The sequence below is a fragment of the Castor canadensis genome, chromosome 4 (assembly GCF_047511655.1).
Source record: "Castor canadensis chromosome 4, mCasCan1.hap1v2, whole genome shotgun sequence".
NCBI lineage: Eukaryota > Metazoa > Chordata > Mammalia > Rodentia > Castoridae > Castor > Castor canadensis.
Window position 1 is genome coordinate 83679053 of NC_133389.1, and position 71699 is coordinate 83750751.

Sequence of the window (71699 nt, forward strand, 5' to 3'; positions counted from 1 at the left end):
CACCCACTGCTTCCCCCTTGCACCAATCTCAGTGACTGATTTGTCGCTCTGCTTTTCTTTTGATGGCCACACTTGCTAGTCTTGCCCAAAGAATGCAGGCAAACGTGAACGATAATTCCCTTTCCTGTCGTGTTAAATTTACCATGGTGAATTTTGTAGGCTAAAAGGAAAACAAGCCCAGCCTCCACTAACGGCTTCTCTTGAACTTGTGAGGCTGCAAACACAGCATCCTTACATTGGGGTGGCTGTCAGTGTGGCCTGCGCCTGCCCTGGCACCCTGCCACCAACATGGAGGGTAGGCAAGGGGGTGGGGTGGGGTGGGAGGAGTGAGAAGGCTGATGCATTTTTGTCCCTCTATCACGTTTTAGGATGGGCCAGGGGAGCATGGTGTCACATGTCCATTATGGGTTAGAAAGGCCCACTGTTATCAGTTCCAAGCCCTTGGAGGGTGTGGGCGTGGCCTCCTGTGGAAGCTGCCCGACATGCAGCCTGTGCAGGAAGATGTTAGCCAGTGATGGGAAGTATGTGCCAAAAACGATGCCTACTGCTACCCTCACCACCCCTGGGTGCTACAGACCTGCAGCACATATCCTAATGTCTGGTGGAAGCCTAACACACACACACACACACACACACACACACACGTCCAGGTGTGTCCATGTTGGACTGTTGGGTGGTAGAGCCCTGAAATCCTTCCTCTACGGGGCAAGAGTGATTGTTTTCCCAACTCAGCATGCCAGCACATCCCAGGGGCACAGTGAAATGGCATACTGTCTAGGAGGTGCAATCCTCCCAGTGGACCCCCACCCGGAGCTGGGTCCTGATCAGGGGTCTTAAGACAGATCCCTGGGGCTGAGCCCCTGGGTCTGCAAAGAAGGGGAAAAATGTGGACAGTGACCATGCTGACCCAGGTCTGGACTTGAGGTGCCTTGTACAGACAGCGCTGCAGCCCTGGAGGGTCTCAGGTGCCAGAGGGAGCTGGGAAACATTGAGAAGGAGCTTGTGGAGCTGGGACCTATGCAGGACCTGCAACAGGGCAGTGAACTTGGAGTGTCCCCAAACTCATGCCAGACCAGTGAAATCAGAATGGGGACGTCTGTGCTCAGGCAATGGAGACAGAGAAGAAATAAGAACAGCAAGTGCTTAGAGGTCAGCGGGCCTGAAGCCAAATCCTTATTACCCCACTTCCAAGCTGTGTGACCTTGAGTGAGCTAATTAACCTCCCTGAGATGTGCTTTCCTCCTCTATAAACAAGACACTTGGGCATCATAGAACTCTCATAAGTGCAGCTATGAAAACCATGGATTTTGGAGGTCAGGCAGTTTGTGCTTCTGCTCCTTCCTGGCTGTGTGACCTTGGGCAAGTTACCTAACCTTTCTGAACCCTCATTTCTCTAGTTTTTAAGTGGGCAAAACAACACTGCCTCTCAGGTCTATGAAGGCAGAATAAAGTATTTTAAATACATAATGCAGTACTTGGAAATGATAAGATATTAAAAACATTCTTTAAAATAAAGATTGTTCACTTGCCTAGAAGAAGTGGATATCCAAATCCCCCATCCAGCTTTTAGCTGTCTCCACTGTCGTTTCCGTCCTGACAACACACACTCATCAATCCTCTTTCCCCTAACTGCTCCAGTCATATTAATCTTCCTTGTTCCTTTTTATCTCCGAGCCTTTGCTCTTGTCAGGTGCGACTGAGTGATCCTCCCTCTCTTCTCTGCCAAACTAAGATGAGCATCTCATTCATGCCTTTGTCAAATTAGAATTTCCTCATGGTAGAAAATACCACAAAAGGACAAACCAAGGGGGCACATTTCCATATTCATGCCATACTAAGAGCGTTGCAAATTAGTGAAAAAAAAAGTCACTCAATTTAAAGACAATAGGAAATGAACACATACCAGAAGTTTACAAATGGTCAATAAACATATGAAAAGAAACTCAGCTTGGCTCATCATTAAAAATGTACACTCAAACAAAGACATGCCATTTTTCACAATTATGTTGGCAAGATAACAATGACAACATCTAGTAAGGCCAGGGAATGGGGAGAAAGGCAGCACTGTGCCTTGTTCTCAGAACTGTCAGGGGGGCAGCAACTTTGACTGATGCTTTGGTAATATTTACCAATATTTTAAATGCATGTCCCCTTTGAGAAGGCAATGCCACCTGTAGGAGCTATGTACAGTGTAATAATACACATGCACCTCTATTCAGTCAAAAAGTCTTTAGTAAACTCCTACTGTGTGCCATGCACCATCCTTGGCATGGGGGTACAATTGACCGCACTGGTTTTCTGTTGCTCCTTAACAAATTGTCACAAGTTGAGTGACTTAAAATAGCACTTTTTATTATGTTGGTAGAATGAGGGTTTGAACTCAGGGCTTTACACTTGCTCGGAAGGTACTTTGCTGCTTGATCATACCTCTAGCCCTTTAGCTCTGGTTATTTTGGAGATAGGGGTGTCCCTTTTCACCTGGGCTGGCCTGGATCACAATCCTATTTTATGCTTTCTGCCATAGCTAGGATGACAGGTGCCAGCTACTTCACCCAGCTTTTTTTCATTGAGATGGAGTCTTTTTTGTTTGGGCTGGCCTGGAAACTTGATCCTCTCCATCTTAGATTCCCACATAGGTTGGGATGATAGGCACAGGTTGAAACTTTGTTCAGGCACAGTCCTCCTGATCTCAGCCTTTCAAGTAGCTAGGGTTGTACGCGTGAGCCATTGGTGTCTAGTTAAGCACAAATTCATTATTTTACAATTCTGGAGGTCTGAAGTTCTGCAATGAAGCTATCAGTAGTGCTGAGTTCCTTCTGAAGGCACTTGGGAAGAATTTATCTCCTTGCCTTGCCAAACTCGTAGATTGTACACACATTCCTTGGCTGTGGTCTCCTCCTGCCTTCTCTGACCCTGATCTTCCTACCTTCCTCTTCCTAGGACCCCGTGATGACATTCGGCACCCGCAGATGATCCAGAATCGTCTTCCTACCTCTAGATCTTTAACACATCGGGAAAGTCCCTTTTGCCACATAAGGCTACATATTCACAGTTCTGGGGACTATGATGCAGACCTTGATGCTTTTTTTTTTTAATAATTGGAAATAAGTTTATTTTGTCATAAAAAAAATCCCCTCCAAGTGATTAGTGTATAAAACTAAGCTTGAGAACCACTCCACAAAACTGATTTTTAAATGCAGAATATTTCACAATCCATAGATGATTTTAACTTCCAGAATCTAACACACACTGAGCATTTTAAGGTATAGAAATTATCAAAGAAGTCTCATGGTAGTTGTGGTGGTACAAAACAGTAATCCCAGCCACTTGGGAGGCTGAGATAGGAGGATTGAGGTCCAAGGCCTGTCCAAGAATGAGACCCTATCTGAAAAATAAACTAAAGCAAAGGGGGGAAAAGGTGTGACTCAAGTGGTAGAGTGCTTGCCTAGCAGGTGAGAGGCCCTGAGTTCAAACCCCAATACCACCAAAAAAAAAAAAAAAGTCTCATTAAGACCCACTAGAAAAAAACATCTTTGAGGATATCTTACTATTCCATGACATATCCCCTCTTCTCTGAAACTCCTGGAGTTCTAGAATGATGGTTACAGAGGAATTGGGGCATCTGTACACCAAGTGTGAAAAGCAACACTTGGAGTGCTACTGGGTCATGTCAGGAGGCACCATGAGAGAGACTTCTTCATGAGAATGAAAATGACAGCCTACCTGACGCGCCTGAATGTCGTGTCTTTAGACACGTGGGCTTGAAGTAACAAGGGCATATAAGAATATTAAAACCCAAAACAAAAGCACAAGACAAGATTGACTTCTGTCTGTGAGAAAGGAAGTGGGGCATAGTTTTACTATACGGCTTAGCTCTGAGTAATAACCACTTAACCATCCAATGTAACTGTTGGATCTTGTTCTACCCAAAGAATAACTTAATACTTTGGGGAGTATAAGAAGTATGGTAAGTGCATGTGTATGGTAGGAGTAGGAGAGAGAAAGCAAGCTAAATCTTCTTTCATTGTGGAACAGATAACGTCTAGAACTGAATATCAGGGAGTAGTAATACAGCTATGCTATTTAGAGATACCAAACAACCAGGTAAATAAGGGGAAAGGAAATGGTGACAGAAGGCCAAGAAGATGATGGTTTTTGTCTTATAACAAATCTTGTAGAATTACCTTACTCTTCAAACTCTGTGCAGATATAACTTTGATTCTTTCTAAAAGAAAAAATGTTGGGTGCCGGTGGCTCATGCCTGTAATCCTAGCTAACAGGAGGTAGAGATCAGGAGGACCATGGTTGGCAGCCAGCCTGGGAAAATAGTTCCACGAGTCCATATCTTGAAAAAGCCTTCACAAAAGTAGAGCTGGTGGAGTGGCTAAAGGTGAAGGCCCTGAGTTCAAGCCCCAGTACTGCAAAAAAAAAAAAAAAAAAGAAAGAAAAAATATAAAAGAAATGAGACAGAGGGATATATTTGCTTAAGTTATAGAAATGCACAAACTAAGATGATCTCACAATTGGTATGTCAGGTTGAGCTCTCTTGGAATCCAATGCCAAGATACAGTTGAAAATGCAAGAGCTCTATTGAGGTGAATGCCTGTGAAAGAGAAAGGGGAAAGGAGAAAGGAGTAGATATGGAAAACTTTCATATCTCAATGTGGGTCTGAGAGGGGAAGGAAGGAGGACTGGGGAGAAAGAGTTTCAGACTATTGTGGAACTGAGAAAGTTTCAGCCAGTGTACTGCCAAGCTCCAGAACAAAGACTGCCTCTTAGAGGAGTTTCCCTTTGAATAGAAATGGCCAGAACCTAGTCCTCCCCACTACCTGCTACAATTCCTTTGACATCATGATTGATCTTTGGCTTGTTCTCTGTCTAGAGAGAGCATGTCCTGCCTTGAACACTGCAGCATGTCCTTCAACTGATTCATGGTTCATAATAGCTTCTTTTTCTGAGGAGACACTTAGAAGGAAGAGATGAGTGGGATGAAACACAGCACCTATGTCTACCATGGATTGTAGGGTTGCAACTGGTAGTCATTGTGCAGACCTCTTTGGAGCCCATGATCCCACCTATCACACCACTTCCTGGAGTTAATATTCTAGGAGTACAGAGGCACAAAGGCAGACATTCATGCAGCAGCATCTGGTCTTTTCTAAGTCCTTAGTTCAATTGGTTATAATATAGCGGTTTACTGGACTGCCAGGCCTCCCAGGTCTGAGCAAGGTAGAGTGATCCGTGCTCAGAAGCATCTCTGAGGCAGTCTGCTAAGTGGAACAGTGAGGTGTGAGCAAGGTGAATTGGAGCTGACAATTGTGTGGCAAGATAAGCACACGTGCTTTTATGTGTACAGAACACAGGTGGAACACTCCATGGAAGCTGTGAGTGGAGGTAGGACACGAACCAGGGGTCTGAGTCAGGGCGAGACTGACTCTTCTCCATTTATCCTGTCTTATTGCTTTCATTTTCACCATGTGTGAAAATCACTTTTTCAATATAGAAATCTGGCCCTCACTACAACCTCACCATGTCCCAAGGACCTTGTCCTGATTTTCTTCCTACCCGACCTCACCTCCCAGGCACCCAAGGCCTGAAGCAACAGATGCCTCACACTGGGTGGGTGGCCCAGGGAGGGGGCAGCTCTGAGTCTCAGACCCATGTAGCCAGCAGAGCACAGGAGCAGGGACTGAAGGCAAATGAGGGCCACCAGAAAACAACTAGAGACAAGAAGCCATGATGGGCAGATCCTGTGTCAGGCCTGGGAGGCCAAACTTGAACACATCCCTAGAGCGCTGGGGAGCATTGGTTGGAGCCCCCATCTCTTAAGGTTCCCCTGAATCACTTTAGAGCCTCAGGCATTTGTTAGGTGCTCACTCTCTGGACCAAGGGAATGATGAGGTCAGATCTGAATTTTAGAAAGCCCTTTGGATTGCAAGGATGTAGAGTGGTCACAGGGTCAAACATGGAAACAGGACACAGGTGGAGAGGGCAGATGAGAAGGGACAGAGTTCGGATTAAGACAGTGGCTGCTGGCTCTGACTATTCCCCCCCATCTGTCTATAGATCTATCTATCATCTATTTATCTCTACAGATCTATCTATCTATCATCTATCTACATCTGTCTATCTACATCTATCTATCTATCTTTCTATCTATCTAATCAGGACACACTTTAAGGCATGCTTGTCAAGCATAAGGCATTGTGTTTGAATCTGAAATGCTCTAAGCAACTTACATTTTATTCCAGTGAAAACTGAAAAGAGCTATAAAATATTTAAATAACAGCTTAACCCTGAAGCCACAAAGGAAAAGATTGATAAATTTGACTGCATAGAAAATTAAAAGCTGTAGTGAAGAGTAGGGGGAAAAAAATGCAGGACAAACTGTAAAGGTATTTGCTATGCAAAGACAGACAAAAGACTAGTTTCCTTAATTTATGTGGAGAGAATCATTGAGGAAAAGACTCTAAATGAGCAGATGTGAACAGGAAGCTCTTAAAAATGAAAGCCAGTATGAAAATATCCTCATCCTAACTCACGATTAAAGAAATGTAACTCAAAACGACAATGAGACTCCCTAAGTCACATTTCAGATTGGCAGATATTAACACGCTCATCCTTCCCTAGCACTGTTAAAGGTATGGGGACAGAGGCACCCTGTTACTGTTGATGGGAGCCAACTGCTGTGACCTTTCCAAAAGATAAGTTAGGAACAGGTCAGCATTTGAAATTCATCTTCTATTTAGCCCATCAGTTCCACCACTAGGAATGAGCCCCACAGGTGTGATGCACAGGCACAGGTGTACCAAGATGTATGTGGAAGGAGGATCATGGCCGCACTGCCAGAAAATGGCAAAGATTGCAGACACCCAGTACCTCAGCTGGGGAGAGGTCGGTGATTCTGCTGCATCTATACTGTGGAGTGTCAGGTGGCCATCTGGACAGGTGAGAAACACAAGCAACCAGCTCAGCGGAGAGCAATGTGCTCAGCCTGGTCCACATATGCTAATAAGAAGCTGATACACTGCATTGGATTAAACTGAATTATTTTGAGGACAGATCCATGTGAATCTTGTGACCCTTCCTGACTTGAAATGCTATCTGAATAGATGGGCCATCAGGTGAGATAAGACATGCAGGAGCAGGTCTTTGGAGGAAATAGGTGTCTAACTCTTGACTGTTGAGTGTAAAGTATGTCTGAAAAGAAGGCTGGGATTATGTGTTTTATATTCTCAAGCACTACTTGAACTTTTTATCATGTGAATATAAATATATTACTTATGTAAGATATAAAATAAAATTACATATTAAGACAATGCTTGAGTCACTGGCTCACAGATGAGAAATGTCATTGCATGGTCAGCCAATGAGGACCAGGACAGAGGATCTCTCTGGCCACCCCTCCGTGCCACGGAGACTCTTACGAAGATTTCCTACAAGATGCCTGAGTTGTTCCCAGCCTACCACTGGCATCCACCATCTTGCCCTAAGATTCAGCCCTAGCAGGAGTTTGTTCTGAGTCATTTCCATTTCATTGTGATCCCCAGACATCAAAGTGTTGTGTTACCCAGAAAGACCGAATCTCTGACATGGGTAACTGCGTGTGTGCACGTGTGTGTGTGTGTGGATGCACCAGATAACAGCAGCACGTGCCGTAAGTGGAAGGAACCCCAAACTGGAAACTTGGAACCTGAGCTCCAATTCAATGCAAGGGTCTCCAGCTGAATCAATCTGTTGGTCAATCTGGACTTCCAGAGTGGACTCTGGACTTCTAAAATGAGGGAATGTGTCTTAAGTCATGGTCTTTAGTAATCTCCCCAGGCCAGATGTGCCTGACTTTGTCCACTTCTTCCCAGACCCCCCACTCAAGCCTTGCTTATGCATTATTCTGTTTCCCTCCCTTACCTGTAGTGCCTCCTGTAGGGCTGAGCCTGCATTGGGTTGGAGTGGATGGTGTTCTAGGGTGGACAGTGTGGACTCTGGAGTCAGATACCTGTGTATTTGAACCCCGTTTCTGTTGCTCACTAGCTGTGGAGTCTTGGTTTCTTCCTCTCTAAAAATACCTTCCAGGTGATGGTACAGACCAGAAATGTTTCATCTCAGGGATCTGGGTATAGCAGATGCTCAATAACCAGGGAAATTCTTCTGATTGCACCAGAAAGCACAAAAGGAGAGTGCAGCGTGGCCTAATCTCTTGTTCCCTTCAAGTCATCTCCAATGCCCACTCTCTGGGTACTTATATCACCATCATTTCACTGTGGCATGTCCTACTGAAATTCCTTGCTGACTGTGAACATGAGGGAGGGCTAGGGCTTGCCCTGCATCTCTGGATCCCTGTGCCTGGCAGATAGGAGCTGGTCAGTGAACGCTCCTACATGGTTTCCTGCCTTGGAGTGCAATTGCACCTTTGGGCCACGCTGCCATCTGGCCCACACTCTCAGCTCTGATGGAGCTAATTCACCCACAAAGGCATGAGTGAGTGGGGAATGGGGAGGACACCTTTGTCCCCTTGCCCAGTGGGGATTGGATCTCAGGCTACTGGGCCATACACCATGAGACTCTGGGGAGAGGCCAGTCCATTCATCCAGGAGATAAAGAGCTGTCAGAGGCGAAGCTAGGAACATATGTATGTGCAGCTCACTAGGGGAGGAGGCTTGTTGTTAATTAATTACAGCCGCTTTTATCAATGACAGCAGGAGCTGCAATCAGCACCAGCATATCCCTTTAATTGGCTGTGAGTGTTCTCCATACTTTGGGTGCCTTCTCAGCAGGCCCAGGTAACCCCAAGGAGTCCCTCCAGTCCATGCAGTTGGGCAGTTCTTCTCAGGTCCCACAGGTAAAATCCAAGCTGATTGGTCTTATGCCTGCCTTCTCCTGAATCCTGTTTCGTGAATAGCACTCCATTCCATGGTCCCCAGCCACCTTGCACTCAGCCTATACTCTTTCTTGTCTTCCATGCATTAAGGGCCCCTCCATTCTGTGACCCGTGCTCTGACCCGGACCCTCGGCCTGTCTTAGCTAGGCTGCTAGACTGGCCTCCCTGGTCTTGTCCCCTAAATGTCCAGCTCCCAATTCCTGCAGCTCTGCCCTCTCCTCTTGCTCATCTTCCCAGCTCAGCTGGGACTCCCAGAGAGAATCTTCCTATGTCTCTGCCAGTCCCAGCAGGTTCTCCAGCCTCTTGAGGAGGTCCAGGGGGACCCCATATTGGATCCAGCTGTCTTTTGATGGCTGGTCATCCCAGCAAGGCTCTGAGGGTCTGGTTGGCACAAGTCACACCTCTCTCTATGTCCAGCACCTGCCTGGTACCTAGACTATGTCCAGGTAGAGTTTGCTGGTGCAGAATTAAAGCCAAGACACTCACCGAAGAAGAGCCTGAGGGGAGAGGCAAAGGGAGGGTGGGGCTTGCAAATGGGAGGCCTCTTCTGATACTAGAGTGTGCCTGGCTACTGACTGTGGGTCACTGTGTACCTGCTGGTGTGGCATTTTGCTCCCCTCTTCCTGCCTTCTCAGACCAACTTCACCCCCACCCATATGAGGAAACCAGCCAGGGAGGAAAAGAACTTGGCTGCAATTAGGGACTAGAACTCAGGCCTGTGACTGCTTTGGCGATATTCCACTGTAGAATTCTTGTCCCCACCAAACCTGTGGGAGAAGTCATCTGCTCCTCCCAAAGTCCTGACCCTGAGGTGTGGGTGCAGAAAGGGGGCAACAGGCAGGGGTTGGGCTTCTGGCTCAACTTTGGGTTTGGATCCCACTTCTTGGAGCTTCAGCTTTCTTAGTGAAACAAAAGCCCTAGAATCTCATGGGATTGTTCTGAGGAGCTAATGTGCAGGGGGAAAACAAAACCAAACAAACAGCTCGCATAGTTGGTACTGAACAACTGGGAATTCCTCTACATACTAAGGGTGCAGCTCTGGAGGGGGACTGCGGCCTCTCCAGGTCCCAACGCTGGCCACCGCTGGTGGGCGAGCCAGGCGGAGACCCAGGCCTGTGCCTGGCGGCTGATCGCGGCCTGCAGCGCCCCCGCGTGCCCGGACAGCGAAGGCGACCTCCCAAGAGGTGGATGGTGGGCAGGTGACTGAACCCTAGGCCCTCTGGCCTGAAGGGGACGCGGGATTCAGCCCGCAAGCCTCCCAAATTGAGTTTGTTGGGGGCTGGAGGGCTGAAGCCACGCTGCCCTGGACTGTTCTGTAGTCGCCAGCACTGCCACTACCCGCCACAGCCCATCACGAGCCAGGGTTCACCAAGTTCTCACCCCGTTGCGCGTAACCGGGCACGCCAGGGCGCACCTGCTGGTGCCGCTCAGCCTCCACCGAGAGGGGCGCAGGGGCAAGAGGACCTAGCTGCAGCTTCTCCCAGGACCGCAGCCGGGACCTCCAGAGAAGTGCTGTTTGCGCATGCATTTAACAGCTCTGCAAATGCCTTCTTTCATCTTGCATATTAGTTTGAGGCAACACCATAAAGCAGTTTTGTAGGTGTTCATTAAGGTTTTACAATATGCTTGGGGGGAGTGGGGCCGGCGAGGGAGGGAGAGGGAAGGAATTTCAATTTGGGCGGAGCCTGGTGGGGATTCTGATCACAGACCTGGCTGGCCCTGCCTTCCAGGGCCGGCCCCGCCCATGGTTGCGCTGAGATGTTTCCTGGTGGTTTCCGGTGAGCCCTGACCTGAGAAATAGGAACCTTGACTTTTTGATTCAGCAGCGTTCAGCCCAGCACCTCACACAGTGTAGGACCAATTCAGGAGATGCAGTTGGGACCCAGTGAGGTTGGGGACAGCGTGGAAAAGGTAGAGGAAAACCGATTGGTGGTGTCGCATTGAGCTCAGTGAAGGGCAGGACATTAAACTGTCATTGATAAAGCCCTAATAAGGGCCCAGATTTGCCACTAGAGGGGAAAAGGGACTTGATTAGGTGTGGCCTGAATTGGTGCCCAGCAGGGCAGAGAGGGCGGGGAGAGCGCGAAGCTACAGTAATTACCTTAGGAACACCAGGAGGAGCGCTTGTTCCTGCCAGTGCATACACCTGGGCTCAGATCCTGCCTCTGCCCGCACCAGCTGTGGGACCTTGAACCCACAGCTCCCCATCTACCCAGCGGGCCTGCAGTATCCATCTGGGAGGTTATTCTGCAGGTTAGATGAGACAATGTGAACCTGGCCCAAGGTGAACCCTTAGTGATGGCCTCCTGACTACTCCTGACATTTCCAATCAAGGCAGCAGAACCACCTCCTCAACCTAGAGCAGATCTGCCCCTTCCCCCCCACCCCCCAGCTCAGCAGCCACCCTTCTTCAGGTCCTGTGAGAACTGTCACAATCAAAGGAGACCTCTCTTGTCCCTCATCATCTCATCACTCCATCCTGGCTACTGCATCTCTATTCAGAGTTTTCCTTCCTTCCTGCTCTCACCGACTGCTTAGACTCCTTTGCCCTCAAGCCCTCATCAGAACTTAGTTCCTGAAATTGGGCCCTTTCTCCTGAATTATTAATTTCTCCCTTTCTGCTTGGTCACTCCCATCGACATGCAAACAGGACATATTGTATCTCGTTATAAAATACTCCTATCTTCCCTAGCTGCAGCTGGTTTCTCTTTGTAGCCACCCAGCACAGGTGTTCTCTGGACTTTGTCCCCTGCATCCTTTGTGCGGCCTGCACACTAGTGACACACAACAGACCCAAGGGGACAAGGACTGGGAGTCTAAGCTCAGGAAGGGCAGATTCTGGCCTCTCTGATGATGCATCCTGTACTTTCCTTGTTTGCTTTAACAATATTTTTTTCCAGTCATAAATATATTCTGAATATACCAGAATATAACCAAAATATACCATGATTTCATGGGAGCCAACCATAAAACCATAGGAAAATATAACAAATGAAAGAAAAATCAATCAGAATTCTACTACCAAAGACAAACATTTTGGTGAATTTCCTTCTATTCCTTCCAGCAAATTTTCCCTAAACATGTACATTTTTAATATAATTCATTTAAATACATACACACACTGTGTGCTGTGCACTGTGCTCAACAATGGGGTGCAGCCAGATAGATAATGTGGTTCCTGCTCTCAGAGAGGAGAGAGGCCACTTGAAGCTCCCCTAAATCTCCCTAGGTCCCCCCCCCCGCCCACTCGCCACAGAAGTCAGGTGTGGGGCTCAGAGGATGGGGATGGTGCATGATGGCTATCATGGATGGAAATCCCAGGCTGGAAAGGAAGTTCTGACTGGGTGGAAAGTGGCAATTCAAAGGCTGAAAGACCAGCAGAGGCCAGGTGACAAGGACCTGCTTACACTATGGCTGGGAGGACGGACTTACTTGTAACGGCACTGGGTAGTCTTTGAAGGGTTTTGAACAAGGAAAGTGAAAAGATTTAAGTTGTCATGACTGTTTTGGATGAACAGATAGGAAGGAGCAAGAACAGAAGGGAGAGAGACCATCGGAGTGGGCACTGATGGTATGGCTTGGGCCACGTGGAGGTGGGGGATGGGCAGGTGGGTTGGGGACAAGCAGAGACCCAGAAACATCCAGGAGACGGTGGGTCTTTGGTGCTTGACTGAATCTGGGGTGGGGGTGGTGAGGGAGGAGGACACTGTCTTCATCCGATTGTCGTCCTCTGTTTTATAACGTTTTTCTCTTAAAATAGACATCTCATGACTTTTTCCTCCGCATTTCTAGATATCCACTGCAAGATGGCTGATGGTGGAGCGGGAGTCTAATGCACTTTCTGCGCTGTCATTTAGATAGCCCAGCCTCCACTGTTGCCCACTGGCTCTTTCCACATTTTCTCTATGACAGAAGCCAATCTCAGCGCATAAAGAAATCGCTTGCAGTCAAACTATCTCCTACTCATCCGTGAGGCACAGCACTTGCTGTTTGTCTGTGCACCATGTGGCCTATTGTGGACATATAGACATATCATATACAGTATAAATAAAAGAGATGTGTGAAAATATAGCTTTAGACTGCTTCTTTTTCTTTTTATTTATTTATATTTTGGGTATGAGGATTGAACTCAGTGCCGTGTGCTCGCTGGACAAGCACTCTCCCTCTTGAGCCTATGTCCCCAGTCCTAGATTACTGTTTAAATTGCCTTTTACTTTTAATGATTCTAACCATAAGCAGTTGAATTTATGAAAATTAAAGGCACATTTGTATGCCTATTCTGGGCTCTGCATGATACTCCAGAGGACACAGATGTCCCTCTGTGTGTTGGCAGGCTGCCTCATTACTCCTGTTCTGCACTCTTCCCATAGCTGTCCTGTGCCAGGTAACTTTGCCATCCTCACTAGAGGACCCCCTTCTGTGGGAGTTAGGTTGGGCACACAGGCCAAGGGCATGGAGGGTTTCCTAGGTGCCCTTGAACATTGCTAGGTCATAGGGAGCAGGAGGCAGAACTTTAAGGCAGGTGCCAACTGTATTATCACATGTATGCCTGACCACTCAGGGAGGGTGGGGGAAGCTTGAAGCCCGTTATGGGGATGTTGAGGCAGCAGAGAAATAGGACATTTGAAAATTGACTATACACCTAGGAAAACTTAGGCCCCGTGATGTTGTTTTGAAAGCTAACTTCATAAAATATAAAAGGCAGAGAATTAGAAAGAAAGCTATTCCTTCAATCTGGGAAAGCCTTTGTCACATAAATGTGGAGAGTAGCAGGTACAGCAAAGCCCACCCTGGGACTTGATTTGGAACATAAAAGACACTTCCAAGAAAATTTCATGACATGTGAGTTTTAGGGAAAAAACTGAGGGACAGCTAGGTGGCAATTTCAGAACAGAGAAACTAAGTCTGAGCTGAGTGCTCATTCCATCTACCATTCGTTCACCAGTCAAGCATTCATTCATTCATGCCTCAAGAGCTTTCTATCTGTACTGTCACATAAGAAATCCTGCATGAACAGAGACTGCAGGCAGCACTTCCTTGTAAGTTCAGAGGAGGAGTTTGTTCCTCTTCCTTAGGGAATGGGGAGCCAAGGAAGTCTGTAGGCAGTGCCTCCTACTGCTGTGTGCAGAATGCACAGTTGGTGGAGTGTGGAGGAGGAGACTAATCAGGAGACGTTTCAAGCATGCAGGCCATTGGTCTGTGTGCTGGGCCATGATAGCAGCAAAGATAGAACTGGTGGATAGGAGAGAGATTTGGGAGGCAGAATTAGTGGGATTTGCTGCCTGGTGGGATGAGGCTAAGAGAGGGAGATACATGGTGTTTGAAACTCAGTTTCCCTCTCAGCACTGGATGGAGGGAGCCAGTGGCTGGGATGAGGAGCAGGAGGTATCGAAGGTGAGGCAGGCTTTAGCTGGTGGATACCTGGATATGGAGGACTGGGGCTCAGGAGAGAGGCCTGCCCTCAAAGCAGAGGCTGGAGAATGAATTGTGCAGTGCTGAAGATCCAAGTCATGGGCCGGAAGTGCTGGGTGCCAGCTGGACCAGGGCCACATCTCAGAGTGTCACTGCTGTGGTGGGGGCCGAGAAGTCCCTTTAGGGAGAAGAGTGGCTGACAACTGTTCTGGAAGGACATCTAGCCATGACCTTTACTCCATAAAGTGTTTTCCTATTCCTCCATGACAAACACTGCTGTGGGTTTTCTCCTCTTCTTAGAATTAAGAAAAGCAAACAAACAAACAACCTCTAAGTGTTGTAGAAGACCCTGTAAGGTTTGATTTCCTACTGTGTTCCCCTTGCATTTCAGCTTCAGTTCCACCAGCATTTCTCAGCCCCCCATTATTCACTTTGTTCCTGCCACAGGACCTTTGCACATGCCAGTTTATCCACATAGGATCATGGACCCCTCTCTCTTTATCCACTTAGTATCCACCCTTCCTCCCCTGACTTTCTCTGACCAGGTCACCTATATCATCATAAGTGAGCATCCCTAGGAATGGATGGAGTTCCCAGGGTAGGAGTGATTCCCCCACCCACATCCATCAGTCTAGAGTGGAGGGATGTGGAGCAGGGAATGAGGATGGCAGAGCTGGGCCAGAGGCTGCAGGGAGGACCCTCCCATCCATTTCTGGGGGGTGCTCTGCTCCATTCTGTGTATGTTTGGGGGGGTCCCCCACAGGTCATTTCTGTTTGTTCCATTCAGATTTCCCTTACTCAGACAGCCAGGATCAAGTCAGTCAGGCTCAGCTTTTGATCAGCAAATGAAAAAACACTTGGAAAATCAGGTCCACTTTCTGCTCTATTTTCCTGGCTCTGATTTGCAAGGATCGGGAAGTCAACTTTGAAATTCTATGGCGGGGTGACATGGTTTTAGGTAGTGTCTGCCCTTTCCCTTCTTGGGGCAAAAAGCGTCTTGGAGCAGGCATCAAAGTTGCAGGGGGATTGTGCTAGTAAGACCCTTAATTACTCATTTGCAAAATAGGCAGTGAACCCAGGAACCCCAATGGGGCTCCCAGTATCTTCCATCTTCTCTGACCTACTACCTCCTCATCCCACGTGTCAGATAAAGGAGCATCCTTAAGGATCTGCCAAACAAAGACTGGCTTTCCTGCCACTCCCACCCCCACCCCAAGGCCAAAGCTTGCCTGTGCCAGGGACAGGGATCCTGTGTCTTTGGCCTCTGGAATCATCGTCATTGCTTCTGGGTGACGAATGAGCTCTCCTGGGGAAGAGCCCTGTGGTGTTCCAAAGGAGGAGAGTCTCTGTGCCCGGGGGTTGAGCAGTAGCCATATGCTTTGGCCACTCCACCTGTGGGCCCTTCTGTCTGCTCCTTCCTGGGTTCTTACCTTGGCTCTGTCATTTGCAATTGACCCTGGGCAAATTTTCCTAATGCGCTGAGGCTGAGCTCCCAAACCAGTCAGGAGGGAGGGACCAATGGTCCTGTGGAGTCACGTCATGCATGCAACTCACTCTCAGATTCCACATTCCATGAGAAAACATGAGACTGCACTTGCAGAGTGTATATTCCAGGAGAAAGTGTGAATCCCAGAGAAGACTGACACAGGGGACAGGAGCCTGCTGCTCAGACAGGCTGAGTCCTGCACCCAGTTAGTTTAATTTGACTATTTATTTAGTAAATATTTTCTGAGCTCCTCCTGGGGTGGATAAAACCCACAAAGGCCCCTGTATTTCTGGATCACTCACATCCTACTGGGGACTAATCTTTGGGCTGAAAGGTATAATTCACATTTCTCCCACAACATGGTACCACCTGTGAGCTAGCCTTGTCATCTTCTGCCCAGCCAAAGATGGGGTGATAGCCCCCATGCTGGGTGGCACTCACTCAGAGAGATGCTGAATGTTTAGAGGGACAGTCAAGACTGATTCGGGCCACAGGTGACATTCACTCTCTCCACTCTCATGGCCCCCACCCACTGGCCTGTACATTGAGGCTGTCCCAGTGTGTGTGTGTGTGTGTGGCACGTGGGACTTCAGTGAAGTGCAGGAGATACCGAGGTGGGTGAGCCATCAGTTAGGGATGGCAGGTACTAGCTCAGTGACATTCAGTCGCAGCCAATGACGTCACCAGGTAGTATTTTGAGCTTTATTAATGATCCCTGTGCAGAGGCTGCCCAGCCAGTCCCAGGAGAACCTCAGAGAGCCTTTCTTTCCATGTGGATGGAGCCCAAGGACACTTGGATGACAGATTGGTGACCTCAGGGCTCCAAGGTCAACTACACTCCACACCTGCATCCTCACTGTGGTTGCAGTTGTGAGAGCCCCAGCTACTCTTGCTGCAGCTCCATAGTGACCACTCTGTCCCTTGACATGCAACATCATCTAGCCAGATCTTGCCAGTGCCTGAGAAGCATGGGGGAGAGGAGAGTAGGTTATAGTCGGAGCAAAGCAGACATTTTGGGCCCCAGAGGCTCCCATCTGGGTGGACTGCCAGGGCCTCCCATATCCAACCAGGCCAATGTGCTAACAGCTGGTGTGATCTCTTATAACAGCTGATTCTCCATCCTTTGTTAAAAGCCTTCTATAATATTTATTTATTTGGCAGTTCTGGGTTTGAACTCAGGGCCTTATACCTTCTAGGCCCCCACTCTACCACTTAAGCCATGCCCCCAGCCCTTTTTGGCTTTAGTTATTTCTCAGCTAGAGTCTCCTGTTTTTGGCCAGGGCGGGCCTCGGCCCATGGTCTCCTACTTAACCTCCCAAGTAGATAGGGCTACATGTGTGAGCCATCACAGCCAGCTCTCGTCCAGACATTTAACATTCAATCTACACAGCAGCTTTGGCTCTCTGCCCTGCTCACTCACTGCTGCCCTGTCTACCTTTCCTCACTGCTTGTGAAACCTCTGCACCTTTGCCAACCCTTCCTTCCAATCAAATTGACAGCAGCTATCTGACCATAGCCCGTCACACGCCAAGGTGTAATCTGAGGAAAATGTGTATTATGTGGAATCCAACTGGATTCCGATTAAAAAGCAAGTATGCACTTTGAAGTGAGGTAGAGGTGGAGAGAATCTAGGGATGGGAGCAAGATCCCTGCTGGGTCAACTTTGATGGCCAAAGAAAGGGGCCCAGCCGGGGACATAGTCCTTTGCTGAAGGTTTGACCTATGGCTGAAATTAAAAAATAAATAAATACATGAGCTGATCTCAGCACATCTTCCTGGATGTTGCTAAGTCCCCCCTGTGACTTGTTTTCTCTTCTCTTTCCCTATTCTTTAAAGATGTTCTCAGTCAAGACTACTGGGCAGCCCAGGCTTCTGGTTTCCACACTGTCCTCCATCTTCTCTCCCTTCTTTGGCCACATGTGGCATTCTAACTCTGGGTTGGATGGACACTGACCCAAGCCAGGGCAGCCAGAGCCCCCTAAAGCCTTCATTGTCACTGCTGGTGAAGAGATGACATCTCTCAGCAGGGGTGGCCAGGCTAGGAGGAGGTGAGCCCGGAGCCTTGAGCTGCAGAACTTTCCAGTTGCTTGAACCAATACTTTTCTTTTAACCCCAGCCACACTGAGGGCTTGTCACCCAAGGGAGTCAACACACCACTTTGGAGAAAGAGGCCCCTGCTAATGGGTCACTTACCACCTCCATAATTGCTAATGGCTTTTCCCCTGGAGAAACCCAGCATGCGGCAGAAGACGGTGGCATCAGAATTGTCCCAGCCATCATCACAAATTGTCCCCCAGACATCATTATAGAAAACTTCAGCCCGGCCTCGGGTGCTGCCGCCAACGATCCTAGCACTGGCAAAGGATGTGCCTAGAGGGGACACAGGCACAGGGGAGGTGAAGAGGCCCCTAGGCCTGTGCCACAGTGGGGTCTTCCTGCTCATTTTTGGAGGACAGAAAAGGAGTCCCTCGTCTTGCTTGTCACATTTTGACTGTAACACCACCTGGCATGCATCCTTCATGCACTTGGACCTTTGGGTACCAGGCCATAGGAACAGGGACCTGGTTGCACCACTGGCCTGGCCACATGTTGTAGATAGAAAAAAAAAGGTGAGAAAAGGAAAGGAAGGAGAAAGTGGAGGGAGAGAGGAAAGAAGGGAGGGAGGAAAGAGGAAGGAAGGGGAGAAGAAGGAGGAAGGAAGGAGGAAGAAGAAGGAGGCTGCCCTGGGCTTCTGGAAGATTCCAGTAGTTTTCCTAAAGATGAGAAATTTGCTTGAGGACCAAGCTCTCCTCACCAACAGCAGACACAATTTCCCAATACTGAATGGATTTGAAAGCCCAAATTAAGGGGGATCGAAATATCAGTTACCTTTTTGACCTTTTTCTCCCTTTGCTCCTTCCTGCCCAGAAGATCCTGTCATGAGGAGAAAACCCACACAGTTTGAGGGAACCCAGTCGGAATGCCCCTCGCCCTCCTTTGCCTGCAGTGGGCGGGAAGAATGGGAGGCCAGTCTTTCCTCCAGCTCTGCCTGTGACCTCGCATCACGAGGACTTGATGTGCCACCAGCATCCATGGTTGAGAAGAAGGCTGGGCCTCAGCTACAGCAGGGAGGCTAGGAGTTGGACTAATGACGGACATCTGAGCAGTAAACAACATGGCTGGAATGAGGCACCTCCACCATGGAGGGATTCAGTCGGTTGGGGACTCTATCTGGAGTGGCCTGGCACTGATGGAAACTGCGTGCATGACTGTAGGTCTGCCTGTTGGAACACAGGTCTGTGCTTTGTACAGTGCTGTGCTCAGTGACCACGGCCATCCCTAGCACCTTACTTATCAACTGAATAAAAAACCTCCATCCACATTGGTTCTTAAAACCCTTAACCTTAAAGCAGGCCCTGCCTCCTAGGAACCCGCGGTGTCAGAAGTCGTGTCTTACCTTTCTGTCCTGGGTCCCCTTTAGGGCCAGCTGGTCCAAGAGCTCCTTTGAGGCCAGCTGGTCCAGGGCTTCCCTTTTCTCCTTTTATGCCTGCAGGGCCTAGAGAAGAGAGACAACCCCATAGAGCGCTTTGCTTCCTGGGGAAATGAGTGAGCTATCCTTCACTACCAGGTTCCCCAAGAATGGGATGTGTAAACATTCAGCCCGTGGTTTTGGTCCCACTGGGGCCCTTCTAGTCTCCCAACTCCCATGTTAATGCTACTGAGAATTCACAGGTGGAAATGGCTGACAGAGTTCCAGATGACACAGTTGCGTGGAGGTCTGGACTGTTCTGGGAGGATTTGCTAGAATAGTTCTAGGACTTGGTCTCCTTTAGTAAATTACAATAGCAAAGGAATATGTAGCTCGTGAGGAAGGAATTTGAGAAATCAGAGCTCTAGAAATTTTCTAGAAGTTTGGTTTCAGCACTTGCTGTGATTTGAATATGGTCGGAGTGTGTCCCAAAGGCTCTGTGTTGAGAGATTAAACCTCAGTGCAGTGAGGTTCAGAGGACGTGGGACCTTGGGGAGAAGTACTTAGGGCACTGCCTTCAGAAGAACTCGTGGGACCCCAGGCTCTTTGTCTTCCTCCCTGGAGATGTGATCTCACCCACCTGCATGCATTCCCACCATTATGATACCATCTACCACAAGCCTTCACCATGGCTGTGCAGAAGCCAGCACCATGCCCTGGGACTCCTAAAACAGTGAGCTCAATAAACCTCTTTTCTTTATAAAGTGGCCTGCCTCTGGTATTTCATTATAGTAATATAAAATGAACAAATACAGCACTCTTAGGGTCAGGCTGTTGAGAAGATAGAAACACTGTGTGGTAAGTGCCAAGCTCAGTTACCAGGGATAAGCAAGGGCTGAGGAATCCAGGATACTGGTGGTGATACCCTACTAAAAAGCAGCAGCAGGATGAGGAGCTTGAGGGGACAAGAAGAAAGGAAAAACAGAACAGAACAGAGATGGGGATACTCAACCCCAGATGGGAAAGGGAGGTTGCCTAGCTCTATGGGGGTGACATGGCCTGAAGCCATTGTCTGCACCACCAGCTCTTCTGACATTTTTACCCTTTGCCATCCTCAGCCCCTGCTGACATCCTCTGTCCTTCAGGGTGGCAAGTTTCTGTCATTCCAGCTTTGCCAGGAGAGGGATAGAGGCTTGGAAGACAGAACCCTGGAGTCTTAGTCTCAACTTTGAACGAAGGTCATAGCTGTGCATTAAAAGTCAACAAGGCTCAACTTCCAAGCACGCAGGCTTCCCTGTCACCATTCTGAGAAATTAAAATGAAGCCAGCCCTTTACCTGGGACTCCTGATTCTCCTTTTGTTCCTTTTTGTCCTTGAATTCCTACATCAAAACAAAGAAAAGGAGGAGAAGATAATAAAACTTAGATATTAGACACTTTTAATCTTAGACACCTCTACCTTTTGTCTGATTAATGCAGATGGAAAGATACATTGGTTCTCCACGGTTGTTTAAAAAGTCTTCGGCAGAACATAAAAGGAGACAGGCTCCAGATAAATGGAGATGGTGTGTGTCGTGAAATAACCACATGTTGGGTGGGACTCCAAGGCAGACAGACCCCAGCCTCACTGGCTGGCCTTTCCTGCCCACCAACAATCTGACTTGGTGTCTAAATCTAGTCCCATTTCTTGATGTTGCATTTTATTGAGAGATATTTATTGAAGAGAAATGAGGGGTATTTTGGAAATAAAGTTTCCTTGATTTCATAAAGACTATGGAGGGGACAGTGGCCACCAGGAGCCTTGGGGTTCCTCACCCTGAGTAGAATATATTCTACTGTAAATATTTATTGGCTTATTCATTGTGGCCCCCAGGATGGATAAAGATCCAGGTGTCTGAAAGGTCTTATGTTCAGAAAATGGAGAAATAACACTGCAATTATTGGTGATGACTCCATTTGCAGTGAATGTGAGAGGTCCTCTGCCCTCCTCTGCCTCCCTCCTTCCTTCTTTCCACCCATGCTTCCCTTCGTGCAGCAAGCTTTCGTGAAGGTCCTGGGTCCCAGCACCCTGCTGGAGCACTGTGGATCATAATTTGCTCTCTCAGAAAAATCATGGCCTTTTTGATGCTAAGATCCAATATTGGTTTATTTCAGAGCAACAGGACTCCCCCAAGACAGGTCCGCAAACATGGAAAAGTGCAAGCTAATTATGGACCATCGAGTAGCAGTTGCTAGAGAGAAATAGGGGGACACACACAGGTATTCACAAGCATCTGTGCCCATCCCACTTGGTGAGACACAGCCAGGCCCTATGGCAAACCCACCCTTCTCACGATCACCAGAAACCACAGGAAGCTCATTCACCTGCCTTGCTGTAGCCTGGGGCTGTTTCCTCCTCAACCTGTCCAACTACCCACTTCATTGCCTGAATTTCCTGAACACCCACAGTGTGCTGGTCAGGGGGTGAGGTGAGGGCTCAGCAGGCCCTTTACAGGCTCTTTCTTGGGATACTGAGTCGGAGAAGGATTGGTCCTCTGCAACATCTTAACCATGCCCTGAGGCCTTGCACAGGCTGGGAGGAGAATCAGAGTCAGAGAGGTAGACACTACTCCAGCCATCACTGGGCTGGGAGAGGCTCTTCCAATAGTGGGAAGTGCTTTGGAAGTCAGCCCCTGGCAGACAGGCCCCAGCTCACCCTAAGCCTTTGGCATACATGCCGACCCATCCAAACCCAATGCCTCACCCCTTTGGTCCACCTGGAGAACTCACATTTAGCCTGTAAACCTTTCAGACATGTCAGGTAGCACCAACTTCAAAGTCTTAGCCAATTGATGACAAGCTTTCTCCCAAGGAAGCCCAGCAAAGGATTCCAGATTCAGATAGCCTGGGCTTGAGCCTCCTCTGCCCTGTCCTGCCTTTGTGACCCCGAGTCAGATGTTCTGTTCAGTCTCATCCTCTGAATCTCCTTGCTATCATGGCACAAAGTGTAGCCATGGGTATCAGCCAGAGCTGAAGGAAAAGGATGGCATGAGGACCTTGTGGATCATTTGCGTGCATGTCTCCCATCCAGGTGAGGAGTGTCTCTGGTACTGGGGTGGAGCCCCCAGGAAATGTTTGCTATTGACCTACAGGGACCTAGCCAAGGCCACCCAGCAGAGGACTTGCAGCTGAATAGCATGGATCAAGATTGGGGGAGACCTCATGAAGAACTAGGTCTATGGCGGACACTAAATGGGAGCAGTCCACCTCTACCCTATGGCACTCTGTCCCAATCCTAGAGGGTGCTGTATTACACCAATCTCTACCTCCAGAGCCTGTCCCTAGAAGGTAGGCTCAGGGGCTCCAGTGTACTGAACTTTCCCTCATTGTCCCCACTCCAAAACATATAGCACTCCAACTGTCCTCTAAAACACTGAAGGACAAACTCTACTGAACCCCATGGCAGACCCTGTTCACTAGGTCCGTGGCCTCCTTACTGATCCCCACATGCTCCCTCCCCAATCCTGCCCCTGCAGTCCTTCCCTCTGTATTTGCTGCTGCCTTCACTGTGCTGGAGCTTTTCACACACTGCCTGCTCCCATCTTTCAGCTACCTTGCAAGGTCATGTTATTTCCCTTACTCTCAGGGGAGGAAGTCAAGTTAACCACATTCAGAGATGCTAGGTTATTTATCCAAGGTCACACAGGAGTGACTGGTGTAGTTGAGCTGTTAACCCAGGCCCTGCCTGCCCCTGTGCCCTGTGACTGCCTCTCTTTCACCAGCTGGCCAGACTCACCCCTTCCTGGAGTTTCACTCAGGTTGTCTACTTGGACATTCCTTTCCCCTAAGTGAGGTGAAGTTAAACTGGAGTTCACATCAGAATCACCCAGATGGGGCTTGTTTAAAAAACAACTTGCCAGCCCACCCAGAGATGCTGACTCAGTGGGAGTGGAGTGAGATCTAAGAATCCAAATTTCTATGTTTTTTTTGTGTGTGTGTGTGTGTGTGTGTGTGGCACTGGGGTTTGAACTCAGGGCTTCCTGCTTCCTAGACAGGCGCTCTACCACTGAGCCACGCCCCTAAGCCCTCTAAGAATCCAAATTTCTAACAAGTTCCCAAGTGATGCTGATGCTATTGATCCAGGGACCACGCTGCGTAGCAGTGCCCTAAAAACTCACTCGTTCTCAGGGACCAGCTTAGAGCAGCCTTCCTATCCCTGCAGGAACTCTGTCCCCTCATTCATCTGAGCTCCTCAGAGTCACATTCATATGACAAGGTGGGACCTTGATGAAATGCCTTCTGAGATGTGTTTAATGCATGTCAATTTTGCCTTCAAATCTCCTTGCTTCAAGGGGAAGAAATTAAGATTGAGATTTGTGTGATTTCTCCCCAAACCTTGTTGGACTCCAAGAGGGCACTGGGTGAGAGGCTGTTCACTCACTGAACAATCGAGAGACAAATCACTGTGCATCAAGGCAGCATCCCGACTGGATCAGCTAACACATGTTGGAAGGAGAATGGCTGAAAACTAGAATGTAGAACTGTGCCTTCTAAAACTGCACTGAAGTGAAATGGATGTTACATTTTTTTCTTGACCACAGCAAATTGGTTTTCCCTGGGTATTACAAATTTATCAGGATGAGTTGTTTTTGAAGAAATGTTGCCTCCCCACCAAAAAAAAATAATTAGAAAGCACCACTCCTCCTCTAGTTCATTGCTCCATTGGTGCTCTGACTGAAGTCTTAGCTCTTTCCTATCCTGAGGGCCCTGTGTCTAACCCAGAGTGCTGTGGAGCTGGAGGCCTACTTACCTGGATGTTCTTCTACACTACTCACACACCACCAAGAAAGAAACTGAGGCCCACTGAGATCAAGTCCTGGTCTACAGTCCCCCAGCTGATCAGTGACAAATCCAGGTTGAAGGTCAGGTCTCCTGATTCTGAGTTAAATGTAGAAATTTCCAGTAGGAAATGTCTTTAAGTGCCATCCTGACTTACAAGCTGGATGTAGCCTGGAAAATTTAGGATTAATCTAATAACTGAAAATTTGAGCTTTGGGACAAGAAGTAATAAGATGGACAGGTGACCTAAGATTGGGATGTGTGTAGACTTCTGCAGATGTCTCTATAGAGGAAAATGAGGAAGAGTTTTATAAATGACCATTCAGTAATCTGACTTAGCTGAATTTAATAAATTCTTGAACTACATGAAAACTTAGATATGAAAAGTGAAATTAACAGAGTAATTATATAAGTGATATTGGACTTCATTGCTATTATGGTTTATCTTTGCTACTTATCTTTAAAGTAAAATATCTTAAATGCAGATGAGAAAATAGAGTTCAAGTAATTTGCATTTTGATTTTGCTTCTAGAGGAAAATAAAAGGGCACAGAAAATTCTAATGGTTATGTTTTAGACAGAAAGGCCAATGACATGAAGAATTTTCGACCAGGTTGACTTTAGTTTACAAAGTAGCTCAGGGAAGTAGAGCTAAAATCTGGTTGTTCTTTTGCAGTCTTTTGAAAGAGAAAAAGCTGGAAAAACTAAGTTTGGGGAATCAAATGGAAGTCTATATCTGCCAGGTGAGGGAAGTCTGTATCAGCAGAACATTAGAGAAAGTGCTGCTGGGTATGATGTCTTACATAATCAAAGATGGAGTTTGCCTTCCCAGCAAAATGGGTGGAGTTTCCCTTTTCTTCTTTAATTGGAGATGTTTCTACTCTCTCAAGAGGTACGAACAAGGGGAACCATTCCTGCTAAATGTGTTGGGGTGTGGCTAGTTGACAGAGTCAGATGTAGTGACTGAGTCATGGGGTAGGAGGTTTAGGATGGGGGTAAGGGTAACTCTGATATCTTTTGGATTCTGCTCTGTGTTATTCTACACAACAAGATAGAATGACTCAATGATTTTATACAACAAAGTCTGGAAAGCATGACTTTGGGACGACACCCAGATCCAGAAGATAATAACCTCAAGCCTATGAACAAAGTCTTCATCCTCTCTGAGCCTTTGCTCGGCTGCAAAGCAGGAAGGGTAAACTCTGGTGTTGTGGACAGATGACTAAGGTTATGGGAGTCGAGTCCTGAGCACATGCGTGGTCCAGGGCCACTGTTGATAATAAATGGACCTCTCATTGTTTATAATTAAGCACAATAATGAGATCTAACTGTTTCCTAGGTCAAGTCGTCTCACTGTAATATCTCTGTTTTCAACCAAATCAGCTAGATATATCCTGAGAGATTAATGACTTTATTTACACAATGGGAAATGCACCAGTTTGAAAACCTGGCTTGATATGTCAAAACTAGACAATCACTCTAGTAACTTGAGTTTGGGGAATACCAACATGCTGACATTGACAAGTGTGTGTTGTCTGCCATCGTGGGCTGATCTGGCTCCCACTCCCCACCCACTCTCCCCTCTAACCATTCAGAAATCATCAAGCCTAATCTTTCCAGGAATTCCTTAGCCTCTGACTTCAACAGACTTCTGGCCCCATGAGAATTCCCCTCTGGGAGGTGCATGTGGGGCCCATCAGCTAGCTATTTGATCAAGACAGGCATTTGTATTTGGATAGGCAGTCCATGAGATTTTACATAAATGGTAACGTGTCAGATGTCTGAAATTGAAAATATAATTCATCATGTCTACTTGGCAGCCAGAATTAAGGGGTGACCCCTTCGCTGAACTGGCTGATATTTATTGCTAATAGGTACTCAACAGATACACGAGGACTCGGTGATCTGTGTACTACCGTGCCTATGCTAAAACTGAGGGAGTAACTTAGGGCCACTGCAGGGCCTGAGAACTTCATGTTTCCTCTTGAGAATGGGAAAAGCTGCCATTACTTCTGCCCCGATCCTTTCTGAACTGAGATGAAGGGAGAAGGTGTCGCTAGTCACAGTCCCCTAATGAAGGTGGCTTGATGGGAAGACCCTGTGGCAGAGTGTGGTGGATAAGACTCAAGCTCTAAGTCAGTCCGGCTAGATTCCAACCCCAGATGCATGTCTTGTTGATACTTTGACTTTGTGGAAACAAGAATGTAAGATAGCACTAACCAGAGTCCTTAGGTCATGAAAATGCTCAGACCCAGGGAGCCACGGAGAAAGTTCAGGGGCAGAGAGCTTCAGTCCCCAAAATCGGATGGACCCAAAGATCCAGGACAAGAGAACATGGAGATCAGAAAGGACAACCAGTGAGTCAGGGACTTCTGACTACCACCCTTATAAGGAGTCTTTCCCCAGGTGAGGCCTTTTTATGGTCTTCAGATATTTACATGGCACCGGGTAGCAGGCCCCTGCCCATACTGACACACAATGCGTGAAAAAGAAGACGGCTCTGAGGCTGAATGGAGTAAAAGGACAGAGAAGGTCAAGTGCTGCCCCTGCATACCTTCAGGAAAACCCAAGGCTCATGGGCACAGAGCCCAAGACTTGGCAGAAGGTAGTAATGAATGAATGAGTGAATCAATCAATCAATCAATCAATCCACTACTTGATCAGCTGGAATTGTGAAGACCAGCCATGGTGTGAGTCTGTAGCCTGGCCAGGGGTGGGGGCATCCAGGCTGTCTGACCAGAGCACAATCTTGCACTCTGGCCGAGGAAGGCATCAAGGCAGACACAAGTCCTGTCTCACCACCCTGCTCTCCCCATAGCACTCCTGCCTGCACGTGGTTTCCCAAAGGGCATGTGGCGGTTCTCCAAGCAAGTCCCTACTTGGTGCAGTCTGTCTTCTGCACCAGCACAGTGTCTAAGGGCATCATGGGAGCCCAGTGTGCAACATAATGGCTCAAACTTCCTAGACCAATTGAGTACAATGTAGGGGCCCAGACTTAAAGACCAGATGAAATTAACACAGTTGTTTACCAAGTAGCCCACGCTGGTACAATGGTATACAACCTAGATGAAATTGCTAAGTTGTTTTTAACCCAGACTACATTGACATGGCAGTAGAGAGCATAGTCTAAGCTGCATGAAGGTTTGTATGCTAGCCTCTGTGAGCTCCTCAGTGAGGACTGAGCTCCCTGCCTGCCTCCCAAGAGAATGTACAAAAAGTTTTTGATCCTCCAGCCCAAATCCAGAGTGCTGGCTCCACTGAAGTCAGCAGGATGGAGTGGAAACCATGCACACAGCTGGGAGAGCAGGCACAGCCATGTGCCAGCTCTCGCCCATGGCATTCAAGTCCCTTTAGGAACTCTGAACAGAGAAAGAACAGTCCTGGGGCCGTGAGTTCAAGGGGTCCAAGCAGATGAAACTGCCCGCCTTAATCAGGGAGCCTCAGAGGCCAGAACACAGGAGACTCTCTGCTGACTTCTGTGGCTTCTGGGGGACAGAAGTCCCTCCTGTCAATCCAGACACCCCTCCCACCCCCACACACCCTGTTACCTGTGTCTCCCTTGCTTCCTTTCAAGCCCGTGGCTCCTGGACTCCCAGGACTCCCTGCTGGCCCTAGACAGTAGACACCAAAGAAGGCATAAGGACTAGGTTGAACAGCTGCTGGGACACCACTCCCCACACAGGACGCAGGACCTCACCTGTTAGTCCAGCAGGGCCAGCGCTTCCACGCTCACCCTTGGCACCTGAGGGTCCCACTGCACCTGGAGGGCCTGGAACACCTGGTACTCCAGGTTGTCCTGAAAGTTAAGTGGTGTTGGCAGGGCTGGGACTGGCAGGCAGATGGCCTGGATGCCCCCACCCCATCTTTCTGTTCTCAGCAGTGAGACACACACCTCTAATGCCCTCTAGGCACCTCTGCAGCTTTAACCTCTCCAGATGCCACAAACTGCAGTGAGTACAAAAGTGCCAGCAGTGAGTACAAAAGTGCCACTCTCTACTCACTGCTGTAGGAGTGTGGTGGATTAGGAACCAGGGAGGGGGAAGAGAGGAATGTCCAGCTCCACCCCCAGAGAGGAAGGTCAAAGGAGAACCATCAATTAAGCCTGCCCTTGGCCACTCTGTTCCTCACAGGAGGGGCTGAGCTTATAAGAACCCTTCGGTGCCCCCGGTTGATACGATGAAATAAAAGACGGTGGAGTCAGGTCCCTTTTACCCAGGGCCTGTGGCCACTGGAAGGATGCTCAGTTTCCCACACTCCTTACCTTGATTGCCTTTGGCTCCAGTAAGTCCAACCAAGCCTACAACAAAGAAGGGCTTTTAGAAATGTTTTCTCTCAGGCTCAGACTGCCAGAGAAAAGGGGCAGTCCCTTACCTGGCGGGCCTTGCTGCCCTGAGTCACCTTTACTCCCCTGGGCTCCAGGGGGCCCCATGACCCCTGTGTCTCCTTTCATGCCCATATCTCCTTTGCTTCCTAAAAAAAAAAAAAAAAAAAAAAAACAAGCAGTCAAAGTCAGGCACGGGAGAAGGGCAAACGGAGCCAGGGGGTCCCACTCAGACATGTCCCATCCCTCCCAAATTCCAAAGTAAAACTCTTTGGGCTTCTACGTGGTACCCAGAGGTGGAAAATCTGATCTCAGCCTTCAAGAGCCCTCCACCTTCCCAGAGAGAGGACATAAAGACATGACAAATTGGCCAGGTGACCTGGCATGGCTGATGGCCATGGAAGACCCTGCAGCTGGGATTCCAGTAACCCAGTCAAAACCCTGGTCCCCTTGGGAAGGACCATGACCCAGGCTCACCTGGCACTTTTTGGCTCCTTTTATTGTCTACATTTTGGGAATTACTGTTCAAAGCCTCTCAAACTGAAACCTGAGTGTTCTAGAAAGAGGATTTCAAGTGCAGGAACAGCAAAGGGCGTCAGTAGAGAGAAAAACATTGTGACAATTCCTGTTCCCACCAGCACTTCAGACACGGGCTTCCCTGGCACCCACGATTTCAAATTTTCCACTTGTCATCAGCATTCGAGTCTCATCCAGCCTGTCCTCTCCTGAGTCCTCTGTCTCCCTCCTTTCCTGCCAGTGCTTGGCGCATATCAATTGAGGGCAGCTTTTGGCAGGGCCCTGGCTCTGCACAACTCCCAATAGTGCAGAGAGTTGAGGATTGGGCTGCGAGGACCTCACTGGCCACCCCATCCCTACTGGGCATTGGGTATTCAATGAGCCACTGTTGTCCCTCTGTCAGCTGGGTTGAAGGACCAGCTCCACACCTGTGGGGTCAGTGTGGGGTGAATGTCTAAAGGGACCATCTCACCCTAAAGCAAACTTTCAGCTCTCAAGCAGACTACCTGGCATTTATGGCTGTATTATTTAACAAAATGGTTCTGAAGAGGGTATAGGTATGATGTCACCTTAATTCTTTCTAGTGAATTAAGAATGGGGTCACAGGCCCTGAAAGGGAGAGAAAGAGCCAGTCTTTCTGCACTTGAGCTTTGAGTGAAGTTGGTGTGAGGCTGGGGAGTCAGGGTCTCTGAGATGGATGGCTACCTAAAGAACGACGGTTTCAAGCAACAGTAAAGGATCGGGTCCACACATGCAAAGACGCAGCCTCGGAGGGGTGGGTTCTGGATATTAACAGTTGTTAATATTGAGCTGGATGAATCAAGATAGCTAGAAGAGAGGATTTTGAATGTTTTCATTGCAAAGAAATGATGACTGAGATGACAGATGTCCTAAATATCCTGAGTTGATCATTACATAATCCACCAAAATATCACACTGCCTCCATAACTGTGCAATTATCTGTCCACTAAAATTAATGAATTAATTTTTAAAGAGCATGGTTATAGTTGAGGTTTAAGTACAAACAGCAGAGAAGGCATTCTTGGTTGCTGGGAGTGGCCACTTCGGACAAGGGTCCGGTGGCGCCTGTTAGGAGCACTGGGAATTACTTCCCTGGGAGATTCGTGGGTGCCTTATGTTGGGCCAGAGCCACCAGGTACAGCAATTGTCTGGGCAGCTGCACAGGATTTCTTCAGAATGCACTGGGCTGGCATGGCATCGCTACAGCTTCCATTGCCATCAGAGGGACAACTGGGATGCTGACACATTCTCACATGAGTGAGAAGAACAGACTATAGCTGCAACCCAGGAAGCGAAGCTACTTCTGACTTCAGAACCTCCTGGTCGTGGCTGAGAGAGGCAGTGGAGAAAACAGTCTTGTCGCCTGAAGCCTCCCTGCAGTGGTAGTCCCTGCCTGCTGGAGTAAAGAGCCAGGGAAACCTCAGCATCTTTGGGATTGGGCTCATGGCCTGCACTGTCCATGCTGGTTGTGGATAGGGCGGGTGTGACGAGCAAGATTTGAGATCTCACAATCGTGGGAGAGGGGTTGGAGGAGAGGTGGGCTGGACTGGAGTCAGGGTGTGGATTGGACGGGAAACAGGATGGATCAGACCCAACAGGCAAAGGGCAGGAGGGCAAGCCACTGGCTATCACCCTCCTGTGGTGCTGCTGGGTTTCCCTGTGGTGCGAAGAGCTGCGGAGCTCTGGCTTTGGAGGAGCTGCCATGGCCTCTGCTTAGTGCAAGGATGCCCCTTCAGGCCTGCCAAGGATTCTGTGGTCCCTCCATCCCTGGTTGCCCACTGATCAGCCCCAGTGCTAAGTCGTTCTTGTTCCCTTGCCTCACCACAACTTGTCCTTCTGAAACTGGCTCAGTGTTCTTCATTCTTCATCTGGGCACCATCTATAGTTAGTCTATTTTCTCCCCCAAAGTGTCCTTCAACTATTCGAGGATGGCTAATACATTAGCACCAAGGGCTCTCTCTTCTGGAAAGCAAGCGTACTTGGTTTCTTACAAGGTGAAAAATTTCTATCTGCCAGGTATGGTGTCACATGTTTTACCTGTCTTATATTCCATTGTAGTTAATCTTCATTGAAGGTCACTATTATTATCCTCTTACAGATAGTAACTTGAGGCCCAGAGAGGTTAAGTCATTTGTGCAAGGTCACATAGCTAGTAAGCCTTGGTAAAATCTAGGTCTGCCTGACCTTGGAACTGAGGTCCTTCCCTGTCTACCTTGCAGGATAACTATTACTAGTATTGATAAAAGCTATCCTGTGGCAGACAGCCTGACAACATCAGCAGCCCTTATAATTGTCCGGCAAGGTATGTATAATTTAGTTGTTATTGTTTTAATTAAATTACCAACTTTCTCTGAAGCAAGGAACTTGAAATTCAGAAGGGTTAGGAATGTGCCTGGCCACACAAGTGAAAAGGTACAGGACAGGGATGGAAACCAAGCCTGCCTGGCTCCCTGCTTCGTACCCCAGAGCCTCCCCACTGGGCTGCAAGAGGCAAGAGCTGAGGATTGTGAAGGTGGCCATTCAAGTGAAGAATCCTAAGACAAGATTTCTCCAAAGGTGGTGCAGACCTCCAAGGTCAGAATCACCAGGCATTTTAAGCACACTCTTGGGCCCAACTTGCATTTTGAGCAAACACCCAGATGCTTCTTAAGCATGGTGCACAGCCCAGGAGGCCCCTGCTCTGGGACAGCACCTGTTTTCAGTGGGGACTCTGGCTGCCTGGGGTTGACTGGTGGAATCAGCCCCCTTGTTCTGGCTGCTGGTCACCGTCTTCCTAAGGCTCTCCTCAGGCCCTCCTCCTTCCTCTCTGAGCTCTTAGCAAGGCCTGAACCCTCCACTGGGCTCAGGGTGCCTGGAGCTCTGGTCTCCCCATGTGCACTGACAGTCAAACATGGCTCTTACCTGGGAGACCTGCATCTCCCTTGTTCCCCTTAGCACCAGTCTCTCCTTTGTAGCCCATGAGACCCTTGTTGCCTTTACTGCCCTTCTCGCCTTGGGGTCCAGGGGAACCTGTGAAGAGAGTGTGGGTAAGGTGGGCTCCCACTGTCTCTTGGGAAAAGAGGCCAGAAGGTTTGGAGGAGAGGGAAGGGGTCCCTAGGAGGCGTGTCAGCATGTCTCTTCAGTGATCGTGAAGAGGACAGGGGAGGGGGTGTAGAGCTCGGGACTGGGGCAGGACTGTGGAGAGGACACGGGAGCCCTTAGGCAATGCACCACTGGCAGCACAAGTTACCCGTAGCTCCTGGCTTCCCTGGTGCACCGGTGGGTCCTTGGAGGCCTATGGGGAAGGAAGGAAAGAGCTTGGTCATGGTGTCTGGGCTCCTCAGTTGCACATTCCAGAGCCCTGCACTGCAGAGACCCCCCCCTTCACATGCACTTGGCAGGGTCCCTGGTGGGGCCAGGCAGAGTTCACGTTCTTTCCGAAGGCTGGAGCAGCACCAAGAACATGTCCCGTGGCCATGGAAGAAAGGCTTTAGAGCAAGGCAAGTTGGTTTGAATCATAGCTCTACCACCCTGTAGGCTGGAGGACTTGGGAAGAGTCACTTAATTATCCTGCATCTCAATTTTCTTATCTGTAAAATGGGACTAATAATGACCTGTCTTTAGCAGGGTCATAGTTCATGTTCCAGTGTCCAGGACAAAAGTAAAATTGAGAAATGGTTCCCTTTCTCAAGGAGTGAGCGAGGAATGCCAGGTTAGTGTGCTGAGTGCAGCCTGGAGGTGCTGTTGTCCCTGGAGGACGGAGGTGGGGACTCCTCCCATGGAGGGGAAGGCTGAGAGCAGGACAGTGAAGGCATGAAGGGGAATGGAGGGATCCAGGAGGGAGAGTAAGGAAGGAGAGGAGGGAGAGATAAGTGGAGTAGCCATTGGGTGAGGCCCTCAGGGAGTAGGTGAGTTTCTCCTGCTTTTCCTGGTGTGCTCAGGTGGGCTCTTGTGCACACCCTCCCCATGGCACCACTGCAGCTACTTCTTCGTTTTCTTTTAGAGATGTGGGCTCCATGAAGGACTGGAGCTAAAGAAAATGTTGCCTGGGTTTGGAAAGCTCGCGCAGCCTTCTCGTCCCTAGCCCTCTGCGTGCCTGCAGGAGTCCTGATGAGGAACGAGACTCCAGGCTCTTCTGCATCCTTCATGGCCCTGGCCAGGCTGATCGTTCTTTCAAGCCAACCTATGGCTGCAGTGAGCTCTGGAGCGCTGAGAACCTAGCCTGGGATCCTTTCTCTCTGGGAGAAGAAGAGAGGGAGCCCTGCTTCTTCCTGAATAAGCCTGCCCTGCTCCCACAGGTTGAGTGTGAGTGAGAGTATGCATAGGGCGTGTTAGTGTGAACGTGGGAATTCAAGCACATGCATGGCTGTGTGTTCACATGTGTGAGCGTGTGTGAGCACGTGGCTGTGCAAATGTAGGTGGTGTGTGAGTTGAGAATGTGATTGTGTGCGTGAAAATGACCGCAGGAGTGGTTGTGTGAGGGCTGAGTGGATTTGTGAGCCTCCCTGCAGGAACAGGAGTTTCCTTCCTGTCTTCTCACATTGCCGGGAGACTCAGGACAAGAAATGAATTCTTTGGATTTCATCTATTAAATTCCTTCTACAAGTTAGTGCCTCAAACTGGATCTTCCTGCTAACGTGTTTCCTTACTGTGACTGGGGTATTTTCTTCAGCCTGGATGCCTAGAGACTGTTGGGCTGTTTGTTTCCCTTACTTAGAAATCCGCTGGTTCTTAGCTTGGTGAGTGTTTTTGCGACTTTACATCTCAGAGGTTCAGCGCTGGGGAACTTGGAGTCAGAGGGTGAAAGGGAAGAGTGGAGTGGACTGTAACAGCCACTTTGGGTTTTGTCCTGGGTTGGAGGGTGAAAAAGCTCTGAGTTCCTTACTCTATGACAGAGACATGCCTTGGCCATGTGTAAAGCAGGTGGGTAGGTTTAGGCTGCAGTCTGAAAAATAGAACCTAGTACAGTTCCAGTAATAGTCATGGGCTTCAAATCATTGTCTTGAAGCTGAGCACAGCATCCCAGGCCTGTAATCCCAGCACTCCAAAGGCTAAGGCAGGAGATTCACGAGATCTAGGCTAGCCTGGGATACATAGAGAGACCCTGTCTCAAAGATAAACAAACAAATAATAAATCACCTTGAATCCCCTAGCAACCCTCTGGAGTGCTCTCAGTTCCATTTTACAGACTGAGAAACTGAGGTTCAGAAAGATAATGGAAGGCTGCCAAGAGCACAGAAGCAGATGTGTTGGACTCTCTAGTCCCTGCTGGACCAGACAGGCAGACTTTCCCCAGTGATGCTCAGGCTTGGACTTCCTAGCACAGAGGAGGAGACTAGAGCCCATCCAGGCCAGGCCACACACCATTCTCAGTACCTCCCTGAGGCTATGGCCCAGCTCTGCCCTCCCACCATATGGCTATAACCCCCCACCCCCACCCCACAGCTTCTCAGCTCACCCAGGGGCTCAAACCCATCTAGGAGTATAGACTGTGGACTGAGTCCGTGTCACCAAGCAAACCTTTCTGCATGATCCTCCTGTGCACACCCAGCACCTACTCACCTGCCTCTCCCTTGATGCCTGGTGGGCCCTGGGGTCCTGGGACACCTGGAGTGGGGATGGGAGAGAAAATTCAGAGTACAGCCTGGAGAAAGCAGGAAAAAAGAGTACAGGGTCAGGACACAGAAGCCATACCTGGGTTTCCATCATGTCCCGAGGCCCCCTTGGCTCCCTTCTGAGCAGGTGGCCCTGGCAGGCCAGGGATGCCAGGAACACCTGGGGCCCCTTTCTGACCTGGAAGACATGAGGAAGAAGAGCACAGATACCAATGAGTCAACCAACAAGGTGGGGTGACAATGCCACTCAGTGGTCATCCACTCAACAAACTTTCCTTGAGCACCAAGGACAAGTTAATTTGCACGGAAGGAAAAACAGACGAAAAGAAGATGAAACCCTTTCCTACAAGATGCCCATCACCTAAAGGGTATTTTGCATCTGGCAAGCGTGCTTATGGGAGATAAGGAAAGCGGCTCCTGAAAGCTTGGATGCTTGGGGCAGGGAGAATGGAGGGATTGGGTTTGTACTGGCTTGGGAGGATGGTGAGGTTTGGATGGGAAGAAGGAAAAGGAGAGAGTTCAGTCATAGAAGAGGGCAGAGAAGGGCAGAGTGCCAGGGTTGGGAGTCAAAGCCTGGCCAGGAGGCAGAGGGGTGGCCACTGGAAGGTAAGCTGGAGTCAGACTGGGCATGGCCCCAAAATGGCACAGGCCATGGAGCCCTTGGGGAAAAGTTTAGGGGTGGGGCAGAAAGGGTCAGAGAAGAAATGAACCTACCTGGAGTGCCTCGTTCACCTTTGATCCTGAACAGCTCTAGGAAAGAAGGAGAAAGGATTGCAGGCTGAACCATGGGGGCCCCTTTGGCTTAGTCACTGTACCCCTAGACTCTGCATAAGAAGGCTGGGACTCCCTGTTGGAGGGACAGAGGCTTCTGCTAGACTGGGGCATTTGGATGACAGGAGCCAAACACCTGGGAGTTTGGAGATTGCCCTTGGAAAGACAAGATGCTCAGCTAGCAGTCCACTCTCAGGAGTACAGGTCCTGGGAGCCAAGGAAGAGTAGAAAGGGAGTTCAGTGCTCCTGTGTGTACTGGCACTGCTCCCACCAGCTGGCAGAGACTCCTGGGGAAGAAATGGCCTCTTCCTGTTGGTCAAAAGGACTCTTTCACATCTCATGCGCAAGAGAGATACTCTAGTGGTGTCTTTGTGTCCAAGCCTGGGCTTTGTCCACCTGCCCAAAGCCAGAGCCTGTCCTCACATCCCAGCTCAGCCTTCCTCTTTGCTCCTTGGAGAGGCTGCATCCTCTGGAGAGATTTACTCTCCAATACCCAGCTCACTCAGACATGGGACATGGTGGCCAGAGAAAGGAACCCTGCTGGGGCCAGAGCTCCATGTCACAGTGTAACCCTGTGGCAGCCAGGTTTGGCCTAGTAGCTGGTTATCCACACTGACTGAGGGTAAAGCCTTTCTCCTTTTGGGGAGCTGAGAGAAGGACTGCTGCAGAATAATGAGAGTGACCCTCCATTTTCTTCTGCCTGTAGCCCCACCACCCTAGCCTCCAGGTTTCCCCAGCAGGTTGAACTGTCCTGGCCCCTCCTGGCCCCCACATTCTGTACTAGCGTGGTGCCCTCAGTTGCTTTTTCAACTGCAGGCCAAGGTAAGCCACCTGTGTGAGAATGGTCCTGGGAACTACCCAGGCTCTGTGCCCTACCCACCTCCTAAATGTTCTGGGACAGTCTGGGTACTTTGTGGCTCAGATCTGGCCTTGGGCTCCTTGCTCCAGTCCCTGATTTCTGGAGGCCACACTTTATTTGTATAGGACCCTTGGTCCTCCAGTTCCTGACCCCACTGTCTCTTAGAGTCCTATTTGAAGCCTCCCTTGGTCCTCCCTGTCTTGTCCCTAGAGTCCCAGGTGAGGCCAGAGTCCTGGAAGCCCCTCTTGCCAGGGAAGAGGATTCAAGCCATGTTGAATGAATAGCCACTTCTTTCCTCTTTCCTGAGCAGTCCTAACCCCAGAGGGAAGGAGGTCAGACCTGGGTTCTGCGTGAAGTTGTCCAACCACTGAAGAAGGTGCTCCTGGTTGACACGGAGATGGCTGAGCTGGGCTTGCAGAACTGGCAGCCCCGATGAGCCTGGAGTCAGGTATTTTCTGGGGTGGGAAGACTGCAGCAAGGAGAAGGATGGGTTGTCCTCGGCGGCCAGTGTTCCATTAGGGAGGTACATTTCCAGGGCTTGGACCCGCTTCTGCAGATTCAGAACTAGACCCCCATCCCACAGCATCCTATTAGGGACCTCACTAAAGCCTGGATCCCTGACACCCTTGTGTCACACATGCATGACTTCTGTAGGCCCTGAGTTTGTAAACACAATCTCCAGGTGCTGTTAGGACTTGGTATGAACACAGAGCTTTTCCTACACCTTGAACACATGTCCTCCTTCTTCCACACTCAGGCGTCAGAGCCATAGAACATTCCTTCATGGCCTAGAGATGTGCTCATGGCATCCACCATCCATCTCCACACTTCATCTAGCTAGATCTTCCTGCATGCTTGGGTGTGAATGCAGGACAGCTAGCATGTTGGTCTCACATGAAGATGTATTCAGACATGACCTTGATATGTTCATGACAAATGTGCATGACAAGTGTGCACACAACCTCTTGAGTGACATCAACATCTGCTGATGGAATTGCTTGGTTATTTTGACATTATCTGGGAATGCTTTGAAAGTTAGAGGAACAAAATCCCTTTTTACCCAGAAGATGGAAATTCTTTGAGTCAGATATGTGTGGTGAACCCTCCGTGAATTTACTACATATTTCACTGCCTTACAGACACACACTCACATGTACAATGCATGCACACACAGACACACATGCATGCATATGCAAGTATGCATGCACTCACACACACATATGCGTGCACACACACCCTTCACTTCCCCATCAGTGTGCTGGAACTGTGCCCTTGCATCCCTGCAGTGATGGTCTCAGGACTCTCCACTCAGCCTGAGGCTTGCATCAAAGGGGCCAGTTTGGCTCTCCAGGAGGTACTACATAGGACCCAGACTCCTTTACCTTGGACCACCAGCAACACAGCACCTGCTGACAGCAGAATCAGGTAGATGACCACTATCGCCATGAGGCATTTCCCCCCATTTCTCTTCTTGGGCTTTGGATCTGAAACACAAGCCAGGACAAAGGTGGTTGCTGCAGATGGCAGAGAAAAAGGGCACCCAGCCTGTGCAGGCCACATCCATGTGAGGTGGTGAAAGGCAGGAGCTGGGGTTAATTGGAAGAAATAGGTCACTTGGATGTTTTTGGGGGTGCTATATCTTGTTCTGGTCCTATCCTGTATCCCTTCTTTCTGCTTCCTGTCCACCTTGACTCTTCTCCACCACATGGTCCTGCTGCCACAATGTTCTGACCAAGCCCACAGGGCCAAGCAACCACGTTCTGAATTCTCTGAAACCACCATCCAAAATAAATCCTTCCTCCATTAAGTTGCTTCTGCCAGGTGTTTGGCTATAAGGATGCAAAAGCCTGCTAATACGTAAAGATAAGAGCAGAAGTTAATGAAATTTAAAATAGAGCAAATCAATGAAAGAAAAAGTTAGTTCTTGGAACAAAACCAATATAATTGGCAAACCTCTAATAAGACTGGCAAATATAAAACACTAAGATGAGGCAAACCATAATATGAAAATTGAAGGGCTGACAGAGTGGTTCAAGTGGTAGAGCACCTGCCTAGCAAGCATGAGGCCCTGAGTTCTGCAAAAAAAATTGAAATGGGATTTCCTTACAGATTCTACAACCATCAAAAAGAAGAAAAGAACATATTATCATTAACTTTATGTTCACAACTTAAAGTAAATGGGCCAATTAAGTGAACACTACAAGCTACCAAAATAAAACAGATAATCTGAATGTCTATAATTTAATATAAAAATATATAATAAAATATAAATATAAGTAAATGTAATTTTTAGTTTAAAATCTCCTCCAAAAGAAATATTCAGGCCCAATGGTTTTACTGGAATGTTCCAATAACCACTTAAAGAAGAATTGAGACCAATCTTACACAATCTCTTACAGAAGAACAGGGAGTAATTCCTAACTCACTCTATGAGGTCAGAATTATCTTGATATGACAATCAAGAAAGACAAAGAAGAAAATTTAAAAAAGGAAGAGAAGGAGGAGGAGGAGAGGAAGAGGAGGAGATAGGAAGAACAAGGAAGAGTAGGAGGAGGAAAAGAAAAAACACGAACTAAAGACCAGTATCTCTCAGGAACTTTGACACGGAAGTCTTCAACAAAATATTAGTAAATCGTATCAAGCAATGTATAAAAAGAATGCTATGCCAGCTCCAATCAGGATCTATTACAAGTATATGAAGATAGTTCAATATTTGAAAATCAATCAAAATAGCTCATCAGCTTACCAAGCTAAAGAAGAAAAAACATATAATTGATGCAGGAAAGGCATGTGGCATAATTAAATTCACAGTAAAACTCTCATGATTCATAACAAGTAATAAACTTACAGCAAACTAATGTAGAAACTCCTAGAAGACTCTCAATAAGGAAAAGGCGTCTAGAAAATATCTGAAGCTAACATTATGCTTAGAGGTGAAAGACGGAATATTTGCCACTTAAGATTGAGAAAAAGGCAAGAATGGCATTCTTGTACTCTTATTCAGAATAGTGGGAAGTTCTTGCTGAGGCAATAAGGGAAGAACAAAAAAGACACATGGATTGGAAAGTAACAAGCAATAATGTTCCTATTTGCAGAAGTGACTATCTACATAGAAAATCACAAAGAATCTAAAACAACAACAAGAATTCCTAGAACTAATAGGTCATTAAAGAAGAGGTTACAAGAGCAAAATTGCTATAAACTAACAAGAAACAACTGGAAACCAAAATTAAAACATGGCTTGGGAGAAACTGAAATATTTGGAGGTAAAGCTAACAAACAGAATCTGTATTCTAAAACTTACAAAATTCTGATTTAAAAAATCAAATAAACAAGTGAAGAGATATGCTATGTTCATGGATTTAAGCTGAATATAGTAAAGAACTCCATTCTCTACATTCATCTATAGGTTTAGCACAATTCCTACTGAAATCACAACTTGGGATCTTTTTAGGTATAGACAAGCCGATACTAACATTTATAAGGAAAGGCCAGAATAAGTAAAACAATCTTGAAAAGAAGACTAAAATGTGAGGAATAACTACCTGATATTAAGTCTTACAAGGTAGCAACAGCAATCAAGACAGTGTGGTTTTGGTAGATGGATAGTCATGTAGCTCAATGGAAAAAAATTAAGAGCCCAGAAATAGACCCAAACAAATTTGCCCAACTAATTATTTTTTCTTTTGAGACAGAGACTCACTGTGTTCCCCAGGCAAGCCTTGAACTCCTGGGTTCAAGAGACCCTCCTGCCTCAGCCTCCTGAGTAGCTGGAACTCCTGCCCATGTTGCCACACCCAGTTGCCCAACTGATTTTTGACAACGGTACAAAAAAATGAAGACTGAATGTCCTTTTCAACATCTGCTTCCGACACAACTGGGCACCCATGGAGAGAAAACGGGACCCTGGCCTAACACAAAAACCAATTTAGAATGGATCATAGGCCTAATTGTAAAGTGTAGAACTATAAAATTTTTAGAATAAAACACAGAAGAAAAATCTTTAGGACTTAGGGCTAGGTGGACATTTCTTAGACTTGACACCAAAAGCCTAATCCATAAAGGGATGATCATTAAGTTAGGTGGACCTCATCAGAATAAAAAAACCCACCAAACAAACAAAAATCCTGTTGATCTGTGAAAGACCGTGTCACGAGGATAAAAATACAAGTTCTGGAGTGGGAGAAAGTATTTTTGCAAATTGCATATATGACAAATGATTTGTAGCCAGAGTATATAAAGAACTCTTAATTAAAAAAAAAAAAACTAAACAGTCAAAACCAAACAATCCAACCAAATCATGGGCAAAAAAACCCCAGTTCAATGAAGAGGGTATCCATCATCAGCCATTAAGAAAATGCAAATTAAAACTGTAAGAAGAGGGAGTGTGGTGTGCACATCTGTAATCTGAGCACTCAAGAGGCTGAGGCAGGAGGATCTCAAGTTTGAGACCAACCTGGGCTATATACCGAGACCTTGTTTTGCCTCCCCTGCAAAAAACCCAACAACAAAAACCTATAACAAGATATCACTAAACACCTATGAGAATGACTACAACCAAAACTAGAATAAAAATTGCATGCCAATGCTGACAAGGTTGTGAGGAAGCCAGCCAGTTTGACATGGCTAGTGGAATTGAAACTGGTGTAGCAGCACTGGAAGGTACACCAGCTGCTTCACATGGACCAAACATGTACTCGGAATCCAGCACTTGCTCTGGTGAGCACTTACCCATCATGTGACTGTAAATACTCACACAAAACGCATTTCACAAGTGGCCATAGCAACTTTATTGGTAAAATCCCCAAACTGGAGACAACCCAAATGGCCCTCAGTGGGCAAACGGTTAAACAGACTGTGGTATATTCATATCATGCAATGCCACGCATTAAGAACTAACTATTAAGTAAGCCAGCTCAGAAAGACAAAGGTCCCATGCTTTCTCTCATACGTGGAAGATAGATCCCAAAGATAAACATATACACAAAAACAAAGATGATCATGTACAAACCTATATGTAGAACAAGCTTGTAACATGGACCTACTCTATGGAACTTGGGGAAAGAGGGAAAGGAAAAGGGAGCATCCACGGTATCTCAAAACATGACATCTGTGAAGTAGAGGATGTAACCATATGTATTGAAAGCTGTTGGTAACGGGGGGGTGGGGAGGGAGGGGGAAGGGAGAGTAATAAAAAGGGTTGACTGGACCAAAGAATAGCCACAGTGGGGATTCAATGAGACACCCCTTTGAGCATTGACTTAGAAATTAATAATGAAAGATAGGACTGTAAAATAGGTACAGTGTGTGTGTGGGGGGGGGATACTTGTGGGAGGGGGAGGGGGAATGAAAAGATTAAGGTGAAGGAACATGGTTGATGGACTTCATGTATGTGTATGAAACAGAACAATGGAACCTCTTACAATTGCTTGAAGTGGACTGGGCAGGGGTAAGGGGGAGAGATTGTAGGAGCGATCTAACCAGTGTACAATGATAGCCTATTTAGAATTGTCACAATGAATCCCCCTGTACAATGAGTATATTCAAATAATATATATACGTATGCAAGTAACTACTGATATCTAACAACCTAGATGGATCTCAAGGGAATTATACTATGGGGGAAAAAAAAGTACTAATCTTTAAACTACTATATACAGGCCTGGTGTGGTGGCTCAAGCCTATAATCCTAGCTACAGAGGAGACAGGGATGGGGAAGATAGAGGTTGACATCCAGCTCTATCTCAACCAACTAAAAAATGGGCGTGGTGGCATATGCCTGTCATCCCAGTTACTTGGGAAGCATGAAAAGGAGGATCAAAGTGACCCTGTCTCAAAAATAACCAAAGAACATGGCTGGGAGTGATGCTCAAGTGGTAGTGTGCCTGCCTAGCAAGTGTGAGATCCTGAGTTTAACTCCCAGTACCACACAAAAATGTTACCCACGATGTAATTCCTTTATCTAACATTCCTGACGTGGTAAAATTACATATACAGAATGGATCAACAGTTGCTGGGTTGGCAGTTGCTTGTGGAGGATGGAAGGGTGTATGTGTGACTGTAAGTACAAAGCTGCATAGAACTACACACATGTGCAGAAATGTTCCTCGTAGAAGCAATGAATGGACTCTGTGGGTCATATTCCAGCAATCGCCTGGTTGCGGTGTTGTACTAAAGCTACCAAGATGGCGCCACTGAGGCAAACCTGGTGACAGGTCACAAAGACCTTCCTGCACGTATTTTATAATTTTATGTGAATCTTTAGAATTATTTCACAATAAAAAAAATTTAGGGCTGGGTTTGGAGGCTCACATCTGTAATCCCAGCAAGTCGGGAGGCAGAGATAGATTTTCTGATGTCAACCCAGGCAAAAGTGCAAAAGTGCTAGGCCCTAGCTGAAAACAAAAAGGGCCGGGGCATGATTCAAGTGGTAGAGTGCTTGCCTAGCAAGCTTGAGGCCCTGAGTTCAATCTCCAGGACCATAAAAAAAAGTTATAAAAAAAGCCTCTGTGGTAAAGACAGCCTTTTAAAAGATATTGAGAAATATTGACATGACGACAGCAGTCATGTTAGCAGAATAGAACGTGAATGGACATGAGGACTAAGAAGTGTTAGCAAAAGTTTAAAAGTACTTTTAGAGCAGGAAGAAGCTAGACTCACTGATGGAGTCTGATGGTTAATATTAATTATGACAAACAAGAACAAAAGCCTTAACTTCTTTACTTGCATTCTGTTTGGGTGTTCTCTGTCAAGAAAAATGTTCTTCAGACGGAAATTTGTGGGAAAAAATATTTCATGGAGAATACAGTGGAAAATTTGGGGTGAGAGGCGTAGATGGGCTCAATGTCTGAGACTCACAGATGGAAACAAGTTCTTGAGGAACCAGACAGGAAGACCAGAGCCAGACAAATGTTCCTAAGTTTCAAAAAGGCAGAGACCAGGGAATCTCAGCAAGATATTATCCACAGGACAAGTGTAAACAGTCCTGTTTAAGCTCCAGTGGTTGTGGTTGAGGTGGGAGGCGGGGCTGAACGCCAGTTCATGAAGAAGACCTGGGGTTCTGTTAGCCTCTAAGTGCATCAACAGCCTATGGCATGTGGAGTTCATGTTCTGTGGAACAGAGTCATCTTTGCGTAATCATTTCACAATGTACACGCAGATGAAATCACTGCATGTGCACCATGAATATATGCAATTTTTGTTTGTCAATAATACCCTGAAGAAGTTGCTAAAAAGAAAAGAAAGTCGACAGAGTGCCTTGTCTTCAGACCAGATAGTGGAATAAAGGCTTCTTGTTAGAGTAGGGCTGGATGTGGAAAAGGTGGGGGGCCAGGCCAAGGCCAGAGGCAGGGAGACACAGCACATTTTGCCCATAGAATAGCCTGTGACATTCATCATCATGTCTTAGGTTAATTTTAGAGAAAAATGGGAATATTTCAAAAGTATCTCTAGCTCACTTCTAAAAGTTTCTGCAGTGCCTGGCTAAAACATCTCCCTGGTATCTCCAAATAGTTAAATAAAACAAGTTCAATTTTTTATTGAGCAGGGGATGGCAGCATTTTATATCTTAATACTGGGAACAACAGAAAAATAAATGAGAACTTGACATTACAAATGCTTTTCAGTCATATTTTTGGCAAATTTAAAACAGTGTTTTTTCAGAAGTAAAACAAATATGACAGAAGGAGGAAAGGAAGGAAAGAAAGGAGGAAAGGAAGGAAAGAAAGAAGAAGGAAGAAAAGAAAGCAGGAAGGAACTCTTTAGCAGACATAATACAAATAGATGAAGATGCCTGGAGTCTCTCAGTACTGAGAAGTGGTTTTATTCATTAAAGTAAGCCTGAGGGTTGCTATGTTGCAGAACCTCACAGTGGTTGCCGTTCATAATGGCGCTCATCTAGAAAGTTCCATGTGTTCCCTAATTGTTGTCTTAGAAGGTATTAGAAACATTTAGGAAAAATGTTTCACCATTGACTGGTGATGCTTTCTTTTGTTAAAATTTCAGGTTATGGCACACACAACCCATGTCCAAAATCTGGGATTTGCCATTGGCCCTTGATCCTCCCTCACCTGCTCTTCCCCCCTTCCCTCATTTCAGTCCTACTGATCTGTCTTCCAAAATCTCCCCAGGGCATTCTCTCTTTTCCTTCCTTCCAACTCATGCCCCATCATCCCTTGCTGCCATTCTCCTCTGAGCTCACCTGCTCTTCCTAGCAAATATCCCCGAGTCCACAGTGAGTGAGCTGGGCTGTGAGCGAGTGAGTGACTCCCAGCTCCACTTCAGCCTCTCCAGCTTCTCCAGTTTCATCCCTCAGCAGGAAATTTACATTCTCTGGTTCCAACCTCAAGCCCACTGAGCCTCTCTCCCAATTTTGACCAATAGTATGGAGCTATTTGTGTTTCTAGGAATATTCCTTGTGAATATAATACAGACATGTGTGTCATCCACCTCTTCTCTCTCTAACTAACCCTTTTATCCTTTAAACTTTGGAAGAGGTGTCAGCTCTGACCTCCAGGCCTCATACCTGGTTAGATATTTCCGTGATGTGCTGTGAAAATCTCAGTCACAGCTAAAGACAAGCTGTATAGCAAAGATCAGCTTATAGGGATGGTGGGGGGAACAGCATGCCCTGACACACCATCAAGTGTGGGCTCCTCGAGGCTAGCTACCATATTTATTCAGTTCCTTTCTTGGGGTTGAGGTGGTGCCCAGCAGACTGGATATGTTTAATCAGCTAGATTTTCTAGAACATTTTCTGTTTCTTAAAAAAGCCACATAGCCAAAACACTACCTTCTGAGCAGTTCGGAATGAGCAACAATGATTCCAGTCATCCATACACATGCCTTCCTCTGTTATCACACTACAAATACCATAAATTCCTAGAAGCAGGACTCCACACTTTCCATACTTGTACCCCCATCGGTTCCAGCCAGGGACCTTTACAGACAGATGCTGTGTGAGAGGGAGACACCCAGAGATGCTATTGTTCCCACATACACAACTTCCAGAAAAGCCTAGGAGTGGGAATGGCTAATCCCCTTGGAAAATGATTCCAGGAGAATGTTCTAGAATGGGAAATCAGAGTTCACCTAGGGAAGCAAGTCTGCCCCTGACGTTAAATGCTGCAGAGCTTTAAAATTGTATCACCTGGATAACCTGAGAAAAAAATAAAGACAGGGTCAACTGCATTTTTAAGACCTCGGTTCAATCTAAGACAGACTAATTAGGAGCGGCGAACACAACCTAGTCCATATGAAATGGGAACATGCTACTATCAACTTAACACTTTCAATGCAAAGGAATAAGACACCCATTAAGCATTCAATAAGCTCCAACATTTACCCAAGGGAAAATATTTAAATATGATTTAGAGGAACGATGAAACATAAAACAAAAAAACCAACTAGATGCTAAAGATACAGCATCGATTAACATTCCAGAAATTCCAGCCTGATGCACTCCAGATGTGCATTAGGGAGAGTCAGGTGCAGAACCCACAATGGTGCACACCCAGACTTTCTACCACTTGTCACTTCTTACATCTCCCAGGAGAAAGGCTCGGTTTCTGGGGAATCCCATTATGGGGGAGAAGGACCTTACCACTGATTTCGAGGGTGTCTGCCACAGCAAACATGGTTTGACCAAAAGTTGCTACTTCTTCAGCACTCCCCAGGAACTCTTCCTCTTTGGAGGTTTCCTTATTCCCCATTGCTAAGCTTTATAGGTGGCCAAAGCCCTGGAGCCAGCAGAAATGCCTCCTTAGGAGGAAGCGCTCACTCCCATTTAACCGCGACAGCTAGCTAGAGACCATACCAGACTTCCCTTTGGCTCTGACTTCTGAATTTGCAAAATGTTTCCTGATGTGATCAGGATTTGGTTACACCGTTATGGAGTGCCTGCTTCATGCAGCTGCTTGTGAGGGGAGCCGAGGGGCGTGGGGGAGCATCCTTTGCTCCCAAGCCCCTAGGTGACATGGGGGGTGGTACAGCTGTCTTCCTCCATCTGCCTGATCAAGCCTTGCCTTTGTCCCAGACCCAGCTGGCTGTCCCAGGACCTCCCCAGCCCACACTGAAGTCCCCCTTCTCAGACCTACTTCAACATTTAGAGTTCATCCTTGCTACTCAAAGTCTGGTCCCTGGGCTGGCAGCATTAGTTAGCATCATTTGTGAGACATGCAAAGTCTTAGCTCCCAGGTGGCTGATGTTCACGTTAGTGTTTAAAAAGTACTGCTCAGTGGCACACATCAGCACCTAGTTGTGCTTCCCTGCTCTATGCACATGTGTGAGCCTGTGTGTACATCGATCGAGTGCTTGCTCTGGCCCAGCAAGATCTGAGCTCCCTGAAGGAAAGGACCCTCTTCAAGTCTCTCTCTCATGTCAGGCATCCCTACCAGGATGTTGTGTAGCACGATGGCTAAGACACAGGTGGAGAGCTAGAATGGCCACTTCGCATTCCGCCTCTTGCACATAGCAGCTGTGTGACCGTGGGCAAGCCACTTGAGCTCTGAGGGCCTCATCTTCCTCATTTATAAAATAAGTAAGATGCTAGTTATCGTTGTGAGTGTTAAATGAGTTAAATCACATAAGGTGGCTAAGGCTGCATCTGGGCTTGTTTTTATTCTCTAGAGACATCACGAATCTGCTGGTTTCATTAAGCCTTTGCCTTAAGGATGCTCCCAGTCCAGTATGCAAGACAGATGTGTGCACAATGAAATCACAGGATGTGAAGTGCAGCGGTGACTGATGCACCTGAGAGACAGGGTGCCTGGATACAGGGAAAGGTGGGCATATCACAAAAGATCTCCCTATGTGAATTGAGGAGGTAGGCTTAGAGGGATGGCTGGGGTTGACCAGGAGATCAGGATAAGGAGAGGACTTTCCAAGTAGGAAAGAGAAGTTCAGCCTTATAGAGGCAGGAGAGCTGGAGGCAGAACTCTGAGACAGAAGAGGTAAGGAGAAGAGTGGGTAGAAATGAGGCCAGGCCAGGGCAAATCACTTTCTTTGGCCTGTGGCATGGCAGAAAGTGAAAACTGAATGAGAATGAGTTACTGACAGTCCCTTGGGAGACAGAGGTCCACAGTTTCAACATCGAGGAAGTCACTGGTCTTAGCAGAGGGCACAGGAGCCACAGCTGGAACAGAAAGGGGGAAAAGGGGGAGTTGGGCATGAGGAAGTGAAGGCAGCTGGCAGGTTCTGATAAAGCTTGGGGCAGGCAGTGCTGGGTAGCTGAGGCTGCAGGGGCTCCCCCCACAGGAGGGAAACACCTCAGCAAAGGATCCTGCTCCCTGTGCTCCCAGGGCCTTCTCAGCTCAGTGCGATCCCCTTGGGGGCCAGAAGGGGACTCACTGGAAAATATTGTGGGCTAATGAGACACAACTCTTTCATGAACTGACTGTGTGATTTTGGTTGACTTTCTCAACTTCTCTGAACCACAGCACCAAGCATATCTCCTAGAGTATTTGCTGTTGTCCAGAATTTGTTACACCAGGCACAGAGCCAGGCATTTACAAACATTAATCGGCACTCATGACAACTTGTAACCTGCGGTTAAAAGGGGCTGTGTCAGAATTTGAATCCAGGACCCCCTGCTTCTACAGCTTGGTTTAATTCTGGTTTCATCCAGGACTCAATCCTGAACTCTAGAGAAGGTTTTGGAAAACACATTAGCCAGTTCCCCACCTCCAGCCTGAGGCTCTGGTCTTAGTAAGTCCCCTGAGTGGCTCTAATGTGTGGCCAGGCTGAGGACCGCTGAGCAGTTCTCATATAGCTAAGACCACGGGTGCCCTCCACCTTCATCTCCACCCTGGAGGATCCATTACTAGAATCACATGAAATATCTGGTGTTCACCCTTTTTTCACAGGTAACAAATGGATACGTCAAGTAACTCCAGCTAATCCACTTCCCCCACCACTAACATACACACACACCTGCAGAGTCTGGGACTAGGACAGGATCAGGATGAGGCCAGGGTGCCAGCTTTGAAGGCAGATGACTGTCATCAAGAAAAATAATATTGTAATGCAATATTTGTTTTTTTAGTGGGACTGGGGTTTGAACTCAGAGCTTCAATCTTGGAAAGCAGACACTGTACTGCTTGAGCCACACCTCCAGCCCATTTTGCCGTGGTTATTTTTGGAGATGAGGTTTTTGTGAACTATTTGCCCAGGCTGGCCTCGAATTGTAATCCTCTCAAGCTCAGCCTCTCAAGTAGCTAAGAATACAGGTGTGAGCCATGGGCACCTGCCTTAATGCAATATTTTTTAAAAAAATCAAAATTAGTGCAAAATTCTATGATTGGTAAAATAGCAACGTTTGCAATAAGACTGTCCCCCACTGTGCTTGGGACAACTTAGCTTGCCTTTCACCCTAGCCCTGGTCCCCTCATTAGCTCTGAGCTTCAGTATCCCATGCTCCTGGAACACCAGGAGCTGCCCTGCAAGCCTCCAGGTGGGTGTGAGGATCAAAGGAGTGATGAAAGTGCAGGAACATTTCTAGGGGGAAGGGCTCTGTGGAGAGCTAGCCCAAGGTGAAATTCCTGTGTTGTCAATGTTACCCTTAGAGATTATTTTAAGCTAGCATCAAGCACAAAGCCACAGTTAGGAAATTCCATACAGTCTCTTCCTGGGTGGAAGTGTCTGTTCCACCCAGACACTTTTATCTCCGGGAACACAGACCTGGCTGTTTCTTCCCTGATGAAGTGGTTCTTTTGCATTTGGGGACCGGGATGTTCAAGAAACACAAGGCTTGGCTTTCTTTTTCCAGCAGTGCTTGTAATTGGATTTAGTATTGCACTGTGTGTTCAGAGAGGCCCGGATACAGTGCTACCCAGTTCTGATGTCTTCTGAAGTGACCTGCCCAGTGGCCCACATTGCTTTATTAGACTGGAGGGAACGGGGACAAGGATTACCCAAGCAAGTGTGACCCCACACTTGGAGTCCCTGCAGAGCTCAGTTTTCTAACTAGTACGTAGCAAATTAGTTCAGCCACTAGGCTAAAACCCGCCACCAACAAGAGCCCTGAGCATCCTTGTTCCTTCCTAAAACAGGGGCAACCATGTTGACACTTGATCTAAAAATCACCCACACCAACCTGAGGGGCCACCACAAATAAAAGTCCCAGCCAGACAGCTGGCATGCTAGGTCTTCATGGCTGTTCCTGCATCCACCATCCCTCTGTGCCGTGACCCACCAATAGAGTGGAGGGGAAGAGTCGCCTGGGTTAAAAAATGTACAGTAACAAGTGTCAGAAACCTCTATCTGTCTGCTATTTTTCCTGTCAGTGTGAGTGGTAGTGGCAGTCATGCAGTGTTCCCATGCTTAGCTCAGATCCTGGCACTTTTTTTTTTTTTGTGGTACTGGGGTTTAAACTCAGGGCCACTACACCAACCCTTTTTTGTGATGGGTGTTTTTGAGATAGGGTCTTGAGACCTATTTGCCTGTGCTGGCTTTGAACCACAATCCTCCTGATCTCTGCCTCCTGAGTAGCTAGGATTACAAGTGTGAGCCACTGGTGCCCTAGCTCCTGGTACTTAAGAAGGATAAGCACTGATGACTAATTCTAAAAATTAAAAAAGAAACCAACAACACAAGTGACCATGAATGGGTGAATAAATTGTCGTATATCCAGACAATGGAATAGTAATCAGTCATGACAAGAAATCAGCCTCTATATGGATAAATCTCAAAATCCATTATGTTCAGTGAAAGACCTACTCAAAGAGGACCCGCTGTAAGACTTCACTTGCATAAGGCTTCAGAAAAAGCAAACCTCACTTCCAACATCAGAAAACGGAGCCATAGCTGAGAACCTGTGGCTCATACCTGTCATTCTAGCTGCACAGGAGGCTGAGATCAGGAGGATTGAGGTTTCGGGCCCACCTGGGCAAAAAAGATTGCAAGACCCCATCTCAGTAGAAAAAAGCTGGGCGTGGTGGTTTGTGCCTGTCATCCTAGCAACAGCAGGAAGCATAAAATAGGAGGATCTCGGTCCAGGCTGACCTGGGCAAGAAGTGAGACTCTATCTCCAAAATAACCAGAGCAAAAAAGGCCAGAGGTGTGGCTCAAGTGGTAGAGCGCCCACCTAGCAAGCACTAAGCCCTGAGTTCAAACCCCACTATGAAAGGAAGGAAGGAAAGAAGGAAGGGAGGGAGCGAGAGAGGGAGGGAAGGAAGAAAGGGAGGGAAGGAAGAAGGAAATTTCTGGGGTGATGGAAATGTTCTGTATCTCAATTGGGGGGTTACTTACAAAACTCATTGAGCTTCACACTTGAAACATGTGTGTTCTATAGTGTAAAAATTATATCTCAATAAAGTTAAGTCAAACAAAAATAAAAAAGATGGAAAAATCACTATTGTTAGACCATGGCCCAACATGCCTAAGTTTGTCTTTTGATGAAGTGATGGGTATCAACTGGCCAACTCTACTGCACCCCAACCAGGAAAGGAAGCTGCTGTGAAAATGAGCTATGCAGTTCCTTTCTCAGAACAGGTTCAGGGGATTGAAGGAAATACAGGGCAGGAGATAGGGGCTGCACCCAAGCCCTGAGGTCCCTGCAATGAGGAGATACTAAATTTGCCCTGAAGAAAAGCAAAAGCCACTGTCGGAAACACTGCAGGTTTTCACACTGGTACCAAGGATCACCTGTGCTGATGCTCGCTGATGTAAAATGCTTTTACCTATGTGATTCAGGATTGAAAAAAAACAAGATGGCACAGGATTGAGAAGCTAAGAAATCAGTCGGAACTACTGGGGGTAGGGGTGGTGAATGCTTGTCTGGCATGCAGGAAGCTCTGGGTTCAATTCCCAGCCCCACCACAACCACCAAAAAAAAAAAAAATCTCCCGGGGAGGGAGTGGTTAGTCATCTCCTTTTGCTTGACAGGTGTTTGTGGAATGTCTGTGGTGTCCCAAACTCTGTGCCTGAGAAAAGAAAGCAGACTCATCACCCCCAGTAACATTGCTGTTCATCTTCCTCTGTCACATGCTCCCAGGGTCACACCCTGCCCTGTCGCTTTTAGTAACTCTAAGACCTTCCCAGGTGATCCTGCTGTCCTCTTAACTGTGTCTCCTATCTTCCAGCTCACTCATTTGCTACCCTGACTTCAGCCACCCCGACTCCAGAACCTCTGACCTGGTTCTGCCACTGTCCCATGGTCCACCACCCACTGCGTATCCTGTTGTCTACTTAATCATCTTACAGTGCGGTCTGTCGTTACAGTCACACACCGTCAACCGTCTTATTTCACTTTTGCCTCATTGCACTGGATAAAACCCACAGTCCTAGTTAGAACCAGTGCTCCCAGGGACTGAATATGACTGGAAAAAACAGTGCGACCCTGTTGATGATCTTATGTTAATTACCTGTCATGAGCTGCAAATGAACCTTAGTCTGTCTGGTAATTGTACAAAAGTCCTCTGTCCAACTCCCTGTCCCAGGTAGCAGTTTTTCAGACCGGTATTCATTTCATTTCCTGTCTGCTCTCAGCTGCAGAGCCTACCCTCCTTTTAACTGAGAAACTCAGGGCTTCCAGAAGAGAAATCTCTGGATTCCCACCACTACTAACATCTGATGTGAAAAACTTTCCACTCCTATCAAGAGACAGGCCTCAGTGTGTGCACTAAATACCCGCCCCCACACTTTAAGGCATTTTCCAGCAGGACATCCTTCCCTTCTCTCTCCTCTACAACGTGGGTTTTACAGTCTGTTGAACTATTCCCAACTGCTGAGTGCACACACCCCTGACTTACTTCCCCGCAACTTATCACCCAATTTTTTGCTCTCCTTTCTAGTAAACTTCCTCAAAAGAGTTGCCTATTTTCACAGGGCTCAATTTTACCCCCCACCCAGCCCATGCGCTTGTTAATCAACTCCAATGGGGCTTTCACTGCCACCACTCAACCAAAACTACCCTCGTTGGCATCACCAGTGGACCCTTCATGTGACCTATGACTAAATTTTAGTCCTCATTTTACTTTCAGAAGTGCATCATAGGGTTGGTGAAGCTCTCCTTCTTGAAATAACCACTTCAGTTATCTTAAAAGATGTGTCACTTTCTTGATGGTCTTCCTACCTCACTGGGCACACTTGGTGCATTTTGCTGGTTCCTTCTCTTTTCCTCACCTCCTAGTGTTAGAGTGGTCCACTGGTTCTCATCCCTGTCTCCTTTGTATTTATATTCAACTCCATGGTGCAGCTATTTAGTCTCATGATTTTGTATTCTACCTATGTGTCCTTATTCCTAAATTTATATCTACATCAGACTTCTCTCTTGAACTCCAAACTCTCATTTCTACATACATGTCACGTCACATAGATATTTTAAACTCTGTATGTTGAAACTGAATTTCTAATATTTCCTCCATCTTAGTTGATGGCAACTTCATTCTTCCAGTTGGTTCAGTCAAACAACTTGACATCAACCTTGAACTCCTATATCTCTCTGACTCTCTTTCTCTCCCAATATTCAATCCATTGCTTAACCTCACACTATATTCAGAATTTGAAATGTGTCACCAACTTTCTGCTACCACTCAGGTGTAAGTCACCATAATCTTTCACTAGCTTTCTAATTTATGTGCACACTTCTGTCCTTGATACTGTGCACTTCATAACCAATATAGCAGCCAGGGTGACCCTTTTACTACATAAGTCAGGAGTGATATCAAGGAAAATGGTGATAGAAGACACAGCAGGAATCTGTCTCTCCACCTGGATCACAATTACACTGTCAGAAATGGTCAGAAGGGGGAGTTTATTTGAGTATTTGCATCTTCCAGGGAATGGCTTGCTGGTAAATGATAGCTAATGTTATCAATCTCAGCCATCCGCAGTGAGTGATGGTTACCCGTCTCCAACTCTGCAGCCGTGTGGCAGGCAGCTGGGGGTACAGAAACTGATGTTTCTTGTATCACTTGCTGGAGCCAGAGTGGGCAATAGGACCTTGTCTTCCAGTTTTTAGAGTTCTCTGTTCTGAGTTGCTGCTTCTGATCACTGAGGGGCAGGCACGGAGATTGCATGTCATTGTTTCAACCCCTCACCAGCTGAGTAGTTTACAGGAAGCTGAAAGGAGTAGCACTTGTTGTTTTGGACATTCAAAACACCCCACATTTGGAGGAATTTAGAAGGTCCCTATGCATGCTCTGGGAAAGAGGCAGGCTCAAAAAAGGCACAGAAAGACTGCTAGCTTTCATTTTAAGCTGACTCTCAGCACAGAGATACACTACAACAATAAAAAATAGCAAATCTTGGGGAAGGAAAAGAATGTTATTTCTAGAGTTACCATATTATAAGATTCTGAACAACAATAACAAAAAAAAAAACCTAAGAGGCATACAGGAAAAAGAAAAAACCTAGGAAAGTATGGCTTATTCAAAGGAACAAAATAAATGGGCAGAAAACACACTCAAAAAAGTCTAAATATCAAAGAAACTAGGCAAAAACTTGAAATAACTGCCCTAAAAATGACCAAAGAGCTAAAGGAAGAAATAAACAAGGACAGGAAGATAATGTGTGACAGTACGAGAATATCGATAAAGGACAGAAAATATTAAAAGGGGTCAGAAAGAAATACTGGAGCTGAAAATCACAATAAATAAAATGAGAAAATACACGAAAGGGGTTCAAAAGATGTGATCAAGTTGAAGAAAGAGTCAGCAAACTTGAAGGCACAGCCATTGAGTCTGAGGATCAGAAACAGAAAAGAATAGAGAAATGGGAACAGAACATCACCATCAAGCAGACCAGAAGAGAAGAGAGAAAAAGGCAGAAGAAATCAATCCTGCAAGCAACCAGATCTGATGAAAGACATGGATCTAGAAATTCAAGATGTTCAATAAACAAACAAGTAGATAAAGTCAAAGAAAGATCTGGACAGCAGAAAGAGAGAAGCTTGTTGTCACATCCAAGAGCTCTCAGTAAGATTTCAGCTGTTTTCACGTCAGAAACACTGGAGGTCAGAATGCTATATTTAAAGCATTGGAAGAAAAAAGCTGTCAGCTGAAAATTCCTTACTTGGCAAAACTGTTCCTCAGAAATAAAGGAGGAATGCTGATCGTCTCGGATAGACAAAAGCTGGGGGAGTTTGTACTATTAGGCCAGTCCTGAATGAAATCCTAAATGCAGCCCATTAGGAACTGGAATCCATATGAAGAAAGAGAGAGCTCCAAAAAAGGAAACTGTGAGCCACGCTCAGTGGCTCACTCCTGTAATCCTAGCTACTTAGGAAGCTGAGATCAGGAGGATCATGGTTTAAGGCCAGCCCAGGCAAATAGTACTTAGACCCTATCTCCAAAATAACCAGAGTAAAATGAACTGGAGGTGAGGCTCAATCAGTAGAGTGCCTGATTTGCAAGTGTGAAACCTTGAGTTCAAACCCCAGTCCTACCAAAACCAACCAAACAAAAAAATCAGAAAGCATTATTGCAATTTTGATCTATAACATTACATTTAATTTTCTACATTTTTTTGAAAGGAAAATGCATTAAAATAATTTACTTATCTGTATAGCTAGCCATACAATGTAGAAAGACATCAATATCAGGCATTGTGGTTCGTGCCTATAATTCCAGTACTGAGGCAAAGGATTAGGAGTTAGAAGCCACCAGTAATTTAGTGAGACTGTCTCAAAATAAAATTTTTAAAAGGGTCTAGGGATGTAGCTCAGTGGTAGAACACTTGCTTAGCATGGGTGAGGCCTTAGATTACATCCCCAGCACTATTTAAAAAAACAAAACAACAAAAAAGACTTCAGTAACAGAAAGGGGAGACAGGCACTCTAGGAGCACTTGTTTTATGCTACAGAAGTTAAACTGGCACAAATTCAAATTAGACTGCTATAACTTTAAGATGTAAATGGAATTCCCCCTCCCCAGGGTAACCACAAAGAAAATATTTATTGAATTTACATGTAAAGAAATGACAAAGGAATCAATCTGTATCACTAAAAAAAAGAAAAAATCAATAAGCAGAAAGATGGCAAAAATGGAGGAAATGAAGCACAAAAAAGCCCTAAGGCCTTGGAAAATAAATGGAAAAATGGTAAATTAAGTCCCCTTTATCAGTAACTGTTTTAAATATAAATGGATTAAAATCAAATGATAGAGGGCTGGTGGAGTAGCTCAAGTGATAGAATGCTTGCCTAGCAAGTGTGAAGCCCTGAGTTCAAGCCCCAGTCCCACCAAAAAAAAAAAAATAAATAAATAATAAAAAAAGATTAAATGACAGAGTTTGGCAAAATGGATTAAAAAAAAATCCATGAACCAACCATTTGCTGCCTACAAGAGATACAAAGAAAGATGAAATAGGTTGAACGTGAATGGGTGGAATAAGATATCCCAGTTAGTAATCAAAGACAGAGGTGAAGTAACCAAACTGATATTAGACAAAACAGACTTAAGTTTTATATTAATAAAAGGCAAGAAGATGCAACAAGTACATACATTTACAGAACGTGATGGTTTGAAGGTGAACTCTCAAACTTCAGGTGTTGAGGCTTTATGTTCAAATGACAGCACTAAGACGTGGGGCAATCAGATATGAGGGCCCCTGTCTTCATGAATTGAACTAAGGCTCTTAGAAAAGAGGTTTCATGCAAAACTTTGCTCACTTATGCTTTCACCTTCCACCATGGGAGGAAACAGTGTTTCTCCACTCTGGAGGGCACAACAATAAGGCACCATCTTGGAAGAGACAGCAGCCCTTAGCAAAAAACTGAATCTGCTGCCTTTTGCTTTTGGACTTCCCAGCCTCAGACTGTGAAAAAATAAATTTCTGTTGTTGATAAACTGCCCAGTCTCGAGTATTTTAATATAGCAGCATGAACAGACCTAATAAAAGACCTTCAAAATATATGAAGCAAGAACTGATAGAATTGAATGGAGAAGTGGGTATTTCAACACTCCACTTTCAGTGATGGGTGGTTCACCTGCTATCTACACTGTGCCATGACCAGGTCATCGTTGAAGATTATATTTGTGTCTATTAGGTATATGCATGTGTGGGCATGGTCCAGGTACATTATCTCAGGCTTTAATCCTTGACAAGCAGTATGGAGTGGGAATATTATCGTTAGTGTTTTGTAGATGAGTTGTGTAGACCCAGGGTTGGAGTTTGGACTTGAATTCTACTTTGCATGACTTCAAGTTGGCTGTACTTATTAGCTATGAACTTTCAACAAATTATTTAGTGTCAAAAAGTAAGGGTAGGCCAGCCAGATGGAAGATCAGTAAGGAACTCATGGACTCGAACAACACAACAAACCAATTAGACATAACAGACACACAGAAACCACCCACAAGAACAGAGTACACGTTCTCTCAGGACACAAGGATGTCTACCAGGATATACCTCATATCAGGTCACAAACACAGTCTAAATAGGTTTAAAAAGATACATATGAAATAAATAAAATCAGAAAACAATAGCAGAAGGAAAACTGGAAAATTCATAAATACATGAAAATTAAATAGCACACTTCTTTATTTCTTTTATTAGCATATAATAGTTGTATGGGGGATACATTGTGATATTTACATATGGCGCCTACAATATATCTTAGTTAGATTTGTCCCCTCATCATTTTCCCTCATCTCCTACCCCCTCTTCTTAGAACAATTTCAACAGGTTTCATTTTTCTATTTTCAAATATGGATACAAACTACATTCACCAAATTCACCCTCATCCACCCTTTTCTTATGCCCACTCCCCTCGCACTGGTACCCACCCCAGGAAAAGACTTATTTTTACCCTCCTGTCCTTCATATCTTTTAAAGTGTATATTGACAGTCCAAGGTCCTTGGTACCTCAGGCCTGTAGATATGATACCTTAATTAAATTGAAGTGCCCCATTACTTATGCTTTCTCTATTGCCAAGCTCCCCTAATATTCAACAGCTCACAGTGCAGTGTGTTATATTCATATGTAGATGGATTTTTTTAATATTTTTCATTCTCTAACATTTTCTTTCCCTCTCCATCTCCTGTAGTCCCCTCAGGCAGACCCACTAATACAATCTTGTTCTCTCTCTCACTCACTAAATGTATGTATCTCTCTATATATATATACATATCTATATCTATATCTTTATCTATATTTATATCTATGTGTGTGCGTGTGTGTGTACCTATATATACATTTCACTTATAGGTCAGGCTTCCACATATGAGAGAAAACATGTGACCTTTGACCTTTTGAGCCAAGTTCACCTCACTTAACATGAAGTCCTCCTGTTCCATCCATTTATCTGCAAACAACATAATTTCGTTCCTCTTTATGGCTGAATAAAGCCCATTGCGTATATATCCGCATTTTCTTAATCCATTCATCAGTTGTGGGGCATCCAGGCTGCTTCCAAAGCTTGAATAACACGCTTCTAAACAGCCAGTGTGTCAAAGAAAATCACAAGGGAAATTAGAAAATACTTAGCAAAGAATGAAAACAAAAACACAACATTCTTAAACTTATGTATACTTACAAATGGTTAAAATTATAAATATTGCATTATGTATATTTTACCACAATAAAAAAATACAAGTGATATGGACCAAAATGTCTCATTACCATCCTTGCTGAGCAGTGGGACTTTGAACCCAGTGAACCTGGAGGCCGGGCATCTGTCTTCCCCTTTTCTCCACCCCTGTGCCTGCCCTGCTGTCCCCATGAAGTCTGGGTTCAGGGGACACTCCCTTGGGGGAAAGCAGAGTTCACTCACTAGCTATTCTATGTCATATGACTCCCTGGAGGACCCAGGGATGAATTGGGTGCTCTGAACCAAAAAACGGAAGTGGGTGCTTGTGTTGTGAAAGAGGACACAGGGCTGGAATGCCTGCTTCGCTTTCTTTTCTTCTTCTAGCTTTCATTTCTGGACACTGCTAGCTGGGAGCCATCGCTCCAAGAGGGCTCAGTGGCCATGTGGACTAGAAGTGCAGGGTTGAGAGGGAGGGAGTGGCAGGCTGAGGTGTGGTGTGACCACCAGAGGAGCTGGGTGATTAGTGTCATTGCACAATGGTAGACGAAGCTTCCCATCCCAATAGAAGTCTGGTGTCATGCTGATTCCATGTTGGCTGAAGCTGGGGTACAGGTGTGCTCTGGGAGTCAGGGGGCTGTAGTCATGTTGTCGTCAGGAGGGATGAGACCAGTGCTCACTCGACTGAGCCCTAAGCTAAGTTCAGAGGCAGAAGAGAGGCTCTGTGGTACTTAAACCCACAGAAGCTGTGCTGTGTTCTTGCTGGGGTCGCAGCCAGCATTTGTGTGCTTGGGAGCTGTCCAGCAACCTAATTCCTTTCTTCAGAGTCACCACTTCCCTACTGTCATTCAATCTATCACAGTTATAATCAAGGGATCTGAAGTGACCAAGTCAAGTTGTCAGCAAGCAAACAAAATCAGACTGTAACTGGCATGATTTCTGCCTGTTATTTAGTCTTGGGCAAGAAGGGTCGTGATCTAAAAACACTCGGGATCTCTCCTCTTCCTGGCAGTGTTGTCCTGAGCAAGTTGTTCCTGCTCTGTGACCTTAACCCCTTAACCCTGCCCTGCTTCCAACCCTCTGAAACAACCTGTTTCTTTTCTAAACCCAGTTTGCGCTATCATCTGGAAGTCCCCGAAATCTCGCAATAAATTTTCTTTCGCTAACTTGGCTAGATTTGGTTTCTATTGCATATGGCTAGAGTCCAAAGTCTCCTAGCTCTGTACAAGTGGCTTCCAGGGCCTTCTGCCCGGCCACTTTCTTCACACCTCTCAGGTCCACATCCTGCTGATTCTGGACTTTCTGTGGCTTTAGGTAAGAGTCCCCCTTCATCAGCCATCCGTCAAGGAACCTAACCAGAGGTGGCTCACAGTTTTCAGAATTAATATGGTTGACTTACTCCCCAGGAAATCTACTGCTCTCCAAAAATCTACAGCTCCCTAATGACCTAATTCATTCCTCAATTCAAATTCAGTAATTATTAATCCTTTTTTGGCAGTTCCTAATTTCACTCATTTCTGAAAAGAAAAATGTTCAATAGTACAATAGTAACAAACAAACTAAAAACAACAACAACAACAAATAGCCTGGTGGCAATGGGTTGAGGATTTTCCTTTCAAAAAACCCCGGGAAAGGCCTCAGAGGCCACCCCCTTCGCTCTTGTAGCTCATGGCTTGGTGTTGAGCCAGGAGCGTTCTAAGGACCTGGATGAGGTGTTTTTCTGCTTGTGTAGCTACGATGGGCCTGCATTTAAGCCTCCTTTCTATGGTTGGGACTTTCCCACCTTTGGAGGGTCAATGGAGGCAGAAACCATGTCCTACTATGGGAGCTGAGACTCCTTGCAAACGTTCCCAGCTTTCTTTGCTGATGTGTGTGGCATGCAGCCCTGGCAACACTCAACACGTTCCTTTGAAGGAGAAGCAAGGTGACTACACACCTGGAAGGCAGTGTAGCTGCTGGGGATACGCCCAGGGTCTCCCTAACCCCTCAGGCATAGGCCACAGGAGCTGCCACTGAAGCCACCACCAATGTGTTCTCACTAGATGGATTCTGTGGTATGCTCTGGGCTGTGGCCTGGCACCCTAGCCCTGACCTTTTCCCAGGCCTGGTTCAGCAGTCTTACAGGAAATCTGTGAGCTCCCAATAGTCCTCTAGTAATTTCCTTCTCAGCTTAAATCAAGCAAATACCCACTTGTGTTGCTTGCAAAATATTGCAGAGTGATCCAGAGAGCAAGAATTGCGTCACTAACAGGGCCAGGGATGCAGCTCCGTGAGGGGTAGAGTGTTTGCCTAGCAATGAAAGATGAAAAGAAAAAAAGAAAGGAAGGAAGAGAGAGAGAGAGAGAGAGAGAGAGAGAGAGAGAGAGAGAAAGAAAGGAAGGAAGGAAGAAAAAGTTGCAGTAGTAATCCAGACCTCAGGAGACCCAAGTGTTTAGATTTTTGGAGAATAAAAAAGTCCAGCTGGGTGTGGTGGGGCATTCTTTAATCCCAGCACTTGGAGGCAGAGGCAGGAGGATCTCAGGTTCAAGACCAGCCCGAGCAAAATTAGTGAGACCCTATTTAGTGACCCTATTAGTGAGACAAATGTGTCTCAGTGGTAGAGTCCTTGCCTAGCAAGCCAATTCTCAGTAACACACACACACACACACACACACACACACACACACAATTTCCTTAATTCAGCAAATAAGTGTCTGAGATTGTGCTAGTGCCTCCTTCCTAGGCATTGTGGCTCTCTGCTCCAACCAACCCACATTTCTCTGATCACCCCGAATTCCTTCAGTTTTCCTGTCCCTTCCACTTGAAGAAACTTTTCTGCTCCTAAATTTCACCAGGCGGATGTCCATCACTCCACCTACAGTGTCCTCCTCGGAGCCCACTGCCATGTGCATTGTCCCCAGTCTCTTCTTCGATGTGTATTTTGCTAGAGATTGTGCTCCAGTGCTCCTGCCTGCACTTCCAGCTCCCCATGAGCAGAAAGCACACAGTGTCACGTCTTTCACCCCAGGTCAAGCAGAACCAAAGAATGGAGGAAATGATTGGGAAATATCCAGAGGCCAAGGAGCAGCTCCCACGCCACTTCCCAGCAGCACCCGGAATCGTCTGTCCCACACACACAGATGGGAGGAGAAGTGGGGGAACGGGCAGGTCAAAGCCACTGTTCTTAACTCTGTTAGGTGAAATTGCAAAGAATGGCTCCCTGGAGACCTGTGGCTTCTTTTTGAGCAGCACAAAATATGATCTCTTGAGTCAAGGCTCTAAAGAACTGTGTGGCCAAGGGCACCAGGGATTCTTCAAGGTCATTGACCTTAGACCCTGGATATTAACAGCTGTCATCAAGCATCCATATCCAGCCAAGAATCTCACATGTTAATAGAGAACCTGCAGACTGATACAGAGGAGAGACTGCACCTCTTCACTCTCCAGTTCCTGCTGGGGAATCAAGTACACACAGGCGGCCATTTGTAGCCCTCCAAAGCCAGGCTTGGTCCCTGTCCTATTTTAGACATTTTTGAGTTGGATGCAACCTTTGCACCATTTGGTCTTAACCGTGCTTCCTCCTGAATAAGGAAGAAATCTGAGCGTTTACGATTCTGAGAACTGTATTGGGCATGGTGAAACTGTATGAAATGTACAAGCATGAAGTTATATTATTAGTCTACAAAATTCCCAGCCTATTAATATCTGTTGTGTTATTTCGGATGGCAGAAGGGAGTTAGCTGATGGTGACTATGCAAACTGCATCCAACTGAGAAAAAGTCTTGATGTAGAGTTTTCAAGAGCTGGGTGGAGGGTGGCTGAAGTAGCTGCATTTCCGCAGGCTCACTTCTGAAATAGTTCACCATCTAGAATCACTTCCCCAGGAAGGGGAGGAAGGAACAGTTACAGCTCGGTACCCACCATGGCCAGGCAGAATTAGGCAATTACGAAGACTCTTTCCAAATAAAAATCTACTTCAGTCTAAACACCACTGTTCCCTTTCTATCTACAGAGAAACTAGGGCCCAGGACCATTAAATGACACCTATCCAAAGTCACACAACCAGGACCACTTGACTGCAGAGCTTAGTGTGTCCACAGCATCGAACTGAATGCTGGGATCACAGACATTTTAGGGAAGGCCGAGTTATTTAAATGGTGCACTTAGAAAAGGATTTTGCTTGAAGCAATAGAGTGAATGTAAGAACACAAAGAATCAGGGGCCAGGGCTGGCTGAGTGGCTCGAGTGGTAGAACACCTGCCAGTAAGCATGAGGCCCTGAGTTTGAAACCCAGTACCACCAAAACAAACAAACAAAAAGAAGAATCAGGAGCTACTGAGGCTGAAGGAAAGCTGAACTGTGCAGCACACAGTCAGCCTTCTGTATCAGATTCAACTAGAGTTGGTTGGGTGGAAAATATTCTTTTTAAAACCCCATTGTGTCTATACTGAACACATACAGACTTTTTTCCTTGTCATTATTCTCTAAGCAACATATTTTAATAGGCATTTACATTGCATTAGGTATTATAAGTAATTCAGAGATGATTTAAAATATACAAGAGAATGTGTGTAGGTTACATGAAGATTTTATGTCATTTTCTAAGAGACTTGAACATCTAAGGGTTCCAGTATCTTCAGGTGTCCTGTCGATAACAAAGGACAAAGGACACTGTGTACCTCTGACGTGCCACCTCCTCTTTCTTGTGCCTTCCTCTTGCTTGGGAAAGCAATCTCCCTCTAAACACTTCCATGACCAGAACTTACTTGAAGTTGCTTCTTACACAATGCACTGTGATCCCAACATGTCACAACAAAGAACTACAAGTAGCCTGATTGGCCTTCAGTAGGGGATGTAACCAGTGCCTTGTGGAATATTACTCAGCCCCAAACAAGACTGCTATAGATAAATTTATGCTAATTTTTAGACAATTGCAAGTTATTGCTAAGGAGGAAAAAAGAGGACAGAGTACATGAATAGTATGATTCTAATGATGCAAATTAAAAGAATATGCATATGCACATCTGCACAATGGATTATTTATAGAATGTCTTAAAACTGGAATAGTACATAGTTAATGACAGTCTCCTTTGAGATAAGAGACTGGGGTGGTAGGGACGCCTTTTAATATCAATTTTATTATCATGACACTGTAGTAAGATATGCTAACCCTTACATTATATGTACATCACCTCTGCACAGTCTTGAGGTTTTCATGTAGTGTAAGGTAATTAATCTTCATCATAAGTCTATGAACTTGGTGTCAGAGTTGGCTCCATTTTGCAAGTGGGAAAGGCTCCTGACAGAGAACATGAGCTCCTTGCTGAGGCCTATGGTGGTTAATTGCCAGAGGAGAAGTTTGTGTTCAAGCAGTTGAGCTAGAGTTAGGGTTACAACCGCTGCAAACACTGCCTGCTAGCATGGAATGACACGTGCACCCAAAGTAGTGTGATACGTGCACCCTGGATAGTATGGTATGTGCACCCACACTGCAAAGGGGAGATGGGTCAGAGGCTGAGCTCTGAAAAGGAGTGGTACACTGAGCCCCTGCCTGGGAGTAGCCACTGCAAGCTCCTCCAGATGCTTCTTCTGACTTCTGCCTTCATACTTCATGCTAAAATGCATAGCCTGTGATTTCTGTTTTACCAATTCTAGAACATAATCTGTTTCTTGCTATGGAAGACAAGGCTGTGATTCTCTTACAGCCCTCATCTTACTTCTCCCAGTCCTACTCTACCAACACGTAACTAATTTGTCAAACCTACTCAGCGCTGAAAACCAATGAGACTATATTCACAGCTAAGCCAAGTCGGCTGCTGTGACTGCTTTTTCTCTCTTGCACAATTTTTGTGTTCCTTAAGTTAATACTTACTTATTTTTCCCGCACTGACCTCATTTTCTAGGAATCTATCCTTAAGTTCTTCCACATGTCCCATCAAATCTGTTTAAATAATAAGATGCTAGTTTTCAAATAATCAAAGACATTATTCAAGACTTCCATTTTTGCCTGAGAACGCTTTCCTGAAATTTTTAATCAAATAATTTTCTATACTGCTTGAATTTTTTTCATGCACTTCTGTTATCTTAAAAATACTAAATAAGGATTTAAAACAACTTTAGGTATAATTGATGTCAATAGACTGCACATATCTAAAGTGTAGAGTTTAATACATTTTGACATAAGGATATAACCTGTAAAACATCACTACGATCAAGACACTCATTATCCCGAAAATTTACTTGGACTCTGGTATAATCCCCTTCTTCTGTATCTCTCCACCTGCTGTTGCCAAGCAACCGTTGGGCTGTTTTCTGTCATCATAGATTACTTTGTATTTTCTTCTAGCGTTTATAAAAATGGAACCATCCGGTATGCAGGCTGTATCACTGGCTTCTTTCATTCATCCACCATAAGTACTTTGAGACTCACCTGTGTCATTTTGTGTATCAACAACCCATTCTTCATATCACTTAGTAGTGTTCCATCTTACACAATTTGTTCATCTGTTCACCTGTTGATGGATACTTGGGTTGTTTTCAGTCTTGCACCATTATGAATAAAGTTGTTATGAAAAAAACTTGTGTGAAAGTCTCTGCGTGGTCACATTTCCCTTTCTCTTGGGGAAGTACCTACAAATGGGAAGGCAAGGTCATGTGGTAGTATTTGTTTAGCTTTTTAGAAGTTGCCTATTTTTCCAAATATCAGATCCATTTTGCATTCACACCTGTGGTGTGTGACAGCTCCTGATCCTCCACTTGTCACTAACACACTCACGTTCGTTGTTTTTAATTTTAGCCATTCTAATAGATGACACAATGGCATTTCCTTGTGGTTTAAGTTTGCATTTTCCTAATGACAGTAACGTTGAGCATCCTTTTGCCTACCATCTGCATCCCTTCTTTGGTGAGGTATCTGCCCAGATTTAAGTTAGGTGATTTTTTTCTTATTATTGACCTTTGAGAGTTTTATTTTTGTTTTTCGGTACCAGGGATTGAACCCAGGGCCTAGTGCTTGCTAAGCAAGCAGTCTGCCACTTGAGCTACACCTCTAGCCCTTTTGTTTATATTTTGTTTTGAGAAAGTGTCTAGCTAACTTTGCCTGGGCAGGCCTCAAACCCACAGTCCTCCTGCCTCCTCTTTCCAAGTAGCTGGGATTACAGGTATGTACCACCACATCTGGCATGTTAAGAGTTTATATTTTATTACTAAAAGTACTTTGCAAAGGTTTTCTCCCATGCTTACCTTTTTTTTTCTTCACTCTCCTAAGGGTGTTAAGAAGGGGAAATTATTAAATAATAATCATAAGGTTGTTTCAGATACCAAAGAAAACACTTGACACAGTCCACTATTAACAAATATGAAATAGAAGGAAAATTCTTTAACCTGATAAAAGGCATCTGTAAAAATTCTAAATTAAATGCCACATTGAATGATAAAAGATGGACTGATTCCCCCCTCACATCAGGTCCAAGGTAAGCATTCTGTTCTCACTGCTTCTCTCTACCACCCTACTGGAGGTCCTGGCCATGCACGAAGGCAAGGAAAAGAAGGAAAAGGAATCTCAACTAGAAAGGAAAAGTAATTCTGTCCTTGTTCACACACAACATGATTGTCCATGAGGAAACGCCAGTGGTTTCTGCACAAATGCCGCTAAAGGTAAACAGTAAGTTGAGCAAGCATGCAGAATATAAGATCAATACTGAAAACTTCATCAAACCTCTCCATGCATGGTGATGGTAAACCATCACCAGCTGAAATTTTAAACATTAACCTTGTTCAGTACATGACAAATATGAAATATTAGTGATAAGTCTTACAGGAGATGTGTAAGACCCATAGAATAAAACTTACGAAGTGTTTTTGAAAGACCTAAGTAGGAAGGTACACCACGGCCATGGACCAGAAAACTCAATATAGTTAAGATGCCATTTCTAGAGATTCAGTGCTATTTCCATCAAGATTGGTAAGCTGATCCTAAAACTTACATGAAAAGGTAAAGGACCTAGAAGAGTCAAAGAAAACTTGTAGAATAAAGTTGGAGATCTTACACTACCTGGCTTCAAGACTCAGGTCATGAAGTCTTAAAATCTGAACCTCAACATTGTAATATTTGCAGCTTTAGAAGTGATTATTCAAATCTTCTGCTCATTTCAGTTGAGTCTTTGCATTCTTAATAGTATGAGTTGCTAATATCATCTAGATACCAACCCTTTGTCGATTCTGTGATGTCCAAATATTTCCTTTTGGTCTGACTTGTATTTTCATTCTCTGAGCACATGTTCTTAATTTTGAAGTACAATTTATTCATTTTTCCTTTTTTATTTTAATGGACTGAGCTTTTGGTATCATACCTGAAAAAAATTGTTATCAAACTCAAGGTTGTCTATAATGGTTTCTTCTAGAAGTTTTACAGCTTTAGGTTTGCACTACAGTCTATGTTATTTCAGGCATGCACCGCCACATCTGACACTTTTGGAGTTCTTTATATTTTATTACTAGAAGTCCTTTGGAAATATTGAGAAGTCTAAAGTCTATCTAATGACCCTGACCTCATACCTAGGGCAACATTTTTTTTTTGGTGGCCTTGGGGTTTGAACTCAGGGCCTCACACATGCCTGCAAGTTCTCTTACCACTTGAGCCATGCTTCCAGCCCACATCCAGGGCAACTGTTAAGATTGCTGATCTTGTAGAGGTCACTTGCAAGGATCAAAGTGTTACCAGTAGGCTGGCTAAGGTCCTTTGGCTCTACCCAGATAGGAATCGTGGGTAGGTGAGGAGAAGCTCTTCTAGTGCTGGCAACCACAGGCCCTTGAGTGGCCAAGGCTTAGGGGCTAGATCTGCAGACCCAGAGGCTTATAGCTCCAAACCCTGAGAGCTGGCGGCCTACCGCTCCAGGCTTTACTCAGGTTGGAGGCTTATTGCTCTGGGTGGCCCTGCTCTTGGCAGCTATTGCAATCCTTGGTTTCAGCAGCAGTGAGCGGCAGCACCTGCTGATGTTGCAGTTGTCAAATAGGCCTGGCCTTCAGCCCTACAGCAATATGGGTTACAGATCTTGGGAAGGCTAGCGTTACAGTTCTCAGGCGTAGGGTATCTGAGATCCTTGACCTTTAGGTTTGGTGGCTCCCTGAAACTCTTCCAGCAACCAGGGCACTCAGTTCCTCATCTTCAGCTCTTCAACAGCCCTCTCGTTGCTTCTGCTGCTGTAGCCACAGGGGTGGTGGCTGCCTCTCTGCTGCTGCTTCCACCATCATGTTACCAGCTCAGCTCGCTCTACTAATTAAAAGGATTGAAGGCAAGAAGAGAGCACTCTACTGAAGACTTTTATTGGGCCTAGTGTTGCAGTATGGGGGCAGCAAGGAGGCTGTCTCCTGGCTGGCTTGAAAAGTGAGCTAAACACCTGCTTATAGAGCCAGAAAGTGGGTGTGGCAAGGGTATTTGCACCAATCGTGGTGCAGTCCCTCATGCAAATGAAAGACCGTGGTTGAACCAGTCACAGGCCTTCTGCTGGGCCACCAGAGAAGTGTTCTCTCTACAGCCTGGGAGAAAAAGGCTCCTCAGCCCTTACTCAAGGTGGTTGGGGTACAAAGGAAAGGTCTAACAGCTGTTAAATTAGGGAGTCAAATTTTCCTGGTCCCCAATATCTCAGATTATTTAAAAGAAAAGAAACATCAAAAGGAATGAAAACCTATCATTAATATTAACAGTGCTTTAACAGTGCTCTAACAATGCTTAACTCCTGCCTCAGTGCTCCAGGGAGAAGTGGGTCCCTGAAACCTGTCTCAAGAACACCCATCTCAGGTAGGCTCAGAACAGCAGGAAATCTTTAGTTTATCTACTCCAAGATGAAACAGGGTGGTGCATTGGTCAGTTCACCACCTCGAAGAGGCTAACAATATTTAGTCTCTCTGCTATCAGCCTCTCCTCAGGTCCTTCTCCAAGTCAAGTGAAGATTACTGACAGTTCCTCGCAGCCCAGAGAGGGAGCGACTTGTGTCCTGAAGTCCTCATCAAACCTCAAATTGGACCACATGTCTACCTCTGTGGGTGTATAGCTGTGGCCAGGGGTTAGGGGTAGGTATATGGGACTGTCATGGCTATTGCAAGTGTGAGATGCATGTCTCTCACCAGAGGGAAGGTGCAGCATTGTCCCCAAAGGCCAGATGGGGACCCTGAAGTGTAAACGGAGTTAGCTCTGAGGAAAAGCTATGGATGCTGGTGACTTGTGTATTCTAGGTGGATCTGAGGGAAGGAAAAGGGACTAGTCTAGTGCTATCTTAATAATTTCTAAAAAAATTATCACTATTATCATTTTTGTGATTATATGCCTGGAAAACTCAAAAGACTCAACTGGAATAATGATGTAAACATAAAGAAAATATAGCAAGGAGGTTGGTAACAAAATTAAAATGCAACCATAGTTTTCTCGATATAAAACAGCTATCATTAGAAAAATAATAAACACAATATAAGAAAATATCTCATTAATACTGCAAAGACATGAAACAATTAGTACTGAAGTGATATATGACCCCAACAAAAATGTTATGTTTTTGAATTAAAAGAGTACTGTATCAATTTGCTGAAATTTTGTAACTTAGTAAAAGTTTTGCTTTCTTTGGATGTAAACCTCAGGATTTAACATGCTGCACCCTGGGCTGAGAAAACAGTCATTACCTGAAAAAAAGAATACTGTAACAACAACAACAAAAAAAACTCCAATTCTCCTTGTGAGGAAAACGTTGAAATTCTGCTGAAATACATTGAGGTTTGAATAAGTGGCTTGGATACAAAGACTCAATGTGACAACGATGCCAATTGTCCTTAATGAATTTATAAATTGAATGCAACTCAATAAAAATACTAACTGGATTTTTTAAAGGATGGAATTAGACATGCTCTTCCTAAAGTTTATTGGAAAATAAACATGCAAAAACAACAACAAAAGAATTAACAAGAAAGGTTATGAGGAGGAGCTAATCTACCAGCTCTTATAGATCTTCAGAAGCCATGGTGGTTGAATTTGTCCTTGACCACCTGTGCCTAGGCATGGCAATGGGAGAGAAGAGCAAGGCCACAGAGAATAAAATCATCCTGTGAATTTTAGGGTGCAGAAGAGGTTGATTTTATCTCAGAAAAGAAGAACTTTTGATAAGTTAGGCTGGGGCAACTGGTTAGCACCTTGTTATCTAAAAATTAAATGCTAATGAATAGGAAATGTAAGTGTAGTAACAAAAGTCTGACAAAAGCAGAAGAAAGTGATCTGTTTAGCATGTTTTCAGCATTCTTGGAGTATGGAAGAACTTTCCAGGCAAAATCAAAACACAAGAGCTATATTCTACAACTTAAAATTTACAATTAGCCAGATAGGGAGAAAATACTGTAAGTGAAGTTTTGTTTTAAAGGGATAAGCAAAGAAAAAAAATTTTTTAATCCATTTTGCAAAGGGCTAATTTCCACAATATATAAGGGGCACAAATAAATAAATAAACCTAATAGGAGAAAGGCAAAACACATGAACAGGCAGTTTGTGGGTGAGAGATAAGTAATAACCAAAAGGTAATACAAATCGTACTTCCACTTTTTAAGTCTGTCACGATGCAGGGAAAAAGCCTGACTGCACATTATTGGTTAAAGTACTTTAAAAAAGAAATCCTCATGCCAAAAATGATGAGAAAGAATTTGTCACTGCCCTGCTTCTGATGAGCAATTGGGCTATATCTATGAAAATAGCTATCTTTTGATTTAATCGGTCCACTTCTAAGTATTTACGTTGCGAGTGCTTTAATATTCATGAGTCCAAAGATGATGACATAACCTGATACTTTGTGTAGGAAACTAAGTTGGATAAATTGTGACCCATTCACGTAATGGAGCTGTACAATGGCACAATAATGTTACTGACTTTCACCCAGCATTTTCCTTCCATTAGTGGGTTTTGTTTTTTAAGTTACTTTTCAGATAGTATCTAGCACTTTTTGCCCAAGCCAGCCTTGGATGGTCATCCTCCTACCTGCATAGCTGGGATTACAGGTGTGTACCGAAGTGCCAGCCGGCTTATTTACTGAGACAGGATCTCTAACTTTTTGTCCAGGCTGGCTTTGAAGCTCCATCCTTCCATCTCCACCTCTTGAGTAGGTGGGATTACAGTTGTGTACCTCCATGCCCAGCTCCTTTTCTTTTTTCCCTCTTCCTCCCCTGGGCTATGGACACTTGGTCTGGAGGCCCAAGCTTGTGAGAGGCGGTTGCCGTGCGTTGGTAGGGCTGATGCAGCCTAGAACAGAGTAGTCGGTTTTCAGCTTTGATTTCTGGACCTCATAAGGTTCAGAACGAAGCCACTGTCTTGAAAGTTCGTCATTTTCAGAAATAGAAAGGGAGTTCTCCTCAGAAGTCCGGAAGCTGGATTTTCACATTTCAAGAGATAATTTTGGAGAGCGGGCACAAGGGAAGAGAAGATGAAATGACAGAGGAAGGGTTACCGGGCGGCCCCTCCTGCTGCCAAAGTACTGCCCGCCAGGGGGCGCTGCGGACCAGGCTCTGGCTGCATTCAGGGAGCGCCGAGGGGGGTTGGGGGCTCTCCTGCTGCTTTCCCAGGGACAGACCTTCAGCGCACCTCACGTCGCATCTTGCCGGGCACACACCTGAAGGCCAGGTGGACAGGAAGGCAGTCCTCACATCCCACCTGCCCCCTGTGATTAGGGGTGCTTCTGGGGTTCTGGGTCCCGTGGATCTAGCCAGCAGAGTCTTAATTGTGGGTGATCCTTGAAGTTGGCCACCGAGGGTGCCAACACTTTGTGACACGAGCCACGCCTGAGTGGCTACCCCTGCAGTGCTTCAGGCAGATGAGCACACGGAAGCAGACGCACGCATGCACACGCACAAATGCATACACACGCACGCATGCACATGCGCGCACCAATTTGTGTTAAGATGGTGTTTGCTTCCCCTATTCACACAGAAGCACAAGGAACTCACTGCCAGTGGCCATCCCTGGGGAAGGGGCTAAGGAAACTGAGGGTCAGGCAGAGTCCAGGCAGGCTCAGAGCAGGTCCTGAGCTGCCCAGTGGAAGCGCCAGGTTGCTCTCCTAGTCTATGCCTCCTTCAAAGTCAAGCTCATTGTTTCCCTTATCAGCTCTGCAAAAGCAAGAAAGATGCTTTCCACGGCAGGTGCTGGATGGGGCTTCCTAAGTGTGCCTCTAAAGATCTCAGTGACCACCTCCTTGAATCCTGTCACAAACCTCACCCTCCCCAAGTTTTAGCACACTTTTGCTGAACAAAATGTTAATTAAGTACGAGCTGAACTGGACCTAAGAGATGGCTGACAAGGTGGCTCCCCAGAAGTGTCCCCTTTGCTCCTAAAAAAGTGTCCCCAGTTTGGATGATAATCACATAACCACTATTTCTAGATAATCTGAAAATTGAGGGTGCCCTTAAGCTCTTGAAAGACAGTCAAGAGTATTCTCCCGACCCCTCTGTTCTCTGCCAGCCAGCACTAACCCCGACAGCTGTGAGTGCATGGGGCTGCATCTAGACTGGTCCTGGGACTCAGGACATTTCTGGTCCAGTGAGGAAGCAGGCTGCTGTGCAGAGAGATAACACATGCACCACATGGAGTCTGACAAGTGCTAAGACAACTGTGAGAGCTCCAGAACTGGTCCTAGTCAGCTTCCTCTTGGCCTTTCCCTCAGGTCAAAGTAAGATGATGGCAACAAGCCAGGTTGGTAGTACACGCCTATAATCTCAGCTACTCAGGAGGATGATCTCAAGTTGGAGGCCAGTCTGGGTAAAGTTGGCAAGACCCTATCTCAAAAATAAATAAATAAAAACAAAAGGACTGGGGTACACCCCAGTGGTAGAGTTCAGTGGTAGAGTGTTTGCCTAACATGGGTTTGATCTCCAGTACCACAAAGAAAAAAAAAAGATGGTTGCACTAATGATGACAATAACAATAGCTACTCATCATTTGGGGCTCTCCATAGGAGTCTCCCAGAGCAGCAATGGGGAACGACTTTGGCTCTGCCCATGGGAGAGGCCAGGTGTATGGACAGTGCACTGCTAAACCTTTGTTGTTCCTAGACTAAGGAGAGTCATTAGCTACGCATACCACCAAGAGTGTGGTGCAAACTCTTCACAAAGCCTG

General features: G+C 46.0%; 1 protein-coding gene and 1 non-coding gene across 2 annotated transcripts; both read right to left on the reverse strand.

The window, feature by feature from the left end:
* Nucleotides 1-16464: 16464 nt before the first annotated feature.
* On the reverse strand, nt 16465-45882 carry Marco (macrophage receptor with collagenous structure). Its single transcript, XM_074070566.1, has 17 exons — nt 45724-45882; nt 37505-37606; nt 36462-36686; nt 35207-35242; nt 34572-34670; nt 34440-34484; nt 32128-32172; nt 31800-31907; nt 28412-28510; nt 28302-28337; nt 27738-27836; nt 27589-27651; nt 20561-20605; nt 19213-19311; nt 18645-18689; nt 17970-18146; nt 16465-16735 (listed from the first exon to the last, which is right to left on the reverse strand). Exons 1-17 carry the CDS (start codon nt 45830-45832, stop codon nt 16605-16607), a joined length of 1563 nt encoding a protein of 520 aa, XP_073926667.1. The 5' UTR covers nt 45833-45882; the 3' UTR covers nt 16465-16604.
* Nucleotides 23211-23281, reverse strand: Trnap-agg (transfer RNA proline (anticodon AGG)). The gene has a single exon. It is a non-coding gene; the product is annotated as a tRNA-Pro (tRNA).
* Nucleotides 45883-71699: the final 25817 nt, after the last annotated feature.

Excerpts from the sequence above, each read along its gene's own strand:
- Marco (XM_074070566.1), bottom strand. The coding sequence starts at position 45,832 with ATGGGGAATAAGGAAACCTCCAAAGAGGAAGAGTTCCTGGGGAGTGCT. Across the intron at positions 34,671-35,206 it reads AGGTGAACGAGGCACTCCAG|GTCAGAAAGGGGCCCCAGGT; the intron begins GTAGGTTCATTT and ends CATGTCTTCCAG. Across the intron at positions 34,485-34,571 it reads GGGACATGATGGAAACCCAG|GTGTCCCAGGACCCCAGGGC; the intron begins GTATGGCTTCTG and ends TCCCCACTCCAG.